The sequence below is a fragment of the Papaver somniferum genome, chromosome 2 (genome assembly GCF_003573695.1).
Source record: "Papaver somniferum cultivar HN1 chromosome 2, ASM357369v1, whole genome shotgun sequence".
Taxonomy (NCBI): Eukaryota; Viridiplantae; Streptophyta; class Magnoliopsida; order Ranunculales; family Papaveraceae; genus Papaver; species Papaver somniferum.
Window position 1 is genome coordinate 163,214,335 of NC_039359.1, and position 72,089 is coordinate 163,286,423.

Below are 72,089 nucleotides of genomic sequence, written 5' to 3' on the forward strand. Positions count from 1 at the left end.
TACATGTACGTACCACTATGTACACCTTGGTGTACAATGGATGCTACTAGTCTATTTGTTTAGTAATATTCTATGTTTTCAGATCTGTATAATTAGTTATTACTTTTCTTATGTTCAATTTTTATGTTTTCAGTTCTGCATGATATAAAAATTTTAGTAATACTTTTATGTCTTTAATTTTCATACTTTTGATAAAGTATGAAAATTTTTCAGTACATGTGTACCTTTATATACACCTTCTAAACATTTTCTGCTCTATCAGTAAATGTGCACAATCAAGTACACCTTAAAATTTCAAAACCTGTAATATATACTTCAACGGTAGTGATAAGTCATAAACTTGTAACATCAATAACATCAATATTGAAACTAATAAAAATATTAATTCAAGGTGTTGATAAGTCATAAACAAAGTGATAAAAACTGAAATTTGAAAAGTTCTCTGAAAAGATAGAAAACGTTTAGAAACAATTCAGAAAGTGATCTTGTATAATGAAGCTTAAAATAAACTCTTCTTCCTCTTTAATGGTTTCATCTCTTTACTCAGGCGCCACTCTTTGTGATAATCATCAGTTGCTATATCCCACACCTTTTCATACGGTCCGACTTTTTTCAGCATCTTGGCCACCAATGTTGCTCTCATTCCCTGACAAATGTGTTCAGCCTTCTGCTGATCTCTTTCAATACTCTTTATCTTCTTCATACCTCGTTTTATAAAGTAGCAAGTGTATAGGAGGCAGTCTGGATTGATTCCCTGAGCAGGACATTGCATGATGTTTATTTCGTGCGGCTCTATAGGTGCATCACCCTTTAACACTCTCTTCTTGTTGAGTTCCAATTGCACCACATTTGCCAGTTGTTGTGCATCATCTTTATATTCCCCATTTGAGTGCAACGAGTTGTACCACTTCCACTCTTCAGCTATGAAATCAAACTTCAGAAGCACCAGTGAAGTCCTACTGCCATTTTTTCTGTAGAGTGATTGAAGGGGATTACAAGAACTTCCAGACTGTCAGGCATGTCCCGTATGAAATCAACCACAAGCTTTTGTACGGTGTTTATGATATTGTTCTTCACATAGTACTGCAATCAATAATTTGTTGGAAAATAAAATAAATTAGGTACACCTAAATTAGACAAGAAAACTAAGAAGCATCTACACTACCACATATCAAACATTTTAGGCCTGGAAACAGATGTGTGACATAGATGTATCCATGACGTATGATACAGGTGTACAACTATGTACACACCTAAATAAAATCTAACAATCAAGCATCCATGCAAAAACTTAAACAGAGCATGTGTCAATCATATAGCATACTGGTGTACATATAAGTCCATACCTAAAGAAATCTACAAACACATAGAACATGCCATGTCAATCAGGTGTACTAGTATGTACACACCATTAAAGTATCTATATATGACATTTTTGATTTTTTTTGAGAAACTTACACATGAAGTAGGACTCATTACTTCACATCTCATGTACTTTTGATGATCTGGATGACGAAAGCTATCTCTGACCATTGCATAGCAACGTCGATGGACATAGAACTGCAGTACCTCTTGGTCCAGATACTTGTTGAACATCAATTCATGAAGTAATTTTCCCACAATCAGAATATCTTGCCTGACAGTTGGATCTTCGAGCCTTGTTAGTTCCCAAGCTTCAGAGCTGCATAATCATAAAGGAAATGTTAACATGGTGGTACATAGTGGTACACATAACTTTTTTTCAATAAGATTCAATCATTCGTATAGTGTGAGGTATTGTTTCCTGAACTTACCCCAGGCTTGCATAGTCGAAGAATTTTTGTACCATTCTTTTGTCCTGTCCTGGTTCCATGGCTTGGTATAGTTATGATTGACGAATATCTGGCAATGGATGATAAGGATGATACTAATTTTCCTTTATCTTTATTGGTGCAGGATAATCTGGTTCTTCTCCCTCTTTTTGGATCCCCTTGCCTTTTTGATCCACTTTCATCCTAACTTGTCTGTTTTTACCCTCGGCAGTGAAATCAGGAGGAAGTTTTTTCTTTGCATCTCTCTTTGGTGGTGTCTTGGACAACCTGCCAGCCGCTTTTGTCTTCAACATCTCTGCTTACTTCATCTTCCCAGATTTTGTCTTTGTTGGTGGTGTCTTCTGCTCTTCTACTTCTTGACTGCTAAAAAATACATCTCAATGTTGTTGGATGAACTGCACTGCTTTAGCAACGACCCTTTCTCGTACATATTCATTGGATAATGATCTTTGCGAAGACTATTCTTTTGGATCTTCTTGGCTCAACATTTGAAAACTTGGACATTCGTGTATCACGGTTGTCATCTTTTCCTTCACGTCAGATGCTGCCATTCTGTAACAACCTTTTTCAAGCTTTATGAAAACACTTTCATACAAGTTGTCTAGAAGGTCCTCAATTGATGCATAAGGATCATTCTGTTGATCTTCTCCCTGTGTGAGTAAAAGCACATATTCTTCAACCGGCAACATGCCTTTAGGGTCCATCTGAGATATGGCTTGAACTGCGATTATCGTAGCCTCATCAATTTCAGTTGTTTGAGTGGCATCCTGGTCTTCTTGATATGCAGCTGTCTCTGGCAGAGAGTGCTGAAAAAATACATTTTTTGTTAGGTGAACATCTTGGTACACATAAACAGAAAATGAAAAGAAATGTGAGCTGAGATCATTTCATACCTAGGCTTCTTAGCAGTTTCAGACTCAACACCTTGCCTTGTTTCATCCTTTCCATCCTTATTTTCATTTGTCTTTGACAGAGGAATGCTAAAAGATTCAAGTTTAGAGAAAAGCTATGAGTTTTAGAATACTGGTGTACAACTATCTACACACATAAAAACAAATGACTACCACATTTAATAAGAGTGATTTTATACCTTTGCTTTTCAGAAGTTTCAGAAGGAACTTCATTGTTTTCAGATTTGCCACCCTCGTCATAACCACCTTTGCTACCCTCTTTGTCATTGTCATCACCATGCATATCACCACCTTTTCCACCTTCGTTATCATCACCATGCATATCACCACCTTTGCCACCTTCGTCATCATCATCATGCATATCACCACCTTTGCCACCACCATCCTCCTCCTCCTCGTCGTCACCCTCCTCCTCATGCTCCTTATCACTGACATCCACATCACCAGCTTTGCCACTTCTCTTTCCTTTTTCACCTTTCTCATCATCATCACTATCATCATCATCATCACTGTCATCCACATCATCAACTTTGCCACTTTTCTCACCTTTCTGACCTTCCTCCTCCTCCTGCTCACTTTTTAATTATTTGTTAAATGAAATGATTTCTTGCAAGGAGTCAACAAACAAATCAACAAGATCCTTATCATCTTGCACATTCCTTGCATTAGCTTCATAAATTTTTTTGCTTTTTTCTTCAATGAAGCTAACAAGCTTCAAATGTTTAACCTTCAAGTCAGAAAGTTCTTCCAATGCTTCATCTCTTTGTTGTATTGCTTTGTACAACTTTTCTTTAAGTGCATCTCTGTTATTTTCTTTCTTATTCTTTCTGTGCTCTTCCATTATCTATTGATGTTCATTACTGCAAGCTTTTACCCATCCGGGTTGCATCTGAAAACATGCCAAAGTATCAATATGGATAACATGTATACATCTTTTTACACATGTGTTACAGGTGTATATTGTTGTACATGACAAAATTTTGTCACCATTTTGTAAACCTTATTAAGGTGTATATCTAATGTACACATCTAGGAAGAAATCACTATAATAAGAAAGTTATCGAGTTACCTTTTTCATAGCTTCATTAATGTCTTTCTCTATTGTATTGCTGATGTCATTTATTACCCACCTTAGAAACCTAGGAAAACCTTGTTCATTGCTTGGCATCATGTTGTTGTTGTGTTCAGCAAACCAATATTGCATTGACAAACAAGTAAAGAGTTATAAATGTTAGGACCCAACAAATACAGTGAACCAAAGCATGTAAATTTGTACAACTAAAAACTGGTGTAAAACAATGTACACATGTAAACTCACCAACAGGTATACCATACAACCATTAACTCTAAGTGGTGAGGCAATATGTTTCCTTATGCTATCCATTAGATATTGAGTATATGAACTGGCCAGTTGGTTTTTTCATTCTATCCAATGATTCAAAGTAGGGAGCAAATTGACTCTTGGTAATCCCGCTTCCATTTGCTGTGGTAAAAAAAACAGTGATGCACAGGTATATCCCAAACAACACTACCAAGTCCTCAGCATTTCTCTCAATCTCCATATATAACGTTGGTTTTAACTTCATTATACGCAAGATTTCATTCTGCACATCTGGTTTCCCCAACCTAGATTGATCCTTCAGTTTCATTCGGTTTATTAGTGAATCGTATCCCTACTCAGCTCTAGTTTTGGTACATTCTCCTTCCACAGGTTCTGATGCCACCATTTCTAATTCAAAAATTAAGAACAAATCTTCTGGCGTACTTTCTACTTCCACAAACTTTTTCTCCTCGGAAGTATTGAAAACAGAGACATTTCTCCCTGAATTATCATGGCGGAACTGGTTCATAATCTTAAAGATTGATTCTGGACTCTTGAACCACACATCTCTCTTCTTCTCCTTTTTATTTCTGAGTTTTCCTCCTCTTTATTTTCAGCTTTCTTGTGAAAAAATACATCTAATACAGGCCAAAAAGGGCTCTCCTTTTGCTTCTCTAACTGAAATTTTGTGAACCAGACTTTTTTACGATCCTTTTTCCTTACTTCTCCATCCTCCTCAAGGTACGTGTTCACCAACTCGTTGATTGCATGAAAACCTGATCTATAAGGTTTGTTTGTATCTACGAAAATAAACAAATGGGAATAAGAAAAGAGAAGCATAACACATGATACTGATACAAAAATGCTGGTGTACAAACCAATACACTGGTACATAAATATAACAAGAGCAACAATAATTCCCATACAACATGCCATATATCACTATAACACCATGATGGTGTAAAAACATGTACACTCCTACTGAAAAATCTTTAAAACAAGCACAACATACCTTGAATCACTGCAATACAATGCTTGTGTACAAATCTGTACACACAACTGACATAAAACAACTCCATAACACATATAACATGCCATTGACCATAAAACCACTCACAAACTCACATAACATGACATGTTGGTGTACTAGTATTTACACACCAGCAACAAAACTCATGAAAATTTCTGAAAAACAGACATAATTGGACATGAATCACTGCAACAGCATGTTGGTGTACTTGTATTTACTCACCAGCAACAATTCCCATAAAAATTGCTCAAAAACAGACATAACTGGACATGAATCACTGCAACAGCATGTTGGTGTACTAGTATTTACACACTAGCAACAAAACTCATGAAAATTGCTCAAAGACAGACATAACTGGACATGAATCACTGCAACATCATGTTGGTGTACTAGTATGTACACACCAACAACAAATCCTATAAAAATTTCTAAAAACAGATATAAATGGACATGAATCACTGCAACATCCTAGGGGTGTACATATCTGTACACACCAACAACAAATCCTATAAAAAATCCTAAAAAACAGATATAAATGGACATGAATCACTGTAACATCCTAGGTGTGTACAAATATGTACACATATACAACAAATCTCATTAAAATTTCTAAAAAACATATATAAATGGACATGAATCACTGCAAAAGCTTAGTGGTGTACATATCTGTACACCCCTACAAGAAATCCCATTAAAATTTCTAAAAAATAGACATAACTGGACTTGAATTGTTGCCTTTTTTTTGTTTTAACAGATGTTAAAGGCTTTGAAGGCTTTGATTTCTTCTTAGCCGGTGATGTTTTTGAAGTTTTTGGTACTGAAATTGATGTTGAAGGCTTTGTAGTCTTTGATTTCTTCTTCACTGGTGATATTTTTGAAGTTTCTGGTACTGAAATTGATGTTGAATCTTCTAATCCTCTCTTAGATCTCGTCTTTGGTCCTGTTGATTTTCGAATTTCTTCTGCTGCAAATGATGGAGTTGGGGATGAAATTGATGTTGAATCTTTTAATGCTGACTTTGATTTCGTTGTTGGTGATGTTGATTTTTGAATTTCTTCTACTGCAACTGATGGATTTTCTTGTTAAGTTGATATTGAATCTTCAACTGTTGATGCGTTTTTCTTTGAAACTACTTTATTTCCTTTCACCATGATGTTACTGATACTTCAACCATCTAAGTGTTTTGACGAGTAAGATTTTAGGGTTTTAGTCTGTAAATTTTCTAGGGTTTGTCTGCAAAATTTCTTCTGAATTTTCTTTTTTGATTTTTCTCTTCTGAAGTTTCTGATAAAGCAAAATGTTGCAGTTACTGAATTTATCCGTTACGCCGTAGTTTTAATCAATTTTTAATTCAAGGCTAACGTGTCGCAACCACGTTCATTGTGTCAGTTACAAAACTGGTTCATTTCATTGCACGTGTGCTTTATTAAAAGCGTGCGAAGGGTAGCAGCGTCTTTATACAATTTTTGGATTAAATTGTACCCAGTCAACTAGGTATGGACTAAAGCGTACTATTATGGGCGGTTTTGGAATGAACCGTTTTTTCCCATTAAATTAAACGAAGAAGTATTGTCACTTTCGATTTACGTTGTAGAGTCTCCTATTTTCTGGTCTTTATTTATTTTTCATGTCCATGTATAAATGGGACATTTATATTTGTATTGGGGAGTCCGATTTCAATTGTGCAACTTCCAACAATAATATCATGTGTGTGCTCATATTGTCATAAGTATTGTTTTCTTCTTCTTTTTTAAGATTTTTGTTAAAGGAAGAGCAAAAAGTGATCTGAGGAGTGCAAAAATCGTAGCTAACTCGCTAACTAGGCTCAATCCTTGGTTTATTTATAACTCGGTCTAAATTATCCTTGGTAGACGCACATGTTTCTCGCACACCCAAAAGAACACTCCCTTTTCTTCCGTAACAGAGTCATGAACCCTGGAAAACTTAAATACGATTTTTGAAATCTCCATATTATAGTAACCAAAAAAAAAGTTGAGACACTAAAGAAATGGCATTCGAGTTCGGAAAGAAAATCACTGAGAAAAAAAGCACGACAGAAACAAGTTCACTACCAGCAAGATATAGTCCAACTAGTGACCGTGAAGATGGGTTTATGAAGATTAAGAAGCATTTGGATTTGAAGCTGAGAGGCAAATAAAATATGTGGTATGGATTTATTTTAAATTTGGGAAAGATTTGAAGTTGTAATTTCAGTCACAAAAACAGGGACGAAGAAACAAGTACGCATCCAGAAGATTAAAGGAGGAGAACGAAAAACACTCAAAAGGTAAGACATGGCAGAAGAATGATTTGAATTTGTGTAGACTTCTGTTGTTAATCACCAAAAAGTTAGTAAAGTTGTTGTCGTTAATTGAAGATGTTTTAGCCGAGAAAACAACTCGTATATGATGTTTGTATGTGTTAGTATATGGAAGAGAAGAAATGATCCTACAATGGAAAGAAGAAAGATACTACAGTTAGATTCAGAAATCAACAGAGATTATAATTGATTCATAAGTTGGGGCTTTTTTTCTCATAAGAAGAAGACGATAAGAAAAATAAGAATTTTATTAATGTGTGTGAATGGTTTGCGTGACTGATAATGATATTTTGGACTAAGTTAGAAAAATATACTAAGTCGACTACGATTTTTGCACTCCTCGGATCACATATTGCTCTCCTTATAACAAAAGTCTTTTTTACAGCTGTGAAATTATCGTGAGTGGGCCTATAAGTAGTAAATGCTCTTTCATGTTGATTTGTACTATGGCCCGCTTATTAATGCATTAAAAAGAAACCATATTTGTGAAGGTAAATACATTTTTTATAAAAGAAAGGAAAAAACATCAGAATGAAAAGAGTCCCAAATGACTACGTCAATTATAGTGCTCTCGAGGATACAGCCAAGCATGTTGGAATGATATTGTTTTTCAAAGATCCTTAAGGAAGAGATTTTTATGAAAAAAATATGGAAGTAATGGTTGAAATCAATGTAACTCACAGACTCCCCTTTTTATGGAGTGAAAACCTAGACTGAATTCTTTTATATTTTTCAACCCTTCAAGATGTGTGAAAAGACGAGGGTATCCAAATACACCACGATCTTTCGAAAATATCTACCTATAAGTCCTCTTACCGAAAGTGATTGTTTATGGACAAAGTCGAGACAATACGACAAATCGGTATTCACACTTTGTGTGATCGTCTATGGAAACGAGATCAAGACAATACAACAATCAAAGTGTGATTACTTGATAATAGGTTCGGACTTAACCAAACTCTATAGGATCACTATCAAGTAATACGGAGTTAACGTTTGTGTAATTTACTTTAAATTATAATAACAACAATTATAATTGAGAAAAGGAAAAGTAAATGACACAATAAGATTTTGTTAACGAGGAAACCGCAAATGCAGAAAAACCCCGGGACCTAGTCCAGAATTGAATACTCTCAGAATTAAGTCGTTATACAAAATCTAAACCAACTTCGTATAGTTGAGACCAAGCAACTAACCCTAGTTCACTTAGTTTCTTCAGTATCCCTGCGCTTTCGACATTCAATAAGTGCACGCACTGGAACAATTCCTTTAGATCGTATTCCAAACAGTAAAGGAACAATAAATATGTTTGGTAACAACTCTTTTCAATCTAAGTGATTTGAGTTTGACAAAGGCTCTTCCGTTTAATCTAATAAACTCCTTTGTCGGGTTTATATCAATCGAAATCAGTAACTTAGATTTAGATTTACAACTAATCAGATTCGGACACTGAAGAATGCCACCAAATGATTAATTACCAATCTACGCAACTAGACAATCAAATCTATCAAAGATAAACTGATTCTAGTTGGATCCCAGCGATCAAGGTTTGTGTTATACAAAGATATGAGAAACCAATAAGAAATTTTCTTTGTCTTCATATCTTCCTTAATCTTCAATTAAACCTGCACAACACCAATTGAATCTCTGGTGATCAATCACACACATAAAGGAGTCTGTTAACAATGGATTACCACAAGATGTCTTTAGATCTACAAACAGTTCTAAAGATCCCGTCGACACTTCGATATAGTTTAAGTGAATCTTATATTATAAGAGAAGATTCTCAAGAATAAACAAACCAAGTGCAATAAAAGTTCAACAACCGTTAGTCAATCAAATCAAATAGAAAACTAATAACAGTGCAATTATTTAGTTTCCCACCAACGGTACTCGTAGAAATTCTTGATCCCACAGAATTCTTTAAACGATCGGTCGTAAGAGATTTCGCCTAATTATAGTACTTTCCTCTCCGATTAGACGGATCCACCAGAAACAACAAGAATATGAAGTTTGCCTGGCTCTTTGGATAGTTTTCTAGAAATACAAACTTGCGTATTTATAGACCAAGGATGTTTGGACACCAAGGAATTTCCAAAACCGAAAGCATTCTCAAGATATGCAATAAATGCCCATTCGGTTTTCATAATTCCTGGAAATGCTTTGTCCAATATTTTTTTGTAATCTCCAATTAGTAAATGCACATTGCTAATTTTTATTCTCTAGAGATATGCATTTAGTTTCTAGTAATTAAAGCATATAAAACTAACAACCTTAATTAAAAGATTCTTAATTTATTTCGGACCGGGATCTCCTTGAGTAATTAAGGAATATATTTGAACAATAAAAGATAAGAGTTACTGATCGTGTTCAAAGTATGTTGACATATTTTCTTTGTAAATCATCTTTCATATTTACAATCTTGGAATCAATTATACCACACTTCCAAACAAGTTTAGAATTGGTTCATCTGTATTCCAAGACAACTAAGTGATTGATCAAATATCAAATCACAATCATGGGTTAAATCAGTTCTATCAATCACTAGGATCGGTTATACCTTAATATGGATTACTTGTGATCGGACACACAAGTTACCAGGACCGGTTATATTAGTTACCCGGATCGGTTACATCAATTACCAGGACCGGTTACCATATACTCATGGTATTGCTTGTGATCGGTTAAACAAGTCACTAAGATCGGTTACACCAATTACCAGGACCGGTTACACCAATTACAAGGATCGATCACACAACTCTTTTGTGATCGGTCACACCAATTACTAAGATCGGTCATACCAATTACAAAAATCGATCATACCATCTCAGGTGATTACTTAGGATCGGTTACACTAATTAATCAAAACTAGTCATACCAAGTCATAAGTCAGGCAATGTTATTAGCTATACCAAGATGCATAACAAGTTATGATCGGTTCTACTAACTCACACATATTAGTAATCCAAAGATATGCAATGAATAACAATACCAATAAGCCTAGCGATTTCCCTTACAATCCATAAAACAAGTTCATGAATGTATTTCCTATAAACAAATATAAACATTGTTTCCTAGGATGAAATATTCTCCTTTACCCATACACATAATCACAACAGCATTCATAATATTATGTCGATGTCATATATACAAAGTTCAAAAGATAAGCGTTATACTTCGTAGTCTAATTCCTTAATACTATGATCGTATGATCATGTCTCACTATTAGAGTAAAATATTCATTCACAACTTTGCAGTTATGTTTTCAGTATATAACAACTTGAAAGATATGTTAGGAATGAAACAGTTCAAGTCAATATTACTAACCTCAAGAGGAAGGATGATGTCGTCGTTGTATCTCGTTATTTCTTCATGTTCTTCAGGTCTTCGAGTAATACTTGTATGTCTCATATTCCTAGACTTTATAGTCTAACCTATACGAAGTTGTCTCTAGTACATAATCAAGCGACTCTTAGATGAGTTTTGATTCACTACAATATGACAACCAAACTTGACATACCAACGCTTGGTGGGTTCAATCGAGCTATGCTCTAACAATGTGTCAGTTCTGCAGAACTCTTGACCATTCCGAAAGCAGTTGTACTCTAAAGAGATGTGTTATTCTGAACTATGTTAACCTCATCAATCCAGCATTCAAATTTCAAAATCTTAATCTCAATGCTAGTTCAACCTCGGCAAGCTCCATATACCGACCAATTCCTCTCCTAAGGTGGTTGTCTCACCAATCCTTTTATCTATTTTGAAACCGGTGTTGGATAATCATGAAGCGTTGCCATAAGTTCAACAACTAAATCCTTGGAAGACATATCATCACTCCTTCTAGTAGATATCCTAGAACCACTTTTAAGGCGGGCTTCAATTATTTCCTTCTCTTACCCAAATATGTAATGTCAAACAACAAAATCATCATGTTGCAAGCCCATAACACTGAGAACTTTGCGTATAGTCTGTTTCAATCCCTTACCGTAACTGCCAAAACACATGAACCGGTTGTGAGTATGGATCCATCCTAACCACCTGGTTTTGGTCCATATGCTCAATATAATCAAACCTTTTTTTTAACCAAAACCCCTCATCTTCTTCTAAATCGAGAAAATAGGTTAGAGGGAGAAATCAGAAATCAATCTAATGGAGAAAGAATATACTAAACACTTACCCTAACCAAAAAAGGTTAAAAAATCCACAAATCTTACACAAAACCATATCCCCTGGACCGCTTCTAAACCTAATAACTCTGAGAAACAATATCTAACCTTTCACCAAGGAACCTCTGGAAATTTTATCCAATTAAATAATACCAAGAAATCCATTAAGTCTTACAAGGTGGCCAAGGGTACTAAGATGGTGAAATCTGCTAAAGATCTGGGAGTAAAGGTGTCTGTTGGTGGTAGTTCTTCACCTGCAAACCAGACTGAGATCAATGGTAGTCATGTCAGTATTTCAACTCCATGTCGTTTTTTCTTAAATTTGTTAAACTAGTCATGGAATTTGATTATATCTGATTACCTATTTACTTATCATCTAAAATAATCTCTGGTCTGCATATCTAAACCCCTTATGATTTTCTTATACCATTACCCTCTTACTTCTAGAAATTCATTAAGATCCTATCTTGGAATTTCCAAGGCCTTGGTTCACCTGAAAGTAGGAAACACTTTAAATCAGTTACTCTGAAGAACACCCTAACATCGTTTTCTCTTTGAAACTAAAAATAGATTTGATTTTATGGAAAAAGTTTTTCATGGTTCTGCCTTTTATAATGATGCTTTCTTTCCTCCAATTGGCTCTATTGGTGGCCTTGGTTTATGCTGAAATAATAGTGTTAAATTAAAAGTCATTCACAAAGGCAAAACCAAATAGTTTGTCTTATTTAGTATGAGAAGACCAAATTTGAATGGCTAATGGCACGTATGTATGGCTCTCCTTATCCTGACCTAAAGGATGATTCTTGGTATCTTGTTAAAAATATGGCCACAATTGTCAGTATCCCATGGCTATTAATAAGCGACCATAATCTCATTCTCTGTATTCAGGAAAAAATGAGTGGAATATCTCTTAATAGAAATGCAATCACTAGATTCTGTAACTTATATTTAAAGCATAGCTCGGTTGAACCCAACAAGCGTTGGTATGTCAAGTTTTTTGTCATATTTTAGTATCAAAACTCATCTAGGGTCGCTTGATTAAATACTAGAGTCAACTTCGTTTAGGTTAGACTACAAAGTCTAGGAATATTAAGACGTACAAGTATTACTCTGAAGACCTGAAGAAAGTGAATAAGTAACAACTGCAACGAAGACATCATCCTTCCACTTGAGGTTAGTCGTTAGAGTAATACTTGATCGAACTCACAAGTTTTTCTATCTCAAGCTTGTTGTCAAATTTAGTTGTCAAAACTATATCTTGATTTCTAGTCTACAATTAGTTAAGTCTCAGATTAGGATAGAAGTGTAGTTGAGAAACGAACATCACAACAATCATCATTGCGTTCTACCGTTTGAAGGCGAAGATCAACTAAATCTTTTGAAGAACTTCTTCAACAAAAGGTAAGTGAAGACTAAACTACCTATTTCTCAAGTTATATTCATCCTTCAATCTATGAGATGCTGTCACATAACTAATTAGACTACCATAATCATATCAAGAATTTCGAGTCAAGTTTATCTTGGTAATTAGTTCTCTAAATATGACTACGCTTAATGAACATTATTCATATTCGATGAATTTCGGTTAAGGACAATTTATTGTTGGCAATCAAAATCATGATTCAAGTTTTATCATTCGAAAATAGCCTGGTCAGTGATATGTGTGATGTTATTCGGGAATGCTCCGAATCGACTTGGAGAGAAATATAAAACTACTGTATATTCGGATATAAGACAGTGTACACACCAGTCTTACAAAGTGGGGAAACTGTTATAAATCTGAAGTCGTAACACATGTACTCGGTAGACGTAACAGAGTAGTTATATGTTGACAAACCGATTTTTGGTATGCATATTCGTGTGCACACCTTTAAAAGTCTGGGAACTCGTGAAACTGGATCGGTACGCTAACCAGTACGTCTACTAGAAAAGAACTGTGGGTTTAACACGTACCAGAAAAGTTCCGTGGACTCTGGAACATGGCTATGTTTAAATGGTATCCACCAATACGCATACCGAAAAAGTTCTGTGAACTCCGGAACTCAGTTATGTCTTAAGGTTTACATATCGATACATGTACCGTGACATAATTGTTCACGAACATGTTAAGTAATAGTAACTTGTACGCCTACTGATGAGTGCCAAATATTGTATAATTTTATCCCTTTTTGTTGGCATTTAACTCATCTTTTGTGCAGTAATTCTACATTTTATCCCATATTCTGTATTTTCATTGTTTTCAAGAATAAATATTTTTCTTACTTAATTTTGCATTTTTAGGTAATAAATAAAGTCTGAATGACTTGCAGAGAGGAATAGAGCAGAAAAGTGGTGGAAGCCAAAAGGAATCACACAAGGATGCCGCGAAGAATGTTGCGCACAAGACCAAAAGGCTAGAAATGGGCTCAAGAAGGAAGAATTTGTTCTTAAAGAAGACATGGGCTCAGAATTATCCCAAGCCCAATCTCCAACCCAAGCCTGTTTCCCCTCTTAGCCGTCAGATCAACCCACAGATGCATCCAATGGTCGCTTCAACGCCGGTACATCAAGCTGGAAGGTCCTACTTCACACCACAACACCTAGTTCTAATCTGAGACATTGGTTTAGATGTATTATGCATCTAACGGTCTCTCAATACATTCCCCCATACCACCGTTGGATCCACCTACCATCTTCACATCCAACGCATATACTCGCTAGACATCAAAGTTCGATGAACCCGACTCACACCGAAATAACCCTAGGATATATAAGCCAAAAACAAGAGAAACCCTAACATTTTCTTTCCTTCTTCTCTTTCATTCCCACCAACTCCACCGTACCACCTTCTCCTTCACCTGCAACCGCCGTACTTCCACCATCTCCACCATGTCCACCACCACCTACTCTGCCACCACCAAACCACCAACTCCACCGAACATCACCATCACTTACCCCTTCCTTCTAGCTACTTATTCCATCAATCCCTCACGTTTCTTTCTTGAAACCCTAGGCGTGAGAAATTGGTGAATTAGGTAAGCCTAGAGAGAAATTGAAGGCATGGGAAGGAGCACAGAGATAAAAAGAAGGATGGGTCGACGTCAATTTGAAGATTAGGTGAGTAATTTTAGGATTTTCAAAACCCTAATTTCAAAATTAGGGTTCATAAAAATTGGGTATTTTCTGCTATAAATAGAGAGTGAGGTGTGTGTATGGAGGGGTGTTCTTGGGCTAGCCGAGATTCCCCCAAAATTGGGTTAGTTTAGGTTTAATTTCAGTTCTTAAATTTCAGTTAAATTTCAATTTAGGGTTTCAATTTTAATTCCCTGTTATGTTTCAATTTTAATTTCCTGTTAGTGTTAAATGTTAATTCCATGTTAATGTCTACTCTTAATTTCTTTTGATTTTCAATTTCACTGTCTTTATCAATTTCACTGTCTAGGTTTGTTCATTTTAGGTTAATTTTCAAATGTTATGTTAGTATCAATGTTATGTTAGTATCCTGTTTAATTTTCACTGATTTTCAAATGTTATGTTAGTATCCTGTTTAGGTTGATTTTGTTCATTGTTAATGTTTGTCCCCTGTTAATGATAATTCTGTTAATGTATCTGTTGCTTCAACTCACTGTTAAGTAATGGAATGTTAGATTAAAACTTTGATGCATTGTGTTGATTGAGTAGTGGGGAGAAACTAGTGCTCACTAGTGACAATGAGCAAGCTAGTTCTCTTCCCACTCTAGATGAATGCCTTAGTTTTGCTCCATTTCAGTTTCACTATCATCCCTGCCCTTGGCTTAGGCCTTGGTTCACTTGCACTGCTCTCTGATTGTTGTTGTTTAGTTTCTTCATTGTCTTCATTGCCTTGTTTTGCCCTGTTGTTGCCTCTCTTGCACTTGCCTTGCACTGCTGCTGTGCACTTGCCTTGCTGCATTGCACTGCTGCATTGCACTGTTTTCTTCCCCTGCTGCTACTTCTTTTCCTGTTAACTGCCTTTTTTCTTCTTGGCCTTGTGCTGCTGTGCACTGCTTGTGCAGCTGCAGCTGCTGCTGCAACCCTGCTGCTGCTGCTTTCTCTTCTTTGCCTTGTGTTGCTGCCACTCCACTTCTCCTGTTGCCTTCACTTCTCCACTTGCAGCTGTCTGCTACCACTGCTGCTGCTGTTTCCTCTACAAAGCCCAGGTCCTCATCAAAGCCAACTGAGCCCAAAGCTCACTTCAACACTGAGCCCAAGTTCAGTTCACTGAACTTAACCAAAGCCCAAGGTTTAGTTCACAACCAAAGGCCCAGAAATAGGTTCATAACAAGAAAAGGCCTAGCTCCCAAAAGCCTCTGAGGCCCAGTTCATTCTTAGGAATAAGGCCAAAGCCAACTTCAATCACAAGCCCATTTACACTTCAAAGACTAACTGAGCCCAAGCTCAGTTCATTTTATTGTTATCAAACCCATTAGCACTCAAAGCCCAATTTAAGCCAAAAGGCTTCAAAGCCCAACAGCAATTTAGGAACCCAAATAGTTAGAACACTACAAAACACTCCCGATCTCTGTGGATCGACCCGTACTTGCACGAGCTACAACCGATGACCGTGCACTTGCGGTATTACTGTAGGCCCGCGTTTCATTGCGCTTCATTTTTATATACCCATCTTTGAGGCCTGCCACCTACTTACCATGTCGATTAAATTCTTATGCACATAAATTATTTCACCGGGATAATTTGTATTTGAATAATCTCTAAAAAACACCATATACATATTTGATCACTTGATCATTGTGACTCGAGTTAATTCTTAAGTGTTTATGAAAATGCTCAAGCTTATAGTTCAGTTGGATAGCTACGACTAACCATTCATGAGCATGGTCTTATACATACACGGTTCGGTTACGATTTATCCTAACCAGTGTGTATATCTTGTTATGTAAATCAGATTCAAAGATTCATCTAACGGTGGATATTGTTTGCTTGGTTCCAACGCTATCTTAGCTTAAACCTAAAACAATTTATGCTTTGAATGTCTATAAAAGGGGAACTTCAAGTAAATAGGATCTTTGAATCCCGACACTACTTTTCTTGGAGTGTCCTAGTTTTAACTAGAGTCGTCATCTTCCTAAAACCCTTTTAGCGTTTAGCGACTACAAATACTTCATAGGGATTCGTGAAGCCAGATCCAACAATGGTTATCTTGATAGCTCGAGTATCCTGATCTTATTTGATTCTTGAGCTGCTCACTTAAACAAGATAGATAGATATCATCAAAGTTTTCTTTGTCTCAAACTTTCTTGATTCCACAAGTTTTATACTTGTGATGTGAATAATAATCTAGACTGCACTCCAGGTTGCATAAGTCCAGATTTTGAGGTTAGATAGACTTTGTCTATTGCTATCGATTTCCATCACATTGATCCAACTTTTTGATCGTAAAGGAAATCATATATATGCTTATCCATGGGAATTAGATTGTTTTAAAGTCTTCAATTGAGTTGAAACAACTCTTAGTTGGTGTGACGTTAGCTAAGGGAATCAATTGCGCAGAGTCCCGCGGGGATTCAAGAGGCGGAAAGAGCGCGACTGTAACTGAATTTTTTGGAGGGTTTAATTCGGTCTCAACTACATTCCAGTCCGAAGTTAATTGGTAGTAAGCTAGTGTCGGTAGCGGCTTAATACAGTTTGGTGTTCAATCTGGACTAGGTCTCGGAGTTTTTCTGCATTTGTTGTTTCCTCATTAACAAAACTTCTAATGTTTGTATTATTTTTTTTGCGCATTATATTGTTTATCTTTATAATTGAAATATCACAGGTTGTGCGTTAATCAATCATAGTAGATATATCCATCTTTGTTTGTTGGATATGACTTGATTGATACTTGGAATCACCGAGTACTTTCACCCGCAAATCAGGTTCACGGACTTACCTCTGTAAATTTTATGATTTTGAGAGAAAAAGATATAACTCTAAATATTCTTCCTTAATTGAGATTTATTAAGTTGAACTCTCGGAATTGTATTTAAGTTTGTCCATGCATGTTTTCTAAGAAAGAGTTGATGGTGTATTTTGCTACCCCTGCGTTTTCAATTAGTATCAGAGCAGGCAAACACGTTTAAGACCTAATAAGTCTGTGTTTGAAGAAATATGACTATATGGACATGAGTAAAATATCTAATGATGCATCACCAGTTTAGAATCATTCAGATGATTTTTTTTCAAAGTTTGGATTTACCTCCTGAGAGAACTGTCGCATCTAAATCATTATTTGAAAACTTTCATGAAATCACCTCGAGTGATGAAAAAACGGTGGATAACTGGGAAAACACACCTAAAAATAGTTGGATAAATTTTCTGATGAAGGTGACTCAGATATTGATAGAAATGTTGATGAGGATATCTCAAGGTATGCGAAGATACTTAAACTTCTTGAAAAGAAAAAGGTGATGGCTTCTTGCCTCACTTGTTTTTCGACTCCTCTTTATCGGAAAAACAAGAAATTGAGAAGCTTTTACGCAGGTCTTTATATTTCGAATCTCTCTAACGAATCGATCCTCAAAGATTCTGAAGAAGACCTACGTAAGAAGTCACTTGAATGTGATAATATTTATCAAAAGTACTTTTTTTTTTGAAGAGAAACTTGCAGAATCTGAAGCAAGAACTAACTCTCAACAAATTAGTTTTGAAGACAGAGAAAGTGCTTATCTCGTTCGAGAAAAACACCTTAAGGCTAATTTAACTGCTGCTCTTGATAAAATTAAGATGTTGGAAGATGATTTGAAAAAGTTCAATACTAGTTCAAGCAAATAAACCATTATGCTAGGAGAAAGTAAAAATCATTGTGATACACGAGGATTGGTCTATAAGGGAATAAATGCTCCAAGTACTAGAAAAGAGGTAAAATTTGTCAAGGCCAGTGATTCTTCTCAACCAAACGTTTCCACTGCGTTTTCTAAGAAAGAGTTGATGGTGTATTTTGCTACCCCTGCGTTTTCAATTAGTATCAGAGCAGGCAAACACGTTTAAGACCTAATAAGTCTGTGTTTGAAGAAATATGACTATATGGACATGAGTAAAATATCTAATGATGCATCACCAGTTCAGAATCATTCAGATGATTTTTTTTCAAAGTTTGGATTTACCTCCTGAGAGAACTGTCGCATCTAAATCATTATTTGAAAACTTTCATGAAATCACCTCGAGTGATGAAAAAACGGTGGATAACTGGGAAAACACACCTAGAAATAGTTGGATAAATTTTCTGATGAAGGTGACTCAGATATTGATAGAAATGTTGATGAGGATATCTCAAGGTATGCGAAGATACTTAAACTTCTTGAAAAGAAAAAGGTGATGGCTTCTTGCCTCACTTATTTTTCGACTCCTCTTTATCGTAAAAACAAGAAATTGAGAAGCTTTTACGCAGGTCTTTATATTTCGAATCTCTCTAACGAATCGATCCTCAAAGATTCTGAAGAAGACCTACGTAAGAAGTCACTTGAATGTGATAATATTTATCAAAAGTACTTTTTTTTTTGAAGAGAAACTTGCAGAATCTGAAGCAAGAACTAACTCTCAACAAATTAGTTTTGAAGACAGAGAAAGTGCTTATCTCGTTCGAGAAAAACACCTTAAGGCTAATTTAACTGCTGCTCTTGATAAAATTAAGATATTGGAAGATGATTTGAAAAAGTTCAATACTAGTTCAAGCAAATAAACCATTATGCTAGGAGAAAGTAAAAATCATTGTGATACACGAGGATTGGTCTATAAGGGAATAAATGCTCCAAGTACTAGCAAAGAGGTAAAATTTGTCAAGGCCAGTGATTCTTCTCAACCAAAGGTTTCCACTGATGGCAAAAGTGAAATACCTACACCGGCAGTTAAAGTTCGAAAGAGCAAATTATATCAAGCTCCAAAGCCAGCACACACAAATACATGTAATAACATTCCTTATGTTTGCTATTATTGCAGAAATAAAGGTCACCTGCAAAGGGGATGTTTTTTTCGTATAAAGAATGAAAAACTTCATGATGTTCTTGTTTGAGCATCACAGGAAGTGATCAAACCTATAACATATGTTAAGTCTAACACCCTTGACATTACGGGTTGTAAACGTCCAACCTTGAGGCAAAGGAATCAGTGCTGTGATAAACCAAGATTTGCCTATAAACGTCATACAAAGCCTTTTCACAATTGTAATGATTATCAAAAGGATAACTTTGTAAAGACGAAGACAAGATCCAATGCTCCCAATTGGAAAAAGACTAACTTTCCAAAAAATAGTCAATCGGATTCTCTTTCGAGAAATCTTGTAGAGAATAATGGGAAAAAGGTTCTGGTTATTCCTAAACGAACTCAGAAGTGGATACCAGAGAAATTCAATAAAGCATTGAGGTTAAAAAGAAATTATTCCACAGAAAATTCCATGACTGTGGAAAAGGAAAAATCCATCATGTTGGAAGTAAAAAAATTCTTGGGAAAGATGGATTTAAATATGAATGTATCTAAAAGTGATATCTTTCACGATAATACAAAAGTGAAATACAGGAATTGATGAAACAAGAAACGAAATAAGCCAAAAAATATAGATGGTGAAAAATCCACATATACAAAAAAGTTTGTTTCAATCACTTGTGGAGAGCAAGACATTTGTCACCTCAACACAACTTGATTGCGTTGAAAGCGCATACTCACCAAGAAATGCCCTATTGAATACGGTAAGGAAAGCAAAAGAATTATGGCGCACATATCATGTTGGGTGAGATTTTGAATATTAGGTAAAGCCGTAAGATTCATGAGTAGATTCATCTAAAAGGTATGTCTATAAACTTGAGAAAGTTTTACAATTTCGTTATTATATGCTTAATGCCATGATCTATTGATATCAAAAATGTTTTTATTTTTGTACTCTTATTCTTTCACCATTAGCTAAGAGTTAATAGTTCGTAGGTGAAGTATTAATTACAGACAAACCATATTTATATATTCATGCGACTAATGATCCATGTACCTTGTGTATAGTTCATGTTAGGGGTGTAAATAATACCCGAAAATACTCGGCCTGCCTGTATCCGCCCGAGCCCGCCTGTACCCGAAGTATCCCAAAGCCTGTTATGGCCCGTCATGGACCACCCGACCTGGCCTGGATTAATTTATTGGGCGGTCTCGGGCTTTGCGATTAATTATGATGCCCGGCCTGATACCCGGCCTGGTGCCCGACCTGAAAGCCTTCTATGTGCCATTAATCATTTAATATCCTCTTAAAAAGACTTAAAAGTTACAATTTTATAATTGTCAATTTTGTGTCAAGAAAAATAAAATATATAATTATTTTTTTACTTATAATTAACCTTTTCAAAACATTAATGGTAATATATTTTCTTATTAGAAAGTTTATTGTACTCTAATTAATTATTTATTATAGGCTAAAATTAAAAATTTGTCAGTGTAATTTAAATATAAAATAATACTGTCACTTACGCTATGCGATGTTGGAAAGGAAAGGATATTGGATTTAATACCGTTCATTTGAAAATTTAAACTTAAAAAAAAAAAATTCAAAATAATGGCCTGTCCGGCCCGATCTGGCCTGCCGTATAAAAAGCGGGCTTTGGGCGGTCTTTGGGTAGCAAATTATCTACTTGTGCCCGGCCTGTCCGGCCTGAATTTGTTTATGGGCTCACAAATATTAAGCCTGGCCTGCCCGGCCTGTCTTAGTTTTTGGGTCGGGCGGCCAGGCCTGCCCGAATTTACACCCCTAGTTCATGTTTACCTAACTTGATTTGTGTTTAAGATTCTTACATGTTCAGGTTTGAAGAAACAAACAACGCTGATGACTTGATGTTTTTGGTGAATTGAAAAGAAGAAATTTCGAGTTCAAGCTTATCTTGTTTAAAATCTCAAAGATGTAGAGTCATATTTCTCTGGTTCTTGTTTTCTCTGGAAGTCAGTGAATTGATCATCAATGGGGAATGCAATATACCTGCAGAAATGTTTAATTTCTTTACTCTAGAAGATTTACCAGCTATAGGTTATGGGAAAGACAAGCTCATATGGACAACTGATTTGTCTGGAAAACTTTCAGTGAAAAGTGCAGTGCAACTAATCAGGAAAAGATATTTTTGTGTTACTTGGGAAAAACAGGTATGGAATTCCACAATACACCCTAAAATTTCAACTAATGTATGGAAAATTCTCAGAGGAGCATGTGCAACTGAGGAGAATTATAGAAAAAAAGGATTTCATACTGTTTCCAAATGTTACTTATATGGGAATGCGCAAGATACAATGGATCATATATTGTAGTACTGTGAGTTTAGTGAAAAAATCTGGCACTGGCTTGGGGGGGATATTTAAATTTTTGAACCCTTGTAACTTTATGGATGTATTAAAGTGTGTCCAGAAGAGAAGCTCATATATGAGAGAAGTTTGGTTTATATGTGCTTTCACTGTAGTGGTGGAGCTCTGGTTTACCAGAAACAGAGTATGTTATGATGATGAAATTCCAAACTTGGTAAGTTTCAAAATGAGGATAATGCAGTTTACAAGAGAGAATAGTGTAAGAATGAAGGGTAAAATCAGAGGATCTATGTATGATATGAGCATCATGACAGCTTTTGGTATCAGAGGTGTGAAGGTTATAACATCTGAGGTAAAAGAATGCATTTTCAAATTCCCTGCAATAAATCAAGTGCTCATTTGCTGTGATGGAGCATCAAAAGGGAATCCTGGTTGTTCTGGCTATGGATTTGTTGGAAGAAACAATACTGGAGGTTATCTTGGTGCAGTGGCTGGTGGTTTGGGTGTGGCCACAAATTTCATTGATGAAGTGATGGCTTTAATCTGTGAAGGTGAATGGGCTATAAGAAGACAGTTTTTTAATGTTTGTTTTAGCCTGGATTCAAAGGAAGTACTGCATGCTTTCACCTCAGGGGAAGTACCTTGGATGGTAATAAACGGATGGAAAAGAATAATGGCAAAGCTGCACAGTTTTTCCTTCAGACATTCTTTTAGAGAAATAAACTTTTCCGCGGATAAAATGGTAAAGAGCGGTTCATCACTCAGAAGAGGAGAAATAATGTTATATGATGAGAAACCTGGATTCTTGGGAGCTCTGGAATGTGAAAATCAATCATATTTTCGGTTTTTCTAGAATTAGTTGGGATTATGTAAGCTGGGCTTAATTGTATGAGTATTTCTTTTTATGTCTAAGTGTATTTAATTCTGATCTGGGCCTGTCTTGTCTAGTCAGAATTTTTTTTTTTAAAAGTTTTTTGTTATTTTTGGTAATAAAATACATATGATTAAGCAAAAAAAAGTTTAAAATCTCGAAATACAAGCAATTGTTGTTCATATTCTTGACATATATAGTGAAGAACAATTTATTGTTTATAAACTAAGTTTTAAGTTAAGATTAATCATTTGAAAAGAGCCCGAGCAATGATATTCATCATGGATGTCATTTGGGAATGTTTCAAATTGATTAAAGAGATTTTATAGAACTACTAAAATCAGGATACAGGGACAGTACACGTACCAGTGTAACTGTTATATTCTGGAGCCACGGTACACGTAGCGGCGTAGCTATAGTTCGGGAATGACTTTTCGTACACATACCAGTATGGATACCAGAAAAAGTTTTGAGTTCGTGAATTGTTTTGTGGTACACGTACCTAGTACGCATACCAAAGTTCACGAATAGGGTCAGTACATGTACCCAGTATGCATACCCTCCCTGCAAAATTTTTTCAGATGCATTCAAACTATTTTTACAATATGTTTGGCATTAGAAAAACACTATCAAACACCTTCAAGAAAACTTTGATCATTACATCACTTGTGATTATGTTTCATAGTTCAAGCCTCGAATGTTATTGAACACATTATTGCTTGAATGTTCACGAACTTCTTGGATTATATGTGAACATATGATGCACGATTATTAATGAATTATAATATGTGCATCTTCTTCTTTGTCAAGGAAATCTTTTTATACGCATTTGGTAGCCATTGTTGGTGCAAATATCGGAGGAAAAGATTGATTCTTCCCTCTATGAGCAATCAACTTGTATGTCTTTACAGGTTTATATCTTAGAGAATATGAACTGGCAGTATTTAATCATTATTGGTTTAATATATTGCAAAAGTATTATGAGATATATGTGTCCTTTACTTTTTGTAAATTGAACTAATATCTCATATATGCTCAGAAGTTAAATCTATTATGTTTTCTATAAACTGAAAATAGAACAAACTCTTTGAGAAATTTTCTCGCAATATCGTTCTAATCGTGATCACACCTCTGTGTTATTACTGCATCATACACTCCGTAAGATTTTCTTATGTTGAGTCATACCGATTAAAATTATTTCTTTGTTCGTAATTGGCGTTGAGATTAATTTAAGTAGATGTTTAGGATACAACTCCATGTGATTTATTAGTGTCTAACTAAATCCTTCCTTTTTCATTATGAAAGGTCACTCATGTTGTTCTCTTGGGAATGACGTCAAATAGGAGAGAGTTCTTAAATGAACTTGTGTTTAATTGTTATATCTTTGTGAGGTGTGTGGCTGTGGAATTTAAAGAGAATGCTTGTATCTTAAATCTCCTAGATAAGCGCTAAGTATTTTCTTACGATGTGATTTCATCTAAATAAAGTTGATATGTAACCACCTTTCAATCCTGAAGTATCTTTTGGTTGTATTCATTACGATCCCATGATTTTCGTACCTTTTCCAATTTTTATTGACAAAAAGGGGGAGAATTATTTAGCAGTTTCGTACTACATACATATGGTATAAGGATCATTATGTAAAAGGGAGTGAATCAATAATCTATAGGTTTCACCTAATTTGCAAAAGATGTAAGTATTTATTAAGGGGGAGAAACATATCATCGTAGTATCACTTCAGAGTTGAGATACATGCAATTGAACTTTGGAGAACTTTGGAGAAGATAATAATACTATGTTTCTGTAGTGATAATTGAATTTTGGAGAAGATAATAATACTATGTTTCTGTATAACAATGATTGAGAATATTTGTTTTCAAAGTTATTATCGCTATGGATCTTCAACAACAACAATGTTGAGTTGAACACGTACAGAATCATTGCAACTTGAAGTAACGAAAAATTCAAGGAGTTGAAGAAACCAAAGAAATTAAGCATGATGGATTCGAGGAGTTTTTAAAACTTTATTTTTTATCCATTTGTATTGATAGTTTTGTCATTAAAATTGACAAAGGGGATATTGTTAAAGCATGTCTCGGTCGAACTCACAAGTGTTGTTATCTCAAGCTTGTTATCAAATTTGGTTGTCAAAACTATATCTTGATTTCTAGTCTACAATTAGTTAAGTCTCAGATTAGGATAGAAGTGTAGTTGGGAAGCAGATATCACGACAGTCATCATTGCGTTCTACCGTTTGAAGGCGAAGATCAACCAAATTTTTTTGAGAAATTTTTCAACAAAAGGTAAGCGAAGACTGAGCCACATATTTCTCAAGTTATATTCATCCTTCTATCAATGAGACGATGTCGCATAACTAATCATATAGAATTTTGAGTCAAGTTTATCTTGGTAATTAATTCTCGAAATATGACTAAGCTTAATGAACATTATTCATACTTGATGAATTATTGTTCGCAATCAAAATCATGATTCAAGTTTTATCATTTGAAAATAGCCTGGAACAGTGATATGTGTCATTGATGTTATTCGGGAATGTTTCGAATCGGCTCTGAGAGAAATATATAACTATTGAAGATTCAGATATAAGACAGTGTACACACCAGACTTACAAACTGAGGAAACTTTTATAAGTCTGAAGCCGTAATACATGTACTCAGTACATGTAATGGAGTAGTTATATGTATTAGGTCAAGTCTTCAAAACCCAAAGTCTAAGTGGTCCACCAAGTCCATATGTGAGAAATACCCGTACAAAAATTCTGCTCAAAAAGTATGTCGGAAGTCCCACAAAAATGGCCGGAAGTTGGCTGGTAATCAGTCAAAAAGTAACTCAGGTGACCAGCAAATTCAAACCGGTTACCTGTCAAAACGGGTCAACTGTATCAACTCGGAAAGTCAGACCGAGTCAGGTCTGAGTCAGTGCCAAAGCCAGCTAACCGACTTGGATGGATAGGCTGAGTGGCCAAGGCCAGAACCATTGGAATCTTGCACAAGCCATACTCAATCTTGCGCCATCATTGCGCTTCATCATAAACAGCTGTATTACTTCACAACCACAAGCCTGCAAACACCTGCAGCATTTTCTTTTGTTGTTCTTCTTGAAACAACACCACCAACAGTACCTGCTCATTCTTCCATGTAATGCATTGTTACTGACACCATTTTCTGCAATAGCACCTCTATAATTTCAAGTTTCAGCTTCTCCTATGCTTAACCATTCATAACAGCTTCATTTCAACTGCAACAGTGCATCACCAATATCAGTTCAACTCTGATTTCAGTCTCACATGTTCTTGTAAAACACCACCACCTCCATATTCGTCTCACCAACTGTACCCATTTAACTTGCAGCTGCAAACATCACTAGAACACATATACTCTGTCTCAAAACCTATAAGTTCAACAACACCAAATCTTTTATTACTTCACCAGTATCTCTGATCTTTTCAGACAAACTCAAATTTCTAACTCCTCGAAGCAGCACCAGTTATCAGTCCACAGACCAACCCAAATTCATTACCATTCTGCCGATTCTTCTCAACAACAAAAACCCATTAACAAAAACTCAAATTCTTCCTTGTATCCTTCGTCTCAAAGAAACAACTGGTCATCTTGCAAATTTATTTCCACCTCCAGTTACAACTTCAATCGCCAAGAACATCATCAAATCAACTCCATCGATTTTGGTTTCTTCCATGTTCTTCTCAGTGTCTAAATCTGACTTAAAACCCAAATTCAAACCCTAATTCTTCAGAAACCCATGTCTTTAATTCCTTCCAAACCTCTCATGTTGAATTAGTTAGTCATAGATCAAGTCTTTAGTGATGAATAAAACTGATGTTCAGGGAAGTAGTTTTGTTGACTTGTTTTTTCTAGTTCTTGTAAGGCTATTTATAGTTTTTTTATGTTTCTTCTGAATAATACAATCCTTCCAGTACATCAAGTTCTCAAGATTTGATATCTAAGCCATATCAAAGGCTTGTTTGTGAGAAGTAGCAACTTTCTAAGTGAGAGGGTGTGTTTAGAGTGTCTAGGAAAGCAACAACTTTTCTTTTGAGTGAAAAATTAAGAAGATGGCGACAAAGAGCAGTTTTGTGCGACCATCGATTCCAAAATTCGATGGGTATTATGACCATTGGTCTATGTTGATGGAGAATTTTCTTAGATCTAAAGAGTATTGGGGTCTAGTTGAAGATGGGATTCCAACTGTAGCGGTAGGAGTTAGACGTACAGAAGCTCAGGTGAAGGAGATCAATGAACCAAACTTGAAAGATTTGAAGGCGAAAAATTATCTTTTCCAGGCTACTGATCGAACCGTTTTGCAAATTATTCTGGACACGGGACCATCTAAAAGTATTTGGGATTCATTGAAGCAGAAGTATTAGGGGATTGTTCGAGTACAACGTGCACAACTACAAGCTCTCAAAAAGGACTTTGAGGTTCTTCATATGGAAATAGGTGAGTCTGTATGTTAAGGCATACAATACGCGTGTGTTGCCTAACACACGTATATCTTGTTAAGGAAGTCTTTTGTATTTTTTAGGAAACTATTCTAGGTTTGGAAGTATTTTGTATTTTAGGAAATTGTTCTAGTTTTGGAATTCATCCTATCTTGGAGTTCAAGGAAGAGTTAGTATATATATATGTATCTTGTAAAGATCAATTGTATACACAAGTTATATCAATAGAACGTCTTCTATTCAAGTTCGTGTTCTCCTCTTATAGTTGTGTTCTCTCCCAAACAATACGTGTTCTAGCTTGGTATCATCTTATTGATCCTATGTCTTCCGCTGCATCTACTTCTTCCTCTGTCCTTTCAACCATACTCAACTCCTCTCAATCAATGATGGCTTTCTCTATCTTTTCTCAACCTCATCACATCATCACTGTCAAACTTGATGACACCAATTACTCCCTCTGGCATGCTCAGTTTCTCCCATATCTTCAAGGTTATGAACTCGATAGTTTTGTCACAGGTGACAATCCTTGTCCGTCTCCAACTCTTCCCAACAGTGATACACCCAATCCGGCATATGCTCCTTTGCTAAAGCAAGACCGTATTCTTCTTGGATGGATTTTTTCCTCGCTAACTCCTGCTGTTCTTCGACAAGTTCATCGTCTCCAAAGTTCTCATGCTGTTTGGTCCTCTCTTGAATCTCTCTTTTCTTCAAAATCAGATGCTCATATCCATCACTTGCAATGTGAACTTTGGGCTTTACGCAAAGGATCTCTTTTTATGCAAGATTATATTGATCGAGCTCGCAATATCGTTGACAACCTTGCAGCTGCCGATACTGTTGTCACTGAGTATGAATTACGTCACTGCATTCTTGCCGGCCTAGATACTGCATATGATGCCATTGTTACCTCTCTTACAACTTCCATGGGAGCCATGAAACTAGAGGATTTTATCACCTATCTTCTCACGTATGAACTTCGTATTGAGAACCAAGCAAAGTCACTGCATTCTCAGCCTGTGGCTAACGTTGCAGCATCCGGCCCAACTCGTCCAGCTGCTTCCAATTTTTCACGTCCTCCTACTCGGTCCAGTCCATCTTCAGCCCAGCAATTCTCCTCCCTGTCAAGCCCAGATCGTCCAGCTGCTTCCAACACTTCGAATCATTCCTCTCTTCTCGGCCCAGCACAGCCTTAAAACTCACGCACAGATGTGCGTCTTCCCTGTCAACTATGTGGTCGCAAGAATCATGAAGCTAATGACTGTTGGAATCGTTTCGATCGCTCGTTTCGTCCTCCTCGACGTCAGCCACCTACCTCTGCTCCTCGTGCTTATGCTGCTCAAACTGTTTTGTTATCTACACCTCCGTGGACTCCTGATAGTGGTGCTACAGATCATATAACCAATGATCTTTCTCGTCTCCAATTTTCTAATGAATATACTGGTCCGGATCAAATTCAAATGGGTAATGGCTCTTCTATTCCAATCTCTAATGTTGGATCCTCTGTTTTGGGAACTCCCAACCGTAAGTTGTGGCTTCGTAATGTTCTTCATGCACCAAAAATTTCTCATAATGTTCTGTCTATTTCTCGGTTTACTACTGACAATAATGTCTTATTTGAATTTCATCCAACTTTTTGTCTTGTGAAGGATCGATGTACCGGGAAGGTTCTTCTTCGTGGAAGTAGGAGGGGTGGTCTCTGTCAACTTGATAATTCGTCTCAATCTTCTAAAGCCTACATAGGAGAGCGTGCTACCTTACAATATTGGCACTCTATATTAGGACATCCAATGATACACACAGTGCGTAAGGTTGTTTCCCAGTTTTCTCTTCCGGTTTCTAGTCAGACTTTTAAGTTTTGTTCCTCTTTCCATGAACATCAGAGTCATAAACTCCCTTTTCCTTCTAGTAAAACTACTTATTTGTATCCATTAGATTTAATTGTCTCTGATGTTTGGGACCTTCTCATATTTTATCTAATGAAGGATATAAATACTATGTCATCTTTATTGATGCCTTTAGTCGCTTTACTTGGATGTTTCCTATGTCTCAGAAATCTGATGCCTTTTCAATATTCTTTTTGTTTCAAAAGCATGTTGAAAATCTCTTCAATCGAAAAATCAAAATCTTCCAATCTGACAACGCACTGGAGTATCGAAAACTTACTCCGCATCTTCAACAACTGGGTATTTTTCATCGATTTTCATGTCCACATACTTCTGAACAAAATTTTTTAGTCGAACGACGTCATCGTCATATTCGTGAAACTGGTCTTACAATCCTAAACATGGCTTCTGTACCATCCTCACATTGGTACGACTCTTTTTACACCGCTTGTTTTCTAATGAATCGTGTTCCGTCTACTTCCATTCATAACTCCTCTCCGTATGAACTTCTTTTTTGTCTTTCACCATATTACACTTTACTTCGGGTGTTTGGTTGCTTGTGCTATCCATAATTACGTCCATATAAATATCATAAAATGGAGCCTCTTTCTTCTCCTTGTGTTTTTATTGGTTATAGTCCTTCTCAAAAAGGCTATAAGTGTCTTCATATTCCTACAGGTCGGATTTATGTTAGTCGTCATGTTGTTTTTGATGAGACCACTTTTCCTTTTGCCTCCACAGCACAGCCTTCTCCGGCGTTGACGACTTCACAGGTACCTTTTTCTACTCCCTTTTCTTCTCCCGTAAATCTTTCTCTGCTTTCTCTTCTGTCTACTGCTTCCGTGTCGTCTTCTTCCCAAGACCAATCATCAACTATAAGTAATCATCAACCGCCAGCAATCATTAATCACCAGCAGTTCTCCGCCGTCAGTAATCATCAGCCACCTCCATCAATCATTAGCCAACATCGTCAATCATTAGCCGACAGTAATGATGATCCTCAGCTGCAACAACCGCCAGCACCAATGATTAGCCAACAAAACCAATCATCATCTGTTAGCCATAATGTTTCTGAGCCGTCATAGCCGCCGACAGTTCCCATTATTATGTCCGATTCAGCCGCCACTGGTTTTTCTTCCCTGGTTCTTCGTCTGCAGTCTCCGTCTTCTGTCTCTGACACTCATCCAATGGTGACAAGGTCTAAAGTTGGTGTTTTTAAACCAAATTCCAAATATGCATTGGTATGTGATTCTCTTCTCGAACCTACTTGTATTTCACAGGCTCATAAAGATCCTCAGTGGCGTATGTCTTCCGATGATGAGATTAATGCACTACTTCGGAATGGTACGTGGTCGTTAGTACCATATAATTCTTCTATGGACGTTATTGGATGTAAATGGGTGTTTCGTATTAAACGCAATCCAGATGGTACGATTGCACGTCGAAAATCACGATTAGTTACAAAAGGCTATAATCATCAAGAGGGTATTGACTATTCTGAAACATTTAGTCCGGTTGTTAAACCATGTACCATTCGTCTTATTCTTATATTGGGTTTGTCTTCCAATTGGCCAATTCATCAACTTGATGTGAAAAATGCCTTTTTACATAGAGAACTTCAAGAAGAAGTGTATATGAAACAGCCACCGGGCTACGTAGATTCTCGTTTTCCTACGCATGTCTGCAAGTTGCATCGTTCTCTTTATGGTCTCAAACAAGCTCCACGTGCGTGGTATCACAGGCTTAGTACCTTTTTGTTGCAAATTGGTTTTGTCACTTCGAAGTGTGACTCGTCCTTATTTCTCTATAACGGCTCTCTTGGTACTATCTATTTACTAGTCTATGTGGATGATATTATTGTTACAGGTTCCAACTCTACAAGTATTAAGTCTATCATTGATCGTCTACAACAAGAATTCGCAATCAAAGATCTTGGCTTCTTGTCTTACTTTCTTGGCATTGAAGCAGTTCGTACATCCTCTGGTTTGTTTCTCTCTCAACAAAGGTATGCTCATGATCTCCTTATTCGTGCGAAAATGGATGGTGTTAAGCCTATTCACACTCCACTTAGTACTTCTGGGGACATGTCTTCTGATCACAGTACCTTGTTGACTGATGCTACTGAATATCGTAGTATTGATTGAGCTTTACAATATTTGACTTTTACTCGTCCGGATCTAGCATATGCTGTTAATAAGGTTTGTCAATTTATGCATGCACCCACTGAGTTTCACTGGGGCTTAGTAAAGCGTATACTTCGTTATCTTAAAGAAACATCTACGTTTGATATTCTTCTTCGGCCGTCTTCTTCTCTACAGTTATCCTTTAGCGCATATACTGATTCCGATTGGGCTGGTTCTCTTGAAGATCGACGTTCGACCAGTGGTTATTGTGTATTCTTGGGTGGTAATATTATATCTTGGAGTGCTCGTAAACAGAAAACCATGTCACGTTCTAGTACTGAAGCAGAATATAGAGGTCTTGCTATTGCTACTGCTGAAATTATGTGGATTCAATCACTTCTATCCGAACTTCATGTTTCTACTCAATCACCTCCAGTTCTATGGTGTGATAATCTTGGTGCCACATATCTTACTATTAATCCTATATTTCATGCAAGGACGAAACACATTGAGATTGATTATCATTTTGTGCGTGATCAGGTTGCTTTGAAACTTCTTGATGTTCGGTTTATATCTTCTAAGGATCAAATTGCCGACATTTTTACAAAAGCTTTGTCTAAAGATCGGTTTTCTCTATTAAGGTTCAAGCTAACGGTTCAAGATCACCCGTTACGCTTGCGGGAGGATGTTAAGGCATACAATACGTGTGTGTTGCCTAACACACGTATATCTTGTTAAGGAAGTCTTTTGTATTTTTTAGGAAACTATTCTAGGTTTGGAAGTCTTTTGTATTTTAGGAAATTGTTCTAGTTTTGGAATTCATCCTATCTTGGAGTTCAAGGAAGAGTTAGTATATATATATGTATCTTGTAAATATCAATTGTATAACACAAGTTATATCAATAGAAAGTCTTCTATTCAAGTTCGTGTTCTCCTCTTATAGTTGTGTTCTCTCCTAAACAATACGTGTTCTAGCTCTGTAAATGATTATTTTTCTCGAGTTTTAATTGTAGCCAACAAGATGAGACAGCATAAAGGAAAAATCACAGATGAAGATGTTATTGAGAAAATATTAAGATCCATGACTCAAAATTTCGATGATGTGGTGTGATCAATTGAGCAATCGAAAGATCTTAGTATTATCTCAATAGATGAATTGTAGAGTATCCTCTTGGTGCATGAGCAACATATAAATGCTCATGTTGAAGAGGAAGAAGTATTAAAGTTTATGTATGGAGAATCTTCAAGGGGAAGGGGACGTGGTAACTTTTACGGTCGAGGAGGTCGATGTAGAGGAGGTGGCATGTATAACTTCGATAAATCCATAGTAGAATATTATGGTTGTCACAAACTCAGACATTTTCTATACGAGTGTCCTAATCAAGTTGAAGAAGAGAAGGCTAATTATGTTGAAACATAGAATGAAATGCTTTTGATGTCTTATATTGACGAAGGAAAAACAAGCAAAGAAGAGTTTTGTATGTGGTATCTTGACTCAGGCTGTAGCAATCAAATGTGTGGAAAGAAAGAGAAGTTCTCAACTCTTGATATGAGTTTCAGAGAGACAGGGAATCTAGCGATAACTCAAGGATTAATGTGATGGGAAAAGATAATGTTGTAATGATGGTGAATGAGATAACACAAATTATTACAAGAGTATTTTATGTTCCTGACTTGACAAACAATTTATCAAGCCCTGGATAACTAGCTGATAAGGGTTTAAAAATTGTCATACAACGTGGAAAATGCAAAATATTTCATGATCAAAGAGGTTTAATCTCAGAGATTGTAATGTCTCCAAATAGGATGTTCAAGTTGTTTGCAAAGATCAAATCAAATGAGCAAATGTGTTTCTCTCTTACCGAAGATTCGACTCAGCTATGACATCGTCGATATAGACATCTCAACTGCAAAGGACTGAAAACTCTTCAACAGAAGGGCATGGTAAAAGGATTACCACAACTCGGAGCAATGACGAAAGTATGTGAAGTATGCTCACTTGGCAAGCAACATAGACTTCCATTTCCAAGAGAAACCTCAAGGAGATATACCCAAGTTCTTCAACTCGTACACACTGACATATGCGGGCCTCTTAGTCCTATTTCTAATAGTGTCAAGAGGTATATTATCACTTCCATCGATGAATTTAGTCGAAAGACTTGGATATATTTTCTTGTGCAAAAGTATGAAGCCTTGATTTCTATAGTGAAAATGGGATACAAAGGCAATTGACTGCTCCATATACTCCACAGCAATACGGCGTCGCGGAGAGGAAAATCGCACTATTATGAATATGGTTCGAAGTTTACTTGTGGATAAGAATATTCCCAAAACATTTTGGCCAGAAGCTGTGAACTGGGAAATCTATGTGCAGAATGGGAGTCCAAAACTTGCCGTGAAGAACAAAACCCCAGAAGAAGCTTGGAGCGGAGTTAAACCATATGTTAATCATTTTAGAGTCTTTGGTTGTATCTTATATGCTCATGTTCCCGACATCAAGTGTACCAAGTTGGATGATAAAGCGTAAAGTGTGGACTTCTTGGAGTTAGTGAAGAATCAAAAGCATGTGGTTTATATGAACCTATTTATCAAAATATACTAATAAGTAGAGACGTGTTGTTTGAAGAAAATAGTAGCTGGGAGTGGGATAAAACTCACGAGAAATCTATTCTTGTCAACTTAGAATGGGGTGAAAATGAATAAGAACCAGTTGTTGAAGATGATGGACGTGAGGCAGTTGAAGAGATTGATCCACATGTTGCTGACAACACTAAAAATAACTCAAGTGAAGATTTTTCATCACCAGTTCGTCAAGGAAGAGAACGACGCCAACCTGTGTGGATGAAAAACTATGTAAGTGGAGAGGGGGTTCTTAGAAGAAGACGAAAAAGAAGATACACCAATACTAGAAATGCTTGCTTCCACAGTAGATCCAATCTATTTTGAAGATGTTGTGAAAAGTATGAAGTGGAGGACAGCTATGGATGCTGAAATTGAAGCCATTGAGATGAATAGTACTTGGGAGATAACTAACTTACATGCTAGAGCAAAAAAAGTGGGAGTGAAATGGGTTTATAAAACTAAACTTAATGAACTTGGTGAAGTATAAAAGTTCAAAGCCCGTTTAGTAGCAAAAGGATACACTCAAGAACGCGACATGGACTATACTGAAGTTTTTGCACCAGCAGCGCGGTTGGAGACAGTTCAGATGGTGGTTTCTCTTGCAGCACAAAAACAATGGGCTCTATACCAGCTTGATTTTAAGTCTTCTTTTCTTCATGAAGATCTCAGTGAAGAAGTTTTTGCCGAACAACCTCCTGGCTGTAAGATGAAAGATCAAGAAGAAAAGGTATACCGATTAAAAAAGGCTTTATATGGACTAAAACAAGCTCCACGATCTTGGTGTAGTCGCATAGAATCCTACCTTTCTAAGGAAAGTTTTCTGAAGTGTCCCTATGAACACACTTTGTTCATCAAAGTAGGAGAGGCAGGTAAAATTTTAGTTATTTGTCTTTATGTTGATGGTCTTATCTTTACTGGAAATGATAAAAATATGTTTGTTGAGTTTAAGAACTCAATAATGCAAGAATTTGACATGACTGACTTGGGGAAGATGAGGTACTTTCTTGGTATAAAAGTAGTGCAAAAATCTGAAGGTATTTTTATATGCCAAAGGAAGTACACAGAGGAGATACTAAAGAAGTTTGATATGAGTGAATGCACCAACATAATTTCTACCATGTTTTTCCTCCATCATTTTCCTATAACATGATTTTACTGAGAAACAACCATTCTTCTCAAGGGACCAAACAAGTCTGTCTTCCCAGTTATGATGAATAGATATCTTGAGGATATGAGAAACAATGGCTGGATCAAATAAAGTGGAAAGTAAACTGATATTCCATCCACCCGTGTTTGTATCATAAAGTTGAACAACAAAAGTAAAGTCCTGATAATGTGGAGCACTAGATTTAGGAGTGGGGGGATTATGAAGACCCTCCATCTATCTATGCTTCCAAATTAGAATTTTTTTCATCACCAACTGAACAAATGCTATAATTTTTAACAAACTGAATCTCTGAACTGATGCTTCTCCAGGACCAGGTAGATTTAGGGTATTCACTTGCATTGAACATGGTCACTAGGAAAATATTTTTCCTTAAGAGACCTGACACAAATGGAAGATTCATCTGTGCTAAGCTTCCAGGCAGATTTAGCTAGCAATGCTCTGTTGAAAATCTCAAGGTCTCTAAAACCCAGACCTCATTCTTCTTTAGATTTATTGACTTGTCTCCATGCTATGAAGTGTTTGCCTTTGTTATTCTTCTTGTTTCTCCAGAATTGTTGTTGGACTGAGTTCATTTTGGATATAGTAGCATCAGGAATTTTGAAACTGCTCATACGGTGCAATGGAATAGAGTTTGTTACATTCCTAATCATCACAGATCTCCCTGCTTCAGACATATTAATACCAGACTATTTTGAGAGTCTATCTTTCATCTTTTGAACAAGACAAGAAAATTGAATTTTCTTGTTCCTTCCAACAAAGAAAGGTAAGCCTAAGTATTTTTCATTAGCAATATCAAGTTGCCTAACCTGGAGAAGTCCACTGATAATTTGAGAAGTTGAAGGACTTGTATTCTTGCTGAAATAAACAACCGACTTATGAAAGTTGATAAGTTGACCTGAGAACTTACTGAAATCTTATATTACTCTAAGTAAACTATTTTTTTTAACTTGGTTTGATTTGTAGAATAGCAAACAGTCATCTGCAAACAATAAGTGGTTGATCTTTGGTGCTGATCTTGAGACCTTCATTCATGTTAATTGTTTCTTCAACTCCAGATGATTAAGATTCCTAGAGAAATACTCCATAGCTAGGATAAAGAGGTAAGGAGATAATGGATCTCCTTGTATTATTCCCCTTGTTGGTTTAAAAGAAGCTGATGGAGAGCAATTACTTATAATCTCAATCTGTGTTGTACTTATACATTGAAAAATAAGATGACAGAATTTGTCACAAAAACCAAACTTCTTTAGAACATCCATGAGAAAACTCAATTCTAATATGTCAAAGGCCTTTGACATATCCATTTTCAAAGCTAGATGACCTGTTCTCCCTCATTTATGCTTCATTGCTTTTACTAATTCTTGAACCATGCAAATATTTTCTGAGATAAGTCTGCCTGGGACATAAGCAGATTGCATTAGATAAATGATATTAGCAATGTGTTTCTTTAATCTTAGAGAAATAATTTTTGAAATGATCTTATAAATTGTATTGCATAAGGCTATTGGCCTATAATCTTCTGTGTTAGAGCATAACTCGGTTGAACCCACCAAGCGTTGATATGTCAAGTTTGGTTGTCATATTTTAGTGAACCAAAACTCATTTAAAGAGTCGCTTGATGTTATAGACCTTACTAGTACTGTCGGGTGCCCTTATATTTGTTTGTGTGCCTTTATCATTTCTTATGTAAGACAAGACCATTAGCCTTGTATTTGTATCCGGTCTGTCATTGGATACTACAACCAATTATTAATAAAATTACTTTATCTCTCTTACTCTAGCTCACATCTTCTACATATCCTCCTTCCTTATTATCTTCTTCTCTTGTCTTCTTAACTCTGACCTCATATCCCAAATTCTCGACCCTTTGTAGTGCAGATCATTAAAAATTGGTATCAGAAGCTGTTAGAGCATTGCTCGGTTGAACCCACCAAGCATTGGTATGTCAAGTTTGGTTGTCATATTTTAGTGAATCAAAACTCATGTTAAGAGTCGCTTGATTATGTTCGTATAGGTTAGCTTGAAAGCATTAGGATATGAGACATTACAAGTATTGCGAAGTCTTGAAGATGTGAAGAAGCAATCTACAATGACAACAATCATCCTTCCACTTGAGGTTAGTGATATTTAACTTGAAACGTTTCATTCCCTTACGTATCTTTCAAGTCGTGCACATTGAAAACATAACTGCGAAGAATGTATGAACTCTAGATAGACATAGTATTAAGGAATACAATACGAGGTTTACTGCTTAACCAACAAGCTTTGTAGATAAGACATTGTCATAATCATTTAAATGCTATTGTGATTATGTATGGGTATGAGGTGAGGATTTCATCCCAGGGAACAATGTTTACATGTGTTCAAAGGAAGTAAGTTCCTAAACTTATTTGTAAACCGAAAAGAAAATTGTCAGGAGTTATTGGTTTTGTTATTCATTTCATATCTTATGAACAACCAATATGTGTGATAGAGTATAACCGCTCACCACTTGTTGTGTTCTTGGTAGAACTATTCACAAAGTCCTGACTTTTGTATTGGTATAACTTTTATTAGTAAAACCAATCTTAAGTAATCACCTGTGGTATGATCGGATTATGTCTACCTTGGGGAAAGGGAACCGATCCTAGTAAGGGAAAGGGAACCGATCTTTGTAAGGGAAAGGGAACCGATCTTTGTAAGGCAAAGGGAACCAATCGTAGTAAGGGAAAGGTAACCGATCCTTGTAAGGGGTGCAGTACATCAAGGGGAACCGATCCTTGTATGGGGTGCAACAAGGTTTATAGCATAAAGGGGAACCGATTCAATGAACATGTGCAACATATATAATTTAGATACCATATATATGTGGGGAACCGATCCTATTACCTAGTCAACCGAATCTTTGGGAAGTTAGAGTGACTATGCGTAGTACTCACATTGAGGTAGAACCGAAACTTGTTTTGGTAGAACCGTAAACCCATAATTGTGATTGAATGTTGGTTTGATCAATCACATAATTCTTGAAAGTCAGATGAACCAATTCTAAACTTGTTTGGAAGTGTGGCAAATCGGTTTCAAGGTTGTAAGTGTGAAAGAGAACTTACAAAGTAAAGACGTCGACAAACTTTGAACACGTGTTGTGAATGTTTATTTCTATAATTGTTCAAAGATATTCATTAACATCTAAGGGAAGGAATCCCAGGATCGAAACATAAGTAAGTTAAGAATCTTTTAATTAAGATTATTAATTTCACTTTGTAGGGAAATTACAGAATTAGTAATGTGCATTTACTGATTAGATTTTCCGAGAGATTTCAATTGTTATTTTGGACAGAGCACTTCCAGGAATTATGGAAACCGAATTTGTACTTTAATGAATATCTTGAGAATATTTTCGTTTTTGGAAATTCCTTGGTGTCCAAACTTCCTTGTCTATAAATACACGAAGTTTGCCTTTCTAGCAAACTAATCCTCCGTAACACCAGACTTCGTCTTTTGTCTTTGTTACTGGTGTAGCCGCCTATCGAAGAGGAGAGTAATCTAATTAGCTGAAATCTCTTACGGCCGCTCGTTTTAAAGTCTTCTTTGGGATTGAGAAGCTCTAACGCGACCCGTTTGTGGGAAACTAGATAATTGCGGTTTATCTTTGTTTTCGATTGATTTGATTGACCAACGGTGGTTGAAATCTGATTGCACCTAGTTTGTTTATTCTTGAGAATCTTCTCTTCTGATATAAGATTCACTCAAACTAGTTCAGAGTTTCGACAGGGATCTTTAGACTGTTGTTAGTTCTAAAGACGATCTTGTGATAATCCATTGTTAACAGACTTCGTTCTGTGCGTGATTGATCATAAGAGATTCAAGTGATTGTATGCAGGTTTTTATTGAAGATTTAAGAATATTTGAAGACAAAGAAGATATTAAAGATATGACTTGGGTCTTATAATATTTGGTGTGGACAATACTTGTTTGGGTAAAAGAGGATCCAATTAATAATCGGTTTATCCTTGTGGTAGATTGGATTGATTAATTGAGTAGATCAGCATCAACACGGTTCTTCGGATTAAAGGTGTTGTTGGCTTAATCTTAATCGATTACCTTTGGGTGATTGAACATAAGATAGATCTAGACCCGACGAAGGAGTTTATGTTAAGATAAACGGAAGAGCCTTTATCCGACTCATATCACTTGGTTGAATAGAGTTGATACCAAACAGATTTCTTGTTCCTTTACTGTTTGGAATACGAACCAAAGGGATTGTTCCAAGTATGTGACTTATTCATAAGTCGGAGGCGTGGGAATACAGACGGAACTAGGTGAACTATAGGGTTAGTTACTTGGTCTCAACTATACGAAGTTAAGTGTAATTTTATGTAGCGGCTTAATCCTGAGAGTATTCAATTCTGGACTAGGTCCCGGGGTTTTTCTGCATTTGCGGTTTCCTCGTTAACAAAATCTTGCTGTGTAATTTACTTTTATTTTCCGCATTATAATTGTTTTATTATAATTAAAGTAAATTACACAAACATTAATTCCTATTTACTTGATAAGAAATCCTATTGTGTTTGGTAAAGTCCGAACCTTTATATCAAGTAAACATACTTCGTTGTTGTATTGTCTCGATCTACTATCCATAGACGATCACACGAAGTGTGAACCGATTAGTTGTGTTGTCTCGACTCAGTCCATAGACAATCACTTTCGGATAAAGGACTTATAGGTAAGAAAAGTTTTAGCTTGAGGTATATTTGGGTACCCTCGCCTTTTCAGAAGCATCTATCCTTGGACCTATCATGGCTAACAAAACAGCTGTTGAAGAACTAACCCGAAAAATTGATGAGTTTACTACAACACAAGCAGATTACACTAAGAAGATGGATAAGCTTGCAAAACCAACTCCATAGCTCATGACCGCCATTAGTAAAACTATTGATTCTCAGATAGATCGTTACATTGAGCTTTCAGGTAGAAATCAAGACAACAGAGACATTCCCATCAACGGAGATGGCGGCATCTTGGGTCCATCACCATCCGTCAACCACATTCTTTCTCCCTCAGGTGAAAATAATTTAAACCAACCTCGATTTTTGTTTAGAGCTAAAGACCATAATCAATTTCAACAACCTAAACCCAAGGTTGAGTTCCCAAAATTTGATGGTACAAATCCTCGATCATGGATACGTAAGTGTAGAAAATTCTTTATTATGCATAATATGACAGACTCCCAAATGGTGAATATGGCTTCTATGTATTTAGAAGAAAAAGCAGATGTATGGTTTCAAGATTATCAGATTGGTAAACATGTTGTGTTGTGGGAAGATTTTCTTCGAGACATATGTCTTCGTTTCCAAGAGTTAGGGAATGATGATGTTGTAGGGGAGTTTAATAAGCTTCAACAGTTGGGGTCAGTTCTTGATTATCAAGAAGTTTTTGAAGAATTGAAGGCCTTAATTTTAGCTAAATATCCCCACCTTACATAAGGGTACTTCACTTCTAGCTTTATCAGTGGCCTTAAGGAAGAACTGAGACTACCTGTACAAATGTTTTCACCCAAAAAATTGGCAAACACAGTCTATCTAGCTAGAATGCAGGAGGCACTCATTGAAAATGCAACTAAAAAATCAAGGAACTCTTATAAACCTTCCCCAATCTATGTTCCTAACCATTACCCTCAAAGAAACACTTCATCTCCAGTTACAAGTCCTATAAACTTCACCAAGAATTTCCAACAACCTACCACAACATCCACACCTCCCATTAAAAGATTATCTTATGCTGAAATGAGGAAAAGAAGGGAGAAAAGGCTATGTTACAACTGTGATGAGGTTTTTCAAGTAGGACACAAATGCATAAAGCAACGAATATATATGTTGACTGCTGATGAAGAAGACACAACTCAATCTGGATAAGAATCTCCTTGTGATTCTCCCATGTCACCTGGTACTGAAGAAGAGGTAGAAATATCAGTGCATGCCTTGGCTGGAAATGTGTCACAGAACACCATCAGGATTGAGGGCATTAACAGAAAATAGTCCTTAACTATCTTGATAGATAGTGGTAGCACTCACAGTTTCTTGGACCCTGGAGCCGCTGAAATATGTGGAGTTCAAATAAATCCTACCAGTCCCTTATTGGTAGTTGTTGCAAATAGTACCAAAATGATCAGTGATGCTAAGTGCTCTTCATTCACATGGAAAATGCAAGGACATGAGTTCCGGGACATGGGGCTTTTGAATTTGGGTGGCTTTGATATGGTGCTAGGTGTGGATTGGATGAAGAATATGAGCCAAATGTCATTTGACTTCAAGAAGCTAACTGTGACCTTCAACAAGGATGGAGAGAGCATTAAATTGCAAGGTAACACTCCCTCACCTCAAATTTCTATGATGACAGGAAGTGACTTACATAAATGGCTTAAGAAGAACAAACATGGTTTGCTTGGAAGCCTTTTTGCCATTACTGCTTGTGAAAAGCAAACTGAAATACCAGAACCCATTAAACCCGTATTGCAAAAGTATGATTCTATCTTTCAAGAAACTAAATCATTACCTCCTTCTAGAACTCATGACCATCACATACCCTTGAAACCACTCATTACACCTCTCAATCAAAGGCCATACAAGATTACATATATACAAAAGGAGATAGTAGAGAAACTTGTGCAAGAAATGTTGAAATCAGGAGTAATTCAACCCAACCAAAGCCCCTTCTCTTCACCAATTCTCCTAGTAAAGAAGAAAGATGGCAGCTGGAGATTCTGTGTGGATTATAGAAGGTTGAATGAAGCTACAGTCAAGGAAAAGTATCCTATTCCAATAATAGAGGAACTGTTAGATGAGTTATTTGGTTCCAAGGTATTTTCTAAGATTGATCTGAGGGCTGGTTATCACCAAATTAGAGTGTACCCCCTAGATACTTACAAGACTTCTTTCCAGACTCATCAAGTGTTAGAGCATTGCTCGGTCGAACTCGCAAGCGTTGCTATCTCAAGCTTGTTTGTCACATTTAGTTGTCAAAACCATATGTTTTGATTTCTAGTCTACTTATAGCTAAGTCTCGGACTAGGATATTTAAGTGTAGTTGAGCTCCAGACTCTACGGCAATCATCTTACGAAGATGAAGAATTACTCAAGGAACCAGTGGAACTTCATCCGACTGAAAGGTATGTGGAGACTTGAACTTATCTATCACTCAAAAGTCTATCTACTCTATCTCCTACTCTTGAGAAAAAAGTCGTATAAGTATGATAGTTTTCATACATACACATTTGCTATTTCGAGCCGAGTTTATCTCGCCTATCTATTTCTCGAAATATGTGTTGGTAAGCTTTCACTTTAACCATTTTCATCTTTACCCGTGACGAAAGTCATGATGACGTTTCAATCTCTTGAAAATTGCTTTGATTACAATAGTTGTGAATAACGACTATTATAACATTATGAAGAATGTTTCAATGATTGGAATGTAGAGTTGAGATTACGTAACCATCTGTGGATATAAGCATGTATAATGTGTTCGCACATTAATGTATAATCCATGTACCGGAAACCAAGTGTGTGCATATGTGTGCATACAAAATTGGTAAAGGAGACAGGTTGGGTACGCGTACTGGTGGAACTTTTCCTCCCGGAAAATTCTGTTGAGTTTGTAGTTTGCAAACTAGTAAACCAGTCACCTTAGGTACGCATACTGGCGGAACTTTTCTACCCGAAAAATTCTGCTGAGTTTGGAAACCAAAACCAACTCAATCCGGTTGCTAAGGTACGCATACCCGTACGCGTACCCAAGATGGTTATTTTCTCAAATAGGTAGTTCGTGAACTTAAACAATAAATTATAAGGAATGCAATCTTTGCAAACCGTGGTTATATTGTTCATGAATTGATTCAAATGAATCAAACCGATTTTGTTTCAATTGTGTCTATATATAAATACCTAAGCAATTGAACAACTCTTCAACTAGTTATTTTGAAGTCATTTGAACTAGTTGCGAAGAAGATGAATACGATTAATATGAAAGTGCTCATATGGCTAACCATTGGTTAACTATTTGTGAACCAACTAAGTGTACAATTTAGGTACGATTACTCAAACCTAAACGAAATACATCTCATTTGTGTATGAAAAGCTAAGTTTCGATCTAACGGTTTAAAGATATTAGCTTGTATCTAATCAGGTTTTCATCTAACGGTGAATATTGAATGCTTTGTTACTAAGCTAACATTGATTACAAACCCTGATTTGAAAACTATATAAATGAGAACTCTAACAACTGGAAAAACTAATCCCCACACGTCCTGTATGATACTAGTTGGTTTAGCTAGAGTCGATTCTCCTTTAACCTTAGGTTTCTTCTCGAGACCCTGTAGGTTAACGACTTAAAGACTTCATTGGGATTGTGAATCCAGACGAAACTACTTTTCCTGTAGTTGAGCGATCTGATCTTGCCATTTCTATCGTCCGAGTTCAACTGAAAGATTGGCTTGAGATTATATCTCCGATAGTGCAAGATAAAAGAAATCACAAACATCTTCGTCTCATCGTTTGTGATTCCGCAATATCTTGTTTCGCTACCATACGATTAAGATTATTTTGAGGTGATTGATAATTTTAGGATGTTCTTCGAGAATATAAGTCATGGTTATTGATCGGTTCCTGTTCACCTTAATTTTATAAAAAGACGGAACAAAATTCGTAGGTTTATCTGTGGGGACAGATTTATCTATTACCGTAGACTTTTCTGTGTGATACAGATTTGTTTATTCAAGTCTTCGACTTTGGGTCATAGCAAATCTTGGTTGTGGATGAGATCAACCTAGGGAACCAAGTGCGTAGTATCCTGTTGGGACCAGAGATGTTAGGAGCGTAACTGTACCTTGAATCAGTGTGAGATTGATTGGGGTTCAACTACAGTCCAGACCGAAGTTAGTTTGTAGTAGGCTAGTGTCTGTAGTGGCTTAATACAATGTTGTATTCAATCTAGACTAGGATCCGGGGTTTTTCTGCATTTGCGGTTTCCTCGTTAACAAAAATTCTGGTGTCTGTGTTATTTCTATTCCGCATTATATTTTGTTATACAATTTAAATATCACAGGTTGTGCGTTGTATCGATCAATTATGAAATCCAACCCTTGGTTGTTGATTGGAAATTGATTGATCCTTGGATATTGGTCTTTGGTACCATCCAAGTTTATATCTCTTGTACTTAATGAAGACTCGCAGATTTCCATTTGCTTGAGTATAGATTAAATCAAGAGATCGAGATATTAACTCCTTGATATACTTTCTATTAAGATTGAGTCTGACTGTATAGTTTATTCTCTTAAAAGTATATTAAAGTTAGTCCATACAGATTGCTAATCGAAATATTGGGTGAGGTTGTTAGACCCCCGCATTTTCAATTGGTATTAGAGAAGGCAAATACGTTCAAGACCTCAAAAGTCTGTGTTTGTAGCGATATGACTCTATGGACAGAGGTGCTATCTCTATTAACGTACCACCAGTCTTCGATGACTCAAACTACTTATGGTGGAAAATTCCTATGCGAGCCTTTCTTCAATCACGTGATTTTCAATCATGGGTATATGTTGTTAATGGCTATCATGCACCCGTTGTGGCAATAGGTAACGCTACTGTTCCAAATAATATTGGTGAATACGATGCTGATGAGATACTTGTTGCAAAAAAAAACTCCGTCGGTTTGAATTCCATCATACATGCCATTACCCATAATCTTCAGCACCATGTGTCTAATTGCACTCGGTATAAAGATGCTTGGGATATCTTAGAAACCGTATTTGAAGGAAATACCAGTGAAAAGGAAGCCAGGCTTCAAAAACTAAATTCTGATTGGGAAAACCTTCGTATGTCTGATGAAGATTCATTTGATGAGTTTAATCACAAAGTGTCCGAAATTGTTAATGCATCTTCTGCACTGGGTAAGACTATTCCTGAAAAGGACATTGTGATGAAAACTCTCAGATCGTTTCCAACTAGATACAATTCTAAGAAGCATGCCATCATTGAGGGAAATAACCTTGATACTCTCTCCAGAAATACTCTGGTTGGAAAGTTGAAGATTTTCGATCTTGAGCTACAACAGCGAGAGAAATATCATTTGGTAGTAAACTCTGTTACCACAACTGATAAAAATCTCGTCGCCCAAAGTCGATTGATAAAAATAAGAATAGCTTTAATTCATGTCTTTCATTGTTCATATAACAGTTGAAAAAGACACCAGTTCATCTTCCAAATATTCAATCCTATCCTTCACAATCGTGATTCATATAAGTCGAAATACTCAATCCTATCCTTCACAATCGTGATTCCTATAAGAAATATCATACCTCGATTATTTCTTCTCAGCAAACTACGCGTGACTCTATATCTAACGAAAAAATTGTTATAGAAGACTACAAGATTGTTTCAAAAAATTTGGATATCTTGTGTGAAAGTTAGGATCATCTGGATAGTATAAGCACAAAAAATCAAGAAGTGGTCTCCTCTGTCAAAACATGCTTGCCCAAGAGGAAAAAGAAATCTTCCATTTGTACTGTTAAAAATTCATAAGAGATTTCTAAGGCAAGTTATAGCCTACGAAAAATAAAAAACAGAGTACTCAAAACTGTTCTGAAACGGAAGAATAGAGCTCTTGAATACGTTCGCATGAAGACAGAACAGAACCAAGAAGTAATTACACCCTCAAAATGGAAATATCCCAGTCCTACTCTGGATTGGAAGAAGTATAGTCTGTAGTAAGAGCAAAATATGGTTCTTGTATTCCTCATCCTTTGACAAGAACCATATTCTACAGAAAGGGTTGTAAATATGCAATTCTCTGTACCTATATAGATTGGTTCTCATTCCAGGTTGGTTTGATTGAGCCTTAATCCGTTTACGTTCATGAACGGTTTCTCCTATAAACCTGTTCTCTCATACCTACTCTTAGATAGAGTTTTGGTCAAAGATCTTCTTGGAATATCCTTATCTTTTTAAGAAGAAGTTTCTTTCATTGAAGCTGAACATTTCATTTCTCTCTTCTATCACGTCTTCATCTAGTCTTTTGATAAGCACGTAAGTGTTGCATTTTATAGCCATATTTATATTAGCTAGGACTCGATATTTTGGCTAATGACTCTATTTTAGTGCTTTTGTAGAAAGTACAAGGGAACACTGATCATCCGGAAAATAAACAGTTAAAGTTGAAGCTAAATGGCGTTGCAACAGAATATTCTCAAGACTGCTACTCACGGCACCAATGCAGCTTATTTATATGTGGCTGGCCTAGTATTTATATATCAGCGGCACTGAAGTATTACCCGGAAAATTCATTGTGGTGTCATATTATCACAGAAAAGGAATCTGAGTATAAATTTAGGGGAGTGTTTTCACTTCTTCAAGAAGCTGCTACCTTTTGGTTTTACTGGGAGCTGTATTTGAGACAGAGAAGAGAACATCAGTTGCTGATTTTATGAAGCTGTACTATAGAGTCCCTGTTGTTCGTTGTGATGTTAAAGTGACTTCAGTGTGTTTTGAGATAGACTGCATGTGAATTGGTTTGAGGGCAACAGATGATCAAAGTTGGTAGTGGTATGAAACTGAGTTCAACTAGCAGCTCGTAGTTCTCGACTGGGATGGAGTTTTGTTGGCAGATGTTAGATAGCATCGAACTGATGTTGGCAGCCGTGAAAGAATGGAAGGAGCTGGTCATTACTGCAACCAGCGAAGGCGATTGGCGTTGGTTATTGAATAGCGAGTGGTGATGGACTTTGTCCGGGATTTCAAGAGGTAAACAACGAGCTTATCTGCTACAGAAAGTGGAGATGTGGACTGGTTAGACTTGGGATGTTTGATGTGAAAGGAGATGATTAATGTCAAGAAGCAACAATGGCATTCGACAGTGAAGAATGGCATAGAATTTTTGTTTGTATCTTGTGTGAAGTCAGAGATTGGTGCTGTGGTCAGTGTGACCGATATTTGAGAATTTGAGATGGATAGCATTGGGCTGGACTTCGGTGGAGGATTGGCAGCAAAGTTGAGTTTTGCAGTAGGAGTTGAACTGGAAATCCAGGGAGAGAAGAAACCAGTGGTGATGCAAGTTGAATGGTAGTGGTTGTGGCTGTGTACAAGAATGGAGATGGCGTCCATCTTCTACTCGATGGAGTTGCTGTTGGAGCAAAGAGTAAAGAAGCTGAATTCAAGCTTCAATAGTATGCTATCCAGGATGGAAACTTAAAGGAAGAAACTGGTGTCAGAAGCTCAACAACAATGAACTGAAATTGGGTTTGTTCGAGAGTTACTGCCGCGGTGTAAGTGGCATCTATAGATGGAGAATGATCGGCATCAACAAGACATGGTGTAGTCTGCGAATACAGAGCAGTGATGGCTGGTTTGTGCTTCGAACTCTTGGTCTCCATTTAAGTAATTGATAGGCTTTCGGGATTGCCTATATTATATAACCGCAATCGCACGGTGGCTAACTAGTAGATAGAGGCAAGTACGGGTCGAACCCACAGGGAGCGGTGGAAATACCAATAATAAATATCTCTAATAGACTAACCAGAAATAATGTTTTTGGATTTTTGAAAGAATAATAACAGAAAAATAAACTAAACTAACAAAATGAATCAAATGGGAGAATCGGTAACCATGGTCTTATTGATATCCACCACTATTTCTAATCAGTCACTGAAATGAAACATAATTATGAAATATGTGTTTATTGTTTTTTCTATTGACATCACCTATTATATATACTAGAGTCGCAAATATCACTGGTATAACCTAAGCATGACACTTCAAAAGACTGAACCATCAAATTGCATCAGCGAGAAAGTTATATGAAACTAAATATAGGTTCATAAATTTTATATGGCTTTTCTAAGCATAACCCATCAAAGTTATTAACGAATCATGGATCATCAAATAATAAGACAGATATATTTGTAAAACTATCATTTACGCGCACATAGTTTTTTTTTTTTAAGCCGGTGAAGCAACAACTCATCTTTCAATAAATCAATAAACAATATTGAAAGATCGATCTCTTCAAATCATGATGGTATTTTTCTCAATTAATCAATTCAAAATAGCCTAATACCCTATGTGGTTTCAACAATAAACCCTAGTCACAAAACATCTAGCAATACATATGTATGGATTTCTTAAAACCCATAAAAATAGATAACAAGAAAAAGATATAGAGATTTCTCTGTTGTCAGCAATGGAACCCTTCTACTCCTTTTTGTGTGGTGCCGCCAACAACCTACACGATTCACTCCTATTCTCTTCTAGTTTTGTGTTTGTTGCATATCTTTGAGAATATTCGGTTCTGGAAATTCCTTGGTGTCCAAACTTCATTGTCTATAAATACTGAAGTTTGCATTCCTAGCAAACTAATCCTTAGAGCCAGAAAAACTACCTAGTTGTGTTGTTACTGGTGGAGCCACCTATTCGGAGAGGAAAGTAACCTAATTAGGCGAAATCTCTTACGGCCGCTCGGTTTAAAGACTTCTTTGAGATTGATAAGCTCTATTAGTACCGTTGGGGGAAACTAGATAATTGCAGTTTATTTTACTTTTCGATTGATTTGATTGACTAACAGTGGTCGAACTTTGATTGCACCTAGTTTGTTTATGCTTGAGAATTTTCTCTTCTGATATAAGATTCTCTCAAACAAGATCGAAGTTTCGACATGGATCTTTAGACTGTTTGTAGATCTAAAGACGTCTTGTGATAATCCAACGTTAACGGACTCCTTTCTGTGTGTGATTGATCACAAGAGATTCAAGTTGATTGTGTGCAGGTGCTGATTGAAGATCTAAGAAGATTTGAAGACAAAGAAGACTTTTGGGTTCATAATCTTTGGTGTGAACAATACTTGATTCGGCTGGAAAGGGATCAAACTATAATCGATTTATCCTTGTGATAGATTAGATTGATTAGTTGAGTAGATCGGCATCCATACACTTTTTTGTGATTAACAGTATTGATTGCATAGTCTAAGCAATTACTTTGGTAGTTGTGAAGAGATTGATCTAAGGACCCGACAAAGGAGTTTATTGGTTAAACGGAAGAGCCTTTGTCAGACTCATATCACTTTGTTTGAAAAGATTTGCTACCGAACAGATTTGTTGTTCCTTTACTGTTTGGAATACGAACCAAAAGAATTGTTCCAAGTGCGTGACTTACTGCAAGTTGGAGGCGCAGGGATACTGAGGAAACTAGGTGAACTATAGGTTTAGTTGCTTGGTCTCAACTATACGAAGTTGGTCTAATTTTGTATAGCGGGTTAATTCTGAGAGTATTCAATCGTGGACTAGGTCCCGGGGTTTCTCTGCATTTGCGATTTCCTCATTAACAAAATCTTGCTGTGTCTTTAACTTTTCTATTTTCGTGATTATAATTGTTTTATTATAATTAGAAGTAAAATACACAGACGTTAATTCCTATTTTACTTGATAGAAAATCCTATAGAGTTTGGTTAAGTCCGAACCTATTATCAAGTAAACATACTTCGTTGTTGTATTATCTCGATCTCGTATCCATAGACGATCACACGAAGTGTGAACCGATTAGTTGTATTGTCTCGACTCAGTCCATAAAAAATCACTTTCGGAAAAGGACTTATAGGTAGAAAAGTTTTTATATTGAGGTATATTTGGGTACCCTCGTCTTTTTCAGTTGGTATCAGAGCAGGCAAACATGAAAAGATCTAACAATCTGTGTTTGGTGTGATCCAACCTATAAGAATTGAATCTATGTCTGATTCATTTAACGTAACTGCAGGATTTGATATCTTCAAAGTTCCATGGCGGAAAACACGAATGAAGATTGTAATACTCTCATTGAAGGAATCATCTAAAGGTTGGTTGGAAACCTGTGATTTCTCAAGAAAAACTCTCTTAGATATAAGAGACAGCCCATTAACTTCTTTTTGTAATGAATCTTTCATACAAGGAAGTCAATACAGTTCAACAAGAGTTCTCGATGTTGATCTGAAGGGGTTACGAAACATCACCTCTGTTGCTTCTGTTTCTCACTATGAACACTTCACCAAGAGAAATTGTCACATCAAAATCTTAAGTTTGGTGAATCTTACGTTTGGTCCTGTATCAACATTATTCACAAACAATCCTATTGGATTAGATTTTAGAAGCAACTATATGTTGAGGAATGTTCAAATCGAGAATCTTTCTATATTAAACGACAATATTGTAATGAAATCCTATTATAATATAGTTCGAGCTAAGAATATAGTTCAAATTTATAAGGTAAAGAAAAGGGAGAATTCCTTTATTTTCTCTATAAAATGCAGTCATATGCATTCACCACATAATGGTTTCTTCGAAACCAGTGATATGATGAAAGGAATCTGTAATCTTATCCATACAAGTTATCTTATGTTTAGAAATCCCGTGAACATAACTTATAACCTGAGGACTATTTTTCGGTTCTCTGGATCGGTTGGGTTCCTAAAAGTTCTTGTACAGGGTATTACTACCTTTAACAAAAGAACGTGTTTCCGAAAATACGTTTACTTAAAAATAGATGTATTTTCTATTTCGAAGTTAAAAACTTGGCTTTGTCTGCAAGTTTTTGTAATACTTTCGAATAAGATAAATATTCTGGCCTCTCAAAATATTCATCTAGGAGCTTTCACAAGCTTATTTTCGAGGATGATACTTAATGAGGATCTAAGGAGAAAATTGATAACAATGATTCATACCAAGAAACTTGCTCGCATTGTTTGAAGGAAAGTGCTATCAAATTCCCTATGTGGTTAACGGTATAATCTACAGGGAGATTGTCAGTGATTATTGTCTCTATAAGGTTGAAAAATATTTGGACTCCTTAAATTCTGAAAGTTTGACTTTGTGCAACAATACATGTTTCCACTCAATACAACTCATAAACTCTTCAAAAGTGCATGCATCCAGTTTTCTCGATGGCATTCTTGACCTGATTAGAAGAAGAGTCCTGCTTGATGAAATATTTGATATGGAATGGAAAAGGGTACTCCACTATAAAGAGTTGATAAATACAGCTCATGCGAACACCTAAAATAATGTTATGCATCTTACCAACACTCTTGGTCATTATGAGGATGTTATGTGGAAATTTCAGTCTCTACTTGATGAGAATTCTACTTAAACATAATTTTTTGTTGAAACAAGTAGATAATAAAGATGAATAAGATTTACTTCTTATTTCCAGGAAAAATAGACTTCAGTTTTTGATCTCTTTCAATAAATGTAAAGTTTACCTATCTTATTATGAATAAAATTATTATTTTATAATTTTTCTTGTGATAGTTTTTGGTTACATAGCCTGTGCTTGAATGCTTTATTTTATTGCTATGTATGTTTATGGTATGTTTGATTTCGGTTTCATTACCTTGATATTCGATCTCATAATGTGTGAACCCTTATGTTTTGGGTGACTTTTTGATTTAGCGGGATTAAGTTCTAGCCCATGTTGGTAGGCTTTATCAAAGGATCATGAGGGGTTCCAATAGAAACAAATATGTGAAAAAATCACAGTATGTTGAATCTTTTGGTTTAACATAAAAGCATATGTGTTTCGAGGTTTCAACTTTTGCATCGCATTAGTTAAAACCGGTTTTCAACCTTTCTCTGGTTAAGGTTGCTCTTTGTTGTTGTTCTTTTATTTTGGCGGGAGGATGACAACATTAATGAGGGAGAGTTCTAAGTGAACTTGCGCTTGATGACATATCTTAAGGGGAGAAGAGGATGTGGAATTTGAGGAAACAATCTTGTTAGTTAATTGTTTTCCTGTTTAAGAAAAGCATGATTTTATTGCATATTTTTATTGCTTTTGCTTAACAAAATTTCGGTACAATTGATGTTTATTCCATTATTTGTGTATGTATGTGTACTGTTCTTAGTACGATTGAGAGTGAATTCAACGGAAAATAAATAGAATTGGACAGAAATTGATCGGATAATGGTAACTTCTGTCGCAACAGCCTAAAACTTCATTAATTCATTCTTTCCCTCAAACAAAGTTTCATTACACTTAAATAATTCAATGATTGGAAGATGAAACCCTAATAAAGAGTAATCTAAACCAGACGCATGTCTCAATCCTAACAGGAAACAAATTCCAAATATTCAGTAGACACGTCACTAATGATAAGGGCAGACGAACATTTATTCGGGGCAGCTAAGAAATAAGCTAGAGAAATATAAGGTATATGACAACACCCTCCCCATCAGAAGATCCTTGTCCTCAAGGATTGAATTTAGGGAAATGGTGAGCTATGTGTTTAGCATCCTCCAATGTAGCATCTGTGGTCGAAGAGTTGGTCCATTGAATAAGTAGTTGAGGCACAGATACTCTATCACGCAGAATAGTTCTTGAGGATAGAGAAGTTGCAGGAATGACAAGAAACTGGCCATCTGTACCTAGAACCTGTAGTGCAGGAGAATTAATGTGAGTGGTACCAATGTGCTGCTTCATCTGGGATACGTGGAAGACATGATGAATTCTTGCTTCTGCTGGAAAATGTAGCTTGTAAGCAGCTAGACCAATTTTTTGTATTATCTCAAATGGCCCATAGTATTTGGCAGCAAGCTTCAAGTTTCTTATGAGAGCCACAGATGCTTGCCTATATGGTTGCAGTTTCAGGTAAACCTTGTCCTCTATAGATAAAACTCTGTCAGTTCTCTTCTGGTCAGTAAAAAACTTCATTATCTCTTGCGATTTGTGTAGAGCATCTTTGAGTAAGGCCAGTACAACATCCCTTTGCTTCAAATAGGACTTAACTTCAGTAACAGAAGTGGTGGCAGTGGAAGGAAAAGCTAAATGTGGTGGGAGATATCCATACAAGGCTTGAAATGGGAACATCTTCAAGCTGGAGTGGTAATTGGTGTTATACCACCATTATGCACGTGGAAGCCATAAATGCCATTTCTTGGGTTGGTGACCACACATACATCTCAAGTAACTCCCAAGACAAGAGTTTACTCTCTCAGTTTGACCATCATTATGTGGATGGTAAGCTGTACTAAGGTGTAACTGAGTGCCAAGAGCTTTAAAAAGGTGTTGCCAAAAGTTGTTGGTGAAGATCTTGTCTCTGTCAGAAACGATAGAAGATGGAAGACCTTGAAGCTTGAAAACATGTGAGATGAATTCGCTGGCAACAGAAGAAGCAGTGTATGGATGGTGGATGCCAATGAAGTGGCTATACTTTGTTAATCTGTCAACTACTACCAGAATAACTGATTTCCTCTCACTCATTGGTAAACCCTCAATGAAATCCATTGAGATGTGCTGCCAAGCATGATCTGGAATGGGTAGTGGCTGCAGTAAGCCAGCTGAAAATGTTTTTTTCCCCTTTATTCCTTTGACACACATCACAAGTTAAAACATATAACAAGATATCATTCTTCATGGCAGGCCAAAAAAAATAAGATTTAGCTCTAATGTAAGTAGCTTGCATACCAGAATGACCACCAACAGTTGAACAATGTAGAGAGTTAAGAATTTTTTATTTTGTTGTAGAAGAGTTGCCAACATAGAGACTGTTTTGTACCTCAATACTCCATTAATGTAAGAATAGTGAGGAGTTGTTTGAGGAGTTATTGTGAGCTGAGTAATAAGATGCTGGGCCTTAGGATCATCAGCATATCTGATGCGTGTCGTAACCACAACAAATTAATGAATATTTTTCCACTCAATTAACAAGTAATATGGTGGTAGTTAAGCTCGTTCCCACGAGGAGCAAGAGGTTTTAGTTGCTTAATTGTCACAAAAATGAGGGGTTTTGTTTTATAAAGCAAAAAAAAATAAACAAAGCAATTCAAAGATAAAGGAAATCATTAAGAGAAGTTAGATCAAAGAATCGTTCTTCATTGCAAAACAATGAATCAAGTTATGTTCTTTTCCACTTTGTATTAGTCACAGATTATCACCAACCGTAGAATAGCAGGTTCGCTTAGCTAACTCCAAAATTCCTTGTTTCACTGAGTAACATGTCCGCTTAGTTATCAGATTCTATTCAAAAGAACCACCTTGAGGTTCGCTTACAAGATGTAATTCCCCGAACGCATAAAGATTTATTAATGTAGGTTTAGTACTAGTAGTTAAACTCGGTTCGCTTGGTTCACTTTCTAGCGTTGCTTTCACACACAATTGCTCCACAAAATCCCTCTGCAAGGTATCGTGTTTTCTACTTGTGTAAAGTGTCAAGAACGATTACGTATTTCCTAACTTCTACTAGCTTTAGGTTGAGTTAACAAATCAATTCAGCGTGCACTCTAAATAATCTATCAAACAACCATGAACGTGTAAACATTCCTATTAGTAAAAACAAACGATAATCATGTGAAAATTTCAAAGTAGATTTAAAACAAAACTCAAAACATATCAAGAAATAGGAATTCATCCCTAATCAATAAGAAAATTAGCTACTCATGCTAAAGAGTTCATACAAAGAATAAAGAAAAGAGAAGTGTTGTGTGTGTAGAGGTGTAGAAGTGTATAGAAAAAAGTAGAGAAGTTCTCTATTTATAGGCTTCAATTTCCTAGCAATCCTCTTAGGAATAAAATCTCTTTCCCTTTGTAAGTCTTCTTTCCAAGTCCTTGTCTTTCTCAAATCTTCCATCTTCACTTTCCAAATTCAATTCCAATTCCTCAAATCCATGAGTCTAGACGAGTCTAGAGAATTCTTCACAAATTTCTCTATTTTTTTGGTCGCCTGAAAAGTTCTCGGAATCACCGGAATTCGGCCTGAAAAGTCGCCACCGGCCACCTGAGATTCTTCACTGCAGAAGAAATATTCCGTCACTGTTCTGTTAAACTAAAAGGTCAAGAAGGTCAACCCGTTAATCATCTGGGTCAAGGTAGGATAGTCAGCTACTAAATCAGCTGCTCTGACTCGGTCTTAGTCGGCTGAATTACTGAGTCACATGGATTGATCGGTCATCGAACTCATCTGGAACGGTCATCACCGGCACCGAGTCGACTCGTCAGAGTAGAAAATCCGACAGAGTTTCCTCTGTTTCAGGTGTATTTCCAGGCCAATTTCAGACCTATTTTTGTTCTTCTCCTGTTAAGAAACCTGACATACATCTAAGGTTCATAACCCATATCAATTTCGACTCAGAATCATCATTTCTATCTTCAAACAAAACTGCAGCTGCTTCCAGTCCATCTTCTTCCATCTCTGAAACTGGCAACAATGATAACTCACCATCAGAGTCTACAATTCTTCTCAACAACATCAAAATACTCATCTCCTTTTCCAACAGACTCTTCTCAATACCCATCTGAGCTCGAATTAAACATCAGCAATGTCTCAGTTCTTAACAAACCCATATATAAATCTTTCCCAGAAAACCCATATCAATTCTAACACTGATTTCCTCTTCTTGTTCTTCGATTGCATATTCAAATCGAAACCCTAACTTCATTTGTTCGTCTGATTCACAGCATCAACTGATCCCTGTTCTTCTTTGTTTCGTTCATGTTCAGGTTCAACGTCTGAATCAATAGCAGCAGCGACTCAATCATAAGCCTCAGCTCTCTCTCTTTCTGTTCTTTGATTTTAATTTCTTCTCCTCGATCTGCATTTCCTCCATGGATGCGCCTCTTTCTGTCTCTTTCTTTGTTTAAATTCAGGTGATGTAATGATTGGGAGGCGAAAGAAAACCCTTCTCTGAATTCTAGGGTTATAGGTAGGGGATGGTTATTTACACCCGGTCACGTGTGATAAGGTCTACTCACTTGGCACCCCCTTAACCACAACTGGCTGTATTTAGTACTCCTCCCAATAGTTGCCCCTAAAGCTTGATTGGTCTCCAGATAGTGTTCGCTCAAATTGGGTGATTTCTTCTTCTTTTTCTACGTATGACTCCAGAGTACCTAATAGCTTAAAAACACGCGTAAAGTACATAATTTACAAGAAAACATAGCAGAGAAAGGATAAACAATAGATAGTAAATAAGGTGTATTCTACACCCTATCAATATCTAGCAATTATTTCTTGTGCCCAAGCAGGTTGAGAAAGATAGATGGAATTGCAGGAAGCAGGCAAATGAGCTCTTCTAGAGAGAGCATCAGCTACTTTGTTCCCTGAACCTTTTTTTATACTTGACTTCATAATCAAAACCCAAAAGTTTCATAAGCCATTTCTGTTGCAAGGTTTTAGAAATCTTTTGCTCCAGGAAGTAATTTATACTTTGATGATCAGTATTGATAATGAAATGCTGACCTTGTAAGTAATGTTTCCATTTAGTGACTGCTTGAGCAATTGCTAAAATCTCATTATCATAAGTGGATAAGGCGCATCATCTCTGGGTCCAAGTGGCTTGTTGTAAAAAGCTATATCTCTACCTTCTTGCATAAGTACAACTCCAATGCCTAAGTCACAAGCATCAGTTTCAAGGGTGAACGGCTTGGTAAAATCAGGTAGAGCCAAAACATGAGTAGTTGTCATTGATTTTTTGAGCTGAAGAAAAGCTGTAGTTGCTGCAGGAGACCAACTGAAAGCATCCTTCTTCAGAAGTTCAGTAAGTGGTCTGCTAATGATGCCATAATTCTGCATAAATTTCCTATAGTACCCTGTAAGGCTTAAGAATCCTCTCAAGTCTTTTAAGTTAGTAGGAGTGGGCCAATCTACCATTGCAGATATCTTATCAGGATCATCCATAACCCCATTTCCTGTAATGATGTGTCCCAAATACTCAATGCTAGACTGAACAAAGGAGCATTTGGATAAGTTTGTTGTCAGCTGATGTGGTCTGAGTAGCTCCAATGTTGTTTGTAAGTGTAGTAAGTGATCTTCTAAGGATGGACTATAAACCAAAATGTCATCAAAGAAGACAAGAATGAACTTCCTAAGATGTTCTTGAAAAATGTTATTCATTAGAGCTTGAAAAGTAGCTGGTGCATTAGTGAGACCAAATGACATTACCTTGAATTCAAAATTCCCATGATGAGTCCTGAATGTTGTTTTGTGGATGTCAGAAGGAGAGACTCTGATTTGGTGGTAACCAGACTTTAAGTCAATCTTAGTAAAAAATTTAGAGCCATGCAATTCATCCAACAACTCATCAATAATTAAAACAGAATTATACTTCCATAAAGCTCACGACTCGTAGATCATAAGTATTAACTTTATCATGTACACGCAGTAGTACAATGCTTGGTGACACATAATTAGAATTTATCTTCTTAGGATCTTCTCACCCCATTTTGAAGCTTGTAACTTAGCTTAGAACTAGGACAGTTGGTTGAGGCATTCTGCAATAATTGTTGATTAGCATAATTTTGGATACATTCTGCTGGGTTTGTCGATGGGACGAAGTAGCTTATTTGTGAAAGTTTATCGTTGATAATTACAGATATCATGTGGCTCATACATACTTAATAATTATCCTTCTTGGCCTCGCATTCACTGTATGTGTTTTTAAAACTTTTCAGGATTGAGAAGCACTATGGTAAGATGGTTTATGGCTTTTTATGCGTTACAAAGGCAATGCAACAGGAATTGGATCAGAACTAAGAAATCGAGTATGTCGTCCTGCTAAAAGGATAGTATAGTGAATGGTTCTTTATTTGTTTCACACTTATACATGATTATTTGGCTCAAACATAGATTTGATTCCTATACTTTGTGAAATTACCACACTGACTTAGATGGATGATAGCCATAGAACTATTTTAAAACTTCAAAGTTTATATGTTTGGGAGATGGTAAAACCTGTAAGTGAAAATGCAGGAGTCTAACAACCACACACAACAATTCGTTTGGAAATATGAGAGGACTTACTTCAATATACTTTCTAGAGAATCAACTAGACAGTCAGACTCAATCTAGAGTAAAGTATATCAAAGAGTACAATATCTCAATCTCTCGATTTAATTCTTCTTACTCAAGCAAATAGAAATCTGTGAGTCTAATTAAATACAAGAGAGATAACTTGGATGGTACCAAAGACCAATATCCAAGTGTCAATCGATGTAAATCAACAACCAAAGGTTGGATACTCTAATTGATTGATCTAACGTACAACCTGTGATATTTCAGTTATATAACAAAATATAGTGCGGAAAATAAATAACACAGACACCATAATTTTGTTAACAAGGAAACCACAAATGCAGAAAAACCCCGGGACCTAGTCCAGATTGAACACCACACTGTATTAAGCCGCTACAGACACTAGCCTACTACCAATTAACTTCGGACTAGACTGTAGTTGAACCCTAATCAATCTCACACTGATTCAAGGTACAGTTGCGCTTCTTACGTATTTTATCCCAGCAGGATACTACACACTTGATTCCCTTAGTTGATCTCACCCACAACCAAGATTTGCTACGACCCAAAGTCGAAGACTTGATTACAAAATCTGTCTCACACAGAAAAACCTATAGGATTGAATAAATCTATCTCCCACAGAAATACCCAAGAGTTTTTGTTCCGTCTTTTGATAAATCAAGGTAAACAGGAACCAATTGATAAATCGATCTTATATTCTCGAAGAATAGCCTAGTATTATCAATCACCTCACAATAATCTTAATCGACTAGCAAAACAAAATATTTTGGAATCACAAACGATGAGACGAAGATGTTTGTGATTGCTTTTTATCTTGCCTATCGGAGATATAAATCTCAAGCCAATTATACAATTATGCTCGTACGATAGATACAACAAGATCAGATCACACAACTACAAGAGAAGTAGTATCGGTCTGGCTTCACAATCCAATGAAGTCTTTTAGTCGTTAACCTACAGGGTCTCGAGAAGAAAGCTAAGGTTAAAGGAGAATCGACTCTAGCAATACAACTAGTATCATACAGGAGGTGCGGGGATTATGTTTCCCAGTTGTTAGAGTTCTTCTTTATATAGTTTTCAAATCAGGGTTTACAATCTAAGTTACCTTAGCAACAAAACATTCCATATTCACCATTGTATGAAAAACCCGATTCAACCAAGCTAATATCTTTCAACCGTAAGATCGAACTTAGCTTGTTATACACAAATAAAATGTACCCTCATTTAGGTTTATGTAACCGTACCTAAACGTGTACACCATGTTGGTTCACAAATAGTTAACCAAGGTTAGCCATATGTTTACTCTCAAATTAACCTTATTCATCTTAACCATAACTAGTTCAAATGACTTCAAATGAAACTAGTTAATGAGTTGTTCAATTGCATAGAAGACACAATCGAAACAAAATCGGTTTGATTCACTTGAATTAATCATGAACATTATAGCCAAGGTTTGCAAACATTGCATTCCTTAAGATTTAAATGTTTAAGTTCATGAAAAAACCGATTTGATAAAATAACCAACTTAAGTATGCGTACGGGTATGCACCTAAGCAATCGGATCTTGAGTTTGTTAAGTTTCCAAACTCAGCAGAATTTTTCGGTTTGAGAACTTCAACCAGTATGCGCACGGGTACACATACTTAAGGTGACTAGTTTAGGAGTTCGTAATTCCCAAACCCAGCAGATATTTTTGGTTCAAAAACTTCCTCTCGTATGCGTACGGGTACGCATACTTAAGGTGACTAGTTTAGGAGTTTGTAATTCCCAAACCCAACATATATTTTCGGTTTGAAAACTTCTACCAGTATGCATATGGGTACGCATACTTATCTTGTCGCCTTCACCAATTTGGTATACACACATATGCATACACTTGGCTCCCGGTTTATGGATTTATACACTAATGTGCGAACACACTATATATGCTTATATCCAAAGATGGTTACATTATCAACTCTACATTCCAATCATTGAAACATTCTTAGAGGATGACAATAGCCGTTTTCACACAGTATTAGCATCAAAGCAATTTTCAAGTTATTGAAATTTCAACATGACTTTCGTCACGAGTAAAGATGAACATGGCTAAAGCGAACATATTTCGAGAAATATGTAAGCGAGATATACTCAGCTCGAAATCACAAATGTGTATAGTTGAAAACTATATCGTAAATACAACTTATGTCTCAATATAGGAGATAGAGTAGAAATAGACTTTCCTAGTGATAGATAATTTTAAGTCTCCACATACCTTTTTGTCGTTGTAGTTCCACAAGCTCCCCTTAGTAGTTCTTCGTATTCAAATGATGAACGCCGAGAGATCTAAGCTCAACTACACTATCTATGTCCTAATCCGAGACATCTATAAATAGGCTAGAAATCCAGACTTATAGTTTTGATCACTAACATTGACAAACATGCTTGAGATAGCAACACATTCGAGTTCGACCGTTCAATGCTCTAACAGTAAGAATGATATAAAAATGTTGTTTTAGGTACATACATCAAACCATTATTTTTCTTTCTTTATGTAATTCCTTACTGTTTTAGGTACATGCGTTAAACATACAAAATACGTGCTAGAAACTTTCTCTAAAATTCGAACAGTGACTGTCCCCTAGGTTCTCAACACTCTCGGCCTTTTGGTGTATCACTTCTTATCGCTGGTCATGAAGAAAATGGGCCAAGCCTGTATTTGTAATACTTATGTAAGGCCGACTAGGATGGCTTGCCAAAATTTGCTCCTGCTTTAGTTGGTTTAACACATTTCTGATTAGTGTTTTTGTGTAACTTCAAAAGGGAAGGATGTGTTTCGAGATACTATACAGACCTGTGTGGCATGTGTTTGGCAGGATGATGGAATAACATAAGATCAGGTTCTAAGGTGCAGACAGTTCTTTGCAGGAACAATTCAACAAGGTATCTGTCACTGATGCGAATGTGTTCTTTTTATTTCCTTAAGTTGCACCTCAAGTTGATTATTATTATTTGAGGATTTCAGATTTTTTCTTTACAAACTCAATAATCCAATTGAAGAAAATGATTATTTAAGAATTTGTTTGTTAGATCTCTGTCTGGCATTTCCTTTGCCATATACATTTCAATTTTAGGTTTTTAGGTGTTTCATTGGATCTAATATTTTCAGATTTAATAACACTAAATTTTTCTTCTTCCACTCTAATTTGTATTTTTGTTGAATGAAGTGAAAGCGTCAAACGAAATCAAGGCATCACTTTTATGGAGGTGGTATATGCATGGGTTGGAGATGATCCTTGTGGATATGGCGGTTTACCTCCTTGCTAGGCGTTACTTTCTTTGTGCAAGGATTTTATAGAGTTGTCCCTGAGTTGTAAGTGCAATTTTCATATCGTTTTGCATGTTTCGTAGTCATCTAAGGGATTCAACTCTTAGTTATTTTGATTGTGTTGTTTCCAACTTTGTATGTCTTCTGTAATATCATAAAATTGTATTAGCATGTCATTAAGTAGATTATTTTTGCCATATGAGTACAATACCGCTAGGTTTAATGACCTGTATCATTGAAATTTGTGGAGGAAAATCTTGTTCTTGATAGTACTACCTTAAATAGCACAACTTAAGCTTATGTAAGGAGTTAAGGGAGCATGTATTTTCTACTAAGTTAAACTTCGTGTTATTTATCGAGTTTGTGCTCTTTCATTTCATATTGATGGTAGTCTTAAATGCAAAGAGGAATGTCCCAAGGATAATGTATCAAGCATATTGAGGTACTGTGCTATTTTGGCATCTAGGGAGTATATTTTGGCCCTCTTGAACTTTGTAGTACCATATATTGACCATGTTAGACTTCAAATACTGAAAAATCTTATCTCTGCATTTGCTTAAATTAGTTTATGAGTGAAGTATCTTGTTTAACTGTAGTATTATGCCCAAATACATCAGGGTACTATTGAAATTCCCTTAATATGAGCTGTTTATTTTGTAGATTGTTCTGGAAATGGTTGAACTCCACAAACTGTACACTGCACGAGTTATTTGAAATAAACTCGAACAATTGGTGTCATAAAGAAGGAGCAACCTAAAAGGTATTTAGTACTGGGGCATCTCCTAGTTCGAACTTATTCTGGACCCGCATGATGTTAGTACTGGTTTTGACCTTTCTCAGTCTTATGTATTTCGCTCGTACTATTATCTATTTAGCTTGATATACTACGAAGATACCCCATGCTACAGTACTTCTCAAATTCCGCATTTCATTATGCCAATCTGGTTTATAGAGCAGCTGATTTACTGTCTCGGGTGTTCGTGTATAATTTTACTTACAGAATTCTCATTAGTTGGAACTGCGAGGAAAAACTCAATATCTCTTTGTTGATTGTGGTTTTTAGCTCAGGGGTAAATTTGTAAAATCTTGCATCTGATGTGCCGTCACTCTGCGAGGAAACACAGCCATGAGTGTCAACCTCTTCTCTGGCACGTTTATTGAGCCGTTCAATATACTTACATGAAATTTATCCAGACTGGCGCATGTAGCAACAATCCCAGGCATTCTGTAAATTTTGGCATCTTGCCTACACTTAATTAATATAAGTTTCTTTGAATGCTTTCTGTGCTATGTTCCCCGACTGAACCCTTAATGTTGATATCACATGAAAATTTGTGTTCACTCGCAGCAGAGTAGCACGAATTTCCAAATAGCAAGGATAAGGTCTTTGCATAAGGCATTCAATTAGAAAGCATGCTGCTCTCTGGCAACGAACTTAAAAGAACTATGTGTCAACACATAGAATTCAATCAATCCTGACTAATTTGCAAAAGTTCGAGTTTTGCGCCTTGCGCAGTATATCAGACCTTGCTTGTCGAAATTAAGCCTATGCAAACTAGGTAATTAATCCGCCATGGATTAGCAGATGCAAAATCTTGCCCAGAATCAGAAAACAAGGAGCCGCAGGATAGGAGCATCAACAAAGAGAGGCGTGGCCATGCCTTAGGCCAACCGGTGCCATTTTCCATTGGCCACGCCCCATCCTAAACCGGCTCTATTTACCTCGACCAATCAGGTCGCCTTAAACTCGCCACACACACATAAGTTGTGGCTGGGCCCATACTTGCCGGCCCTATTTCCCAAGTTGGCTTCCCAAAACCATGCCAACATGCTAACGGCATGTCAAACATGCCAAAACAAACATGCCATGCGCACATGCCAAACGACATGCCAAACACGCATGTCAGGCGCACATGCCAAACGGCATGCCAAACATACCAAAAGCATGTCAATCGCACACGCCAAACAGGCATGCCAAGTGCACATGCCAAACGTGCCACCTACCGCATACTACATGCCATATACGCTAATTATGGTTTCGACATGCCAAACCCTAATTTAGGCAAAGTTGTCGCGCCAACCGAGCCAAACAATGTTCCACAGAACATGGGAATCAATGTGGCCATTAAAACTGATGTTTCCACACCACGTTTGAATCTAACACCAACGTGCCAAAAGTCTAGCGGCCATGGCTACGCCAGGCACCACTTGCACCATCGTGCCGCTGGCATGCACAAACTATGCCAGCCGTGCTGCAATGCCACTAGCATGCACTAAAGGCGCCACTGTGCCATTGTCAGGCGCCAACGGAAGGTAGACACAATCAACAACTACCCTTCCCCATGAGATGCAATCTCAGTCATCCAAGTTTGCCACCAAACTAACAGACTTGTGGTAACTTTTTGGCGACCAGCCGCCTAAATCCGGTGGTCATAGCTACGCCAGGCGCCACTTACACCATCATGTCGCCGGCATGCACAAACTATGCCGGCCATGCCGCAATGCCACTGGCATGCACTAAAGGCGCCAATGTGCCATTATCAGGCGCCAACAGAAGGTAGCCATAATCAATGGCTACCCTTCCTCATGAGATGCAATCTCATCCATCCAAGTTCGCCACCAAACTGATAGACTTGTGGCAAGTTTCAGGCGGTCATCCAAGACGAGTCTAATAGCATCACATGTTATTTTCCTGCGACAAGTCTCATGATTTTGACTTGCCAAAGTTCTACATGTTTTCCACAAAGAACACTCGAGACATCAAACATGTCACAAAATGGGGGATACTCACCAGGGTATTGGTATGGCGGTTTACAGAGTGCGGCGTGCAATACGCCCGTTACAAGAAAGTGTCATGAAGAAGGGCGATGAGTAATGGCAAGAAGTAATGGTGTAAACGTTTCTTTCATCATAGAAGCATAAATTCTAACGTTACACGTTACTCCACTCTTCCACCCCTCAATCGTTTCCACTTCCTACGAGATCAGGGTACATTTTATTATGACTTGTATAAATAGGTTTCACCTATTTCCACCAAACAACAAGTTTTGGCCAGAGAACAACACAGTATCCAAAAATCACCTGATATCTTTCCATTCTGCTAGCCAGTTATACTTTCTAATACAAGTCGTAAACAACTACACCTTCAGAATCAACGATTCTAGTCTCAACACTTTCTTCGCTTCCCTCCCTAAGACCAACCCTTCTCCTTCTCTTTGTGACTGAAGCAAGCCTAGAACGACCATTTCTTGGTTTAGGTAAGGATTGTACAGATTGATCTTTCGAATCAAAAGTACTCCCGTTTCTCATCCACACACACGAATTTACCAAAACCGGCAGAAACAGTTTTCACCCTCAAACAATTGGCGACCACAGTGGGAGATTAAATCTCTCGGTTGCAAATTCAAACCCATTTTCAATTTCCTAAATTTCTCAAGATGGTTGATCTTAGGAATAATTCAGAAACCCTCAATCCCAATTTTACTTCTCCTAGCATCGAAAATACTCCACATGTTATCCCTGAATCCGTTCTTTCATTCAAAACCATTGTCGAGGCTATGGAGTCTCGATATTTAACAACTATTCATGATTTGACGAAAATCCTGAATGATATTGTCGAGAATCAAGCTACTATTAGACGCAGGACGGAGTATTTACGCTTCTGAAAGCGCTCACGGATCAACTGTCAAAGGAACCAACACGTATTCATTTTGGAGGAAATGCTATCAACCATTCAGTTTGGATCAATGCTGATGGTGGTAGTCCTTTTTCCAAGATTCATATTCCTACTCCTAGCGAGGAGGATGAAGCCTATGGTCACGCTGAATGGAAAAGTATCCACCAAGCTAACTTGTCTGCTCATGATGATCAAAAGATGTCTCAAAATCAGAAAGAAGACTCGTGGGATTTATCACGTTCTCATCAGAGTCCTCGCAATGAAAAGGTGATTTCATTATGTGCATCCTTCCTGTAAAATATCAATTCCCATATCGCATCAGAAGCTACTAAGAGATCCGTTGCTGCTTTACTCAGTCGATCGGAACCGTTCCATAATGAAGAAGCTCGTAAAGACGTTCACGAAAGCAGACGTCTTTCTAATAAAATATCCAACCTCCAGTCAATCGCTAATGAAGGAAGAAAGAGAAAAACTCCAGCAGTGGAACAACAACCAAAACGTGTGGCACCAGCGCATCAGACGGCTTTACCCCGGAAGGTCGCAGCTAAGATTCCTGTGCAACAACAAGAAACTGGAGATGCTGCTCCAAACTTCCCGTTCACGATCGATAAAGTAATCGAACTCCTGAAAGTATGGATTCAAGACGATTCCATCAAACTACCTCATGTTAGGCGCCTACCAACTGAAGAACAAACGGAAAATCCCAAGTATTGCCATTACCACAGGTTCGTCAAACATCCTACCAGTGAATGCAATGCTCTAAAGCGCATAGTCCAAGAAAAGATAGATTCAGGGGAATTGCGCCTGGGGACTGGAGATCCTCCGTCTTTTCGCGGATCGGCATAAAGCTGTTACACAAACAATAAAGGACGACTGGGGACTTCTCGCAGCCAGGATTTCATCACACAATAAACTCGGATTTGCAACCTGAAAATTCATTTTTGTGGTGAGACCCCTAAGCGAATAGAGTATGTGGTCGTATCGGACGAGAGAGAAAAGGGAATAACCAACACCATGGCGTTACATCCTCTACCACCAACACCAGCAACACCAGAAGCATCCCCTATAACGTGACGCCTCTTATTACCAGAGCCAGAGCCGCCGCTACTCCTAATATTTCTTAGAGCATGACGCCTTCAATCATCACCAAGGCTGCCACCACCTCTTCGTCAGGATGCGAGACTGGAAGAGCCAGAGGAAACCAACCTTTCCCATTACCATTATCGATTTTACGGAGAGACAGGAAGTTCTTTCCAAAACTCAGAAGGACATGGCCACAACTCAGAAGGAGCCTCTTCAACGTTTCGATTCAGAAGCCGCTCTGCTTCAACGTTTCGCTCCAAAATCCGCTCCGCTTCAATGTTTGGTTCCAGGGATCATTTCAATTTTTCGCTCCCGAAGACGCTTCAACGTTCTCTCCAGAAGTCGCCACTCCTCCCTGTCAAGGATCGTGATCATAACCAGCCAAGGTTCGTAGTTGTGGCAACTTTTTGATCCATGTCTCCAAAGCCCGTGATCATGGACAGTTTACTCGCTTACGCATCCATCCAATACCTTTGCTTCCATCGACGCCGATGCAATTCCATCCAGCCTATTTTGCTTCCACGACAATGTAGTCTCTTCGGATCACATCTACTGCCAAGAACTGTTGCTGCTCATTTGTTGATACCAGGCAGAGGTTTACCGTAACAACAACCACTACAAAGCTCAGGAGACACGGTCAACCCAAAAGTCATAGCCACGACAATGTCATCTACTCTTCAAAGGTGTAGCGTAAGGATATCATCACCTCTCTGCCCAGAAGGAGTTTGCAACACTTTATGAGGCCCGCGACGGATCCCAAACCTACTCAGAGGAAACAATTTTGGTAACCAAAGAGAAGTGAGACTGGGGAATGCTCATCGCGGTCCATCCTCGACAACAATCAAGCATTCATGAGATAACTGCAGAGAAGCGGCTGAAATATTTTTCTTGAAGAGACAGAGGGAGCCACGATTAACGACATAACTCTCCCACTTCCACCTCTTCGTTATCCAGAATTTTTCGTCCATGAGATGATTCCAAGAATCCCAGCATCACATCCATAAGAATATAATAAGCTTGTGTCAAATCCCATAAACACAGATTCAAGGCGATGCAATTAAAGTAGGCTACAATTGGGGACTGAAGCCTCCTTCAGGTTTAGAAGTTTGAACGCAGTCACCACCTTACCGGTGAATGCAGTAGAAGCACATCTTCCATGAGAAAATAGGCTCAGGATAATTACACATGGGGACTACCAACATGGGATGATTTCACTCCCCTTAACCAGGTTATTTCTGATTTCAACATCATCACGTCGAAGTTTTACGAGCCGCAAGAATTCCTCAACATGAAGTCGTACACGTGCATCAAAGACTCCAAAAGCACGCCACAGAGATACATTCACATACCGACCACGCCATTGGATCTAACAGAAGTATAACTGGGGACTGCTCACCGCATCCCATTCCATATAATAGTTCAAGATTCAGAAGATGGTTCAAAGGACGTCGCTTGGAATGAAGACCTTGAAGACTTGATAACATCACATCGGCAACGGAACACTCTCATCTCGTCTACTTCACCCAATGGCTCTAGAAGATTTCGGCCATGCAAGCATCCACAACATATCATCATCGCAATCAGAAAGTCCAGGCACCAGATAACCTAAAGTCAAGGATTGACCAACAATGCAACCACAACTCCAAGATTACCCATGACATGATCATTGCCGAGCATATATTTCATCCATCCATCCCAAGAGTGCAATGGAGTTTGGTAAATTTTGAAATCTACTGGAAAGGTTAGATACCCATTCTTCTGGTGTCAGAACCTTATTACACATTCTGGAGAAGATCGATGGTACTGTTGGGTGGCTACATACGCAAAATGGAAAAGAGAACCTACCTTGAGTTCTCCTGGCTCGCCTTACCGCTGATTATAACTACTGGAGATTACTTTGTTGCCGTTAATGCTTGCTCTATCACCACTAAAAAATGACGAAGAGAAGCCGGACGCTGCAGACGAAAGCACAGAGTCGGACGAGCAACAAAAATAGAAGAGCGTCGATATCCCTTTTCATACGAACGGAGTTTCTAGAGTTTGAACAGAAGAAGGATTCCTCCTAGCTCCATGAACGGGAATAGATGACTGGGCGCATCACACTCATGCTCCATAGCCGAACAAGCCGTGTGCCAATATCTCCGCTCCATGACCGAACCAGCAGTGTGCCAACACGAGGAACACCAGCCGCTCAACCTGCAATGCTCCGTGGTCAGGCCAGCGCCAATGCTCCATACCACCAGCACCCCGTGGTCAAGCCAGCGCTAACGCTCCGAGCGCCAACATCAACAATTCATGGTCGAAGTTGCAGCACCATCAGCGCTCCGTGGTCGAAGTTTCGGCACCATCATCACCACTCCATGGCCTAAGTAGCAGTGCCATCCACCGTTCCGCGGACTGAATCCAAGTGTCGTTTTCACCATTCCACGGACTGAAGCCAAGTGTCATTTCCACCGTTCCACGAACCAGGAGCCATCAACATCATCTCCATCCTCCAGCTCCAGGGTCGAGCCAAAGTTTCAACGCCATATCTTCCCGTCCCGTGGTCAAGAAAACGGTGTCGTTTCCACCATCCCATGGACTGAAGCCGTTTCCACCATTCCGCGGACTGAAGCCAGTTTCCACCATTCCGCGGACTGAAGCCAGTTTCCACCGTTCCAAGTCAAGCACCATCTCCGCACGTTCCGTGACCTAGCCATCCATCGCCCGTTCGGCGGACCCAGTTGCAATGCCATTTCTGCCGATCAGTAGCCAAAGTTGCAACACTGACGCCAACATTTTTGGCCAAGCCGGAATTACTTAGAGCCACCGACGCAAGGATCGCATATTCTTCATGCCTCCTTCCAAAGGTTAGCCAAGTTTTCCTGGCAATCTCTTCATGACCCGCCGTTTTGATTTTATCCTTGTCTGTCACCATCTCATGCTTACCCCTCAACAATGCTACTGTTACGGGCTAAGCAGGGGACTTAATGTTGATGGTGGTTTTTAGCTTAGGGCTAAATTTGTAAAACCTTGCATCTGATGTGCCGTCACTCTGTGAGGAAACAGAAATCCCCACAGGATAGACACAGCATAACAGAATTCTGGTGCTTTTCAAGGACCCGTCTATCGAGTTCCTCATATATGTAAAACTTCAAAACAGCATAAGGGTGGATTCCAAGAAGTGTAGGATCTGTTAATGAAGTAATATCGTTATTCACTTGCCATTTTACAAAAATACTTACCGAGATTTCACATCATTAACACCCTATGCTGTTACTGTTACATGTTAAGTTGTTAAGGCAGCAAGGAAGTATTGAAACCCTAGTATCTTCTCATCCATTGAAGAGTAATAATTGTGACAAATACATGGAAGATACATGCTCAAACAATAAGTATTGCCACTTCTACCTAATTTCTTTCCATGTTTAGCAGAAAATTTGCAGAATAAACAGCTGAAACTTAACTCAGTATCAGAAAAATTGTTATACACATACCTACACCTCGATACAACACACTCATTCCAACCTTCCATCTGTACACTCTTAAAGACATCTTTTAACCCACAATGATCAGGCAGAGAATGTAAACCATGCAAACCATGCCCTATACTCTCTTTAGGACTCGTAACCTACAAAAGTATGACGAAAAAGATTATGGTAAACATTATATGCTGCAAAAGCACTAGTTTTTAGTCGTGGTTACCTGATAAGCAAGCTTGGTTCGAGCTAAAATCTAACGGGTAAGTGAAGAAATCATGAAAGAATTCATAAAGCAATGTAGCACATTAGGACTTACTTATAGAATCCAAACAGGTTCAATCTGAATCTGAGTGCCTTCTCTGAGTACTCACATATTCTTTTATATGGTTTACTACTTACTTTGGTCGACTAGTACAAATATCTTATATCTGTTTGATATGAGAAACCAAAAGCAAGATCAACCTATAAAGAATATCTAAAGGGTGGACAAGTGTGCATTTTTGGGGAAAAATCAAAAAAATAATAGCAACTGTAGGTGGTAGTGGTATAGCACTAGCATAAGCATTAGCATGAAGAGCAATAATTCTCTTGTAAGTGAAATTTCATACCTAGTGCTTGATGATCAGTTGTAGCTTCTAACCAATGCTGTTCAAACTGGATGTTGTAAAGAGCTTCCTCTAATTAAGAAATTTGTTCCACCAAAGGGTTGAAGTGCTCTGCATATATTCATATATATTAGCACAAGCAAATATTAAAGAGTTCCACCACAAAAGACATAATCCACACACACAAAAAAAAGGGAACACGTTACCATCTTTAGCGTGCAGTTCAAACTATGTAAAATGTCCGACATGAATATCGAAGTCCAGGGTTTCATGATAAGGAGACTTGTTTGTGAAGCAGAATTTATGGACCCCTTTCTTGTGAGCCACAAACTCAAACTTTTCACTTGTTTTATCACGAGCATCATGAATTTGTTCTTCAGTTGGTCCTTTAACCTGCAATATTAATAAATAATATGCTTAAATGGTGATGCATTTACAACATAGCAGAATAACAACCCAACAAATGAATATAGTCCCCTATCACAGGAACCAAAAAGAAAACTCAAGATCTTTTACAACAATCCTATATGAAAAATCACTTTGGCTGAACAAGAAAATAATTAACACATTCCCCATGGTCCGCCATCCAGTTTAACAGGATCAGATCAACAATAGGCGATGTTATTTATGCTCAAAACACATTGGGGCAACTGGTTAACAGGGTAGACAACATGAGGTATAGGAGCATACGAGGGTAAGAGGGAAAACAAACAGACAACATGAAGTATAGGAGCACCTAAAAAAAATCTAAAGTGTGGACAAGTGTGTATTCTTCAAAACCTTCACTCCTACATCTACAGAAAACGTCTATGCAAGCCTTTTCTGATATGGGCCTGCAGCCTAAGATTTTTAGTTTGGATCTTCATTGTGACTAAGTACACACCTCGGACAGGTTTGGTTCTAATGAGCTCAACTTTTCGCAGCTATGATAAATGCAAGCACTTCTTCAAGATGTACTATGTATCAAAGAACAGACATCTAATACGCATATGCAGTAGATTAAATACCAACAAGACCAGATATTACCCACAAAAAATACAAATTCATATTCTTTGTATAGCAGGAGTGTACTTGTTCAGGATGCACAGCTGAACACTTCCCCACCCCTAAAGGATGCTAAGAACCAAAAACCATCTGCTATTTGCTATTCCTAATGAACAAGATCATGAATTCCGACAAAATCCATCAACTCCTATTTGGGCTTTTAATAGCAAGTTCAATCATACAGCTTCTAATGCATTCCTGCCATAGTGTTTTCATAAAGAGTTTGCATAACTGGATGCCATGTTTTGTATTTCCTATTCCTATGTACAGGGTAAATATTAAGTAGTGCTTTTATTTAATTAGAACCTTGTAACCACTAAAAGCAAAAGTAAGAAACTTGACAAACTCCTGAAATACTTATTGAGGATAGACAATACTTACAACTAGATCTACACCATCTTCACCGTAATGCCATCCCCCAGCTTTAATCATAACAAAAGAAACATGGACAGTATCTCCTTCACATGGAACCAAATGAGAAAAGCATTCCTCCCTGTCAATCACGAATCTAATTCCAACTGCTACTTGTATGATCGATAAAATGGCCAACAATGCAAAAGGAATAAATTTGGATGATAGATGTTCCATCTGCATGAAACAAATAAAAACCTCAAGTTACGATTTCGTCATTGCAGTGGTGATATACACACCAATTGAATGAAACCCTTCTGTTCTAGTCCATAAATTCCCCAAAAATTAATAAAAAGATCACAATTTTTTTCAAATCAAGAATTACACAAAAATCTTAATTGACCTAATTACCTGCAAGAGAATCTTAATGCATTCTAATGGGGAAACAATAGTCTTAGCAAAGGCACCAGCAACACCACCGGCAATCAATTCTTTAACATAAACAGTTAATGAATCGATCAACGAAATATCTGTTTATACATTCCTCTTCGATGTAGATGAAAAACCCATCTTAAAAATCAAAACTTCAATCAAAAACCCATCTCGAACATTGATGTCACCAAAACTTCGATTTGTTTTCCTGACAAAAATCTCAAATCTGTTTTCAGAAATATCTGGATTAGGTTATCAGGAGAGCGAAGAAGTCATGAGAGAGAGAACAAATTCTGGAAATCTGACTGAAATCAATAGAAAGGGATGTATTTTAATACAATATGTACAGTAGGTATTGATTTCTAACTATCATTAG

At 37.2% G+C, this 72,089-nt stretch overlaps 1 protein-coding gene, 1 long non-coding RNA gene and 1 pseudogene across 2 annotated transcripts; 2 read left to right on the plus strand and 1 right to left on the minus strand.

Annotated features, from left to right (window-relative positions):
- The first annotated feature begins 22,084 nt into the window (after nt 1-22,084).
- On the plus strand, nt 22,085-22,672 carry LOC113352373. The gene has a single exon (XM_026596197.1). The coding sequence runs from the start codon at nt 22,085-22,087 to the stop codon at nt 22,670-22,672; it is 588 nt and encodes a 195-aa protein (XP_026451982.1).
- A 37,921-nt stretch (nt 22,673-60,593) lies between these two features.
- LOC113354224 lies at nt 60,594-61,805 on the plus strand. The gene is made up of 3 exons (XR_003361735.1): nt 60,594-60,676; nt 60,961-61,106; nt 61,722-61,805. It is a non-coding gene; the product is annotated as an uncharacterized LOC113354224 (long non-coding RNA).
- Nucleotides 61,806-69,887: 8,082 nt separating this feature from the next.
- The window catches only part of LOC113352374, a 2,416-nt pseudogene continuing 214 nt past the window's right edge, over nt 69,888-72,089 (minus strand).

Coding starts and splice junctions, on each gene's coding strand:
- LOC113352373 (XM_026596197.1), top strand. CDS start 22,085: ATGAAGGGTAAAATCAGAGGATCTATGTATGATATGAGCATCATGACA.